This window comes from Rhinoderma darwinii, chromosome 10 (assembly GCF_050947455.1).
Source record: "Rhinoderma darwinii isolate aRhiDar2 chromosome 10, aRhiDar2.hap1, whole genome shotgun sequence".
Classification (NCBI taxonomy): domain Eukaryota; kingdom Metazoa; phylum Chordata; class Amphibia; order Anura; family Rhinodermatidae; genus Rhinoderma; species Rhinoderma darwinii.
The window spans coordinates 83,319,325-83,390,433 of record NC_134696.1 but is presented as its reverse complement, the minus strand read 5'-3'; the positions used below and the strand labels follow the sequence as shown (position 1 = coordinate 83,390,433).

General features: G+C 43.9%; 1 protein-coding gene and 1 long non-coding RNA gene across 2 annotated transcripts; one reads left to right on the top strand and one right to left on the bottom strand.

The window, feature by feature from the left end:
* Positions 1-28,183: 28,183 nt before the first annotated feature.
* Positions 28,184-33,422, top strand: LOC142662626 (uncharacterized). Its single transcript, XM_075840838.1, has 4 exons — positions 28,184-28,271; positions 28,960-29,772; positions 30,587-30,790; positions 32,367-33,422. The coding sequence occupies exons 1-3, from the start codon at positions 28,184-28,186 to the stop codon at positions 30,781-30,783; spliced, it is 1,098 nt and encodes a 365-aa protein (XP_075696953.1). The 3' UTR covers positions 30,784-30,790; positions 32,367-33,422.
* A 29,566-nt stretch (positions 33,423-62,988) lies between these two features.
* LOC142661516 (uncharacterized) lies at positions 62,989-63,806 on the bottom strand. Its single transcript, XR_012850757.1, has 3 exons — positions 63,743-63,806; positions 63,548-63,658; positions 62,989-63,363 (listed from the first exon to the last, which is right to left on the bottom strand). It is a non-coding gene; the product is annotated as an uncharacterized LOC142661516 (long non-coding RNA).
* Between the last annotated feature and the right edge of the window lie 7,303 nt (positions 63,807-71,109).

Genomic DNA, 71,109 nt, shown 5'->3' with positions numbered 1-71,109 from the left:
CCCTTAATATTAACGATTTAGGGCTCAGATTCACATGTGAAATCAGTGATCAGGAATTATCTTTTTTAGACCTCAAGATAATAAAAACTAAGGAAGGCACAATACGTACTAAAGTACACCGCAAGGAGACAGCAACTAATAGTTTCCTTCAATGGAACAGTTGTCACCCTTATCCCCTTAAACGAGGAATTCCCAGAGGCCAATTCATGAGAGTACGCCGGAATTGTAGTTCAATGGACGATTTTGAATCACAGGCACATGACCTCACTAACAGATTGAAGGAGAGAGGCTTCCCTAAGGGGGTAATTAGAAAGGCCTATGAGGGAGCGAGGGATGCAGATAGGCAAAGTCTTTTAGTCCCTAGACAACGAAAAGAAGAAAGGGTCACCAGGCTCATAGGTACTTTTGACTCCAAACAATCTGAGATCATGGAAATACTCAAGAGGTACTGGCGTATTCTAGGTGCCGATGCGGACCTGGCGGATCAGATCACACAATGGCCTTCAGTCACGTTCCGTAGAGGAAAAAATATTAGGGACAGGGTGATGCAGAGTTGTTTTGATCCTTTAATCCATAAGGGTACTTGGTTGGACAGGCAGATACCAGGCACACACAGATGTGGTAGTTGTAGAGCCTGTGATTTTATCAAAACAGGAAAAAAATTCAAAAGTGTTACCACCAATCTTGAGTATGATATCCGAGATTTTGTGAACTGCAAAACGGCTGGCGTAGTCTATTTAATTACATGTCCGTGCCCACTGAACTATGTGGGCAAAACGATACGGCAGTTTCGGCGCCGGATTAGGGAACACGTTGGAGACGTTACAAATTTGAGAGACACTTCCATATCAAAACATGTACATGCAAAACATCAAGGCAGTGCAGAGGTTTTGAAATTTCAGGCAATTGAGTTGGTACGTCCTCCTAAATGGGGAGGAGATTGGGATAACCTCATTTTGCGCAAAGAGGCCCAATGGATTTACAGATTGGCTTGCGTACATCCTGAAGGTTTAAACGAGCAAACAAATTACACCTGTTTTATTTAAACTTTTATTCAACTCATATCAAGTCATAAGGTTTTGTCGGTCCCATGAGTGGGGCTATGGCAATCCAATCCTAGTCCAAACACAGTTACTTGTCATTTAAAAGTAACAAGCTTGACAATTTAGTCCAGGAGTGGTTCAAATGTTCTAAGTGTGGCTGACATTAACATCGTCTTTCCATTTGTACAGTATATATTTCCAGGGTAGGTGTTTCTATCATGGTAGTCCAATTGCGGTCCTAAGCTGATCCGCAATATGTATCCAATACAACATCGTTATACTCCATTCTCTAATAGTAGTAGGCTCTGTGCGGCAAGCAGATACTTGTACAGCCTCTCATTCAGTCTGCACGATCTGTGGTGTTTACTCTGTGGCTTCCGGGTATGTCAGCTGACGGCCGGGAGTCACATGGGTGGGCGTCGCGGTTGTGCTGGGCTGGTATGATTGGCTGGCTCAAAGTATGCCGCCGAGGCCGGGGGGAGGAGTATTGAGTTTATAGTTACTCTCAGTCCCGTAGTGAAGCATGCCGCTGATATCTATGCGTGCATGCTTCCGTGTTGTGCAGTAGAATACCTGCTGCTGAAGAAAAATATCGCTGGCATCCTGGCCAGACTGACAGACCCCTGATGATAAGTATAGAAACGCGTAGGGTCGGGCGAAGTGAAGGAATTTTGCGTAGGGGGCAGTGGCATTGTTGTGCATCTGTGCATTCAGGCGCGGTAAACGCAGGCTCCTGTGTGTATGAGGGTCTAAACCACTGCTACACCAATGCTCAAACGCTGATTCCACAATTTGTTAACATACCCAGTCAATAAGGGTTCGCAAATGAACTAGGATTTGGAGTATTTTGTTTAATACGTTTTTAAATACACGGTTGGGCTTTTCACAGTGGTGATTGTACCCCTGTTTTTAGATAGCTATGAATTAAAAGTTATATTTTACTCATTATCACTTCAGTGAATTTCCAATTGTTCATAATTGTGGGAGCACAATAGATATCGTTAAAAAAAAAAGTGAATTACTACCCACTTTCCTTGCCTGAAACCCAGGCCGTGTCGGAGAATGTCAAGCAGGACCTGTTGAGAGGTTTTGTCAGAAAGTCTTCTTCACCAGCCGAAGCCGGAGTCTTCTTCGTGGAGAAAAATTATGGTTCTCTCTGACCCTGCATTGATTACCGTTGGTTAAACCAAGTCACGGTAAAAAACAAGTATCCCTTGCCACTTATCTCCAAGCTGTTCGGCAGGATTAGTGGAGCCAAGGTTTTCACTAAGCTGGATCTATGCGGGGCCTATACCGTGATTCGTATATGCAAGGGTGGCAAATAGAAACCCGCATTTAACACCCGAGACGGTCACTACAAGTATCTTGTCATGCCCTTTAGACTGTAACGCTCCAGCAGTGTTCCAAGAATTTGTGAACAACATCTTCCGTGACCTTCTGTATGTCTGTGTAGTGGTGTATCTGGACAACATCTTGATCTACTCACCTGATCTGACGACGCATCAGAGGCATGTACGCCAAGTCTTGCTGCGGCAAAGGGGGAATAAATTATACGCGAAACTGGAGAAGTGCATAATTGAAAAGAGGTCCTTGCCCTTCCTGGGCTATATTGTCTCAGATCTTGGTCTTCAAATGGATCTGGAAAAGGTGAAGTCCGTCTTGGAGGGCCACGTCCTCAGGGTCTCCGAGCTATACAGAGATCTCTTGGATTCGCAAATTTTTATCGTCCGTTCATCTCAAATTTCTCGTCCCATAGGCTCCCATCTCAGCTCTTACCAGAAAGGTAGTGAACGCTAAGGACTGGACCCCTGAGGCAGAGTCAACATTCTACAACCTCAAGAATGCCTTCACGTCTGTCTCTGTTTTTCGTCATCCTGATGTTACTCAACGGTTTTCCTTGTAGGTTGATGCCTCTTCCATTGGTGCTGGAGCACTCCTGTTTCACAAGAATTCTAAGGTTGAGACAGTATCTTGCGGATTCTTCTGCAAACTCTTCTCTCCTGCTGAGCGCAACTACTCTATTGAGGATCGAGAATTGCTCGCTGTCAAGTTGGCCTTGGAAGAATGGGGACGCCTGCCAGAGGGGTCTGCTCATCCCATCATTATCTACACCGATCACAAAAATTTTACATATCTGCAGTCTGCACAGCGACTGAACCCTCATCAAGCTAGATGGCCACTGTTCTTCGCCGGATTTAGAGTTCTTCTTCACTTCTGACCTGTGGACAAAAACATTAAGGACGATGCCCTGTCTCGGTCATTTGAAACAGACGACTCAGAAGAAAAACCTCGACATATTATTGATCCTTCTCGGGATATTGCTGTAAATCCTCTGCAGAGCAAGGACATTCCTCTGGCAAAAATCTTCGTTCGTCCTGATGACCGGAAAATAATTCTCCACTGGGCACCTAGTTCCAAACTGGCTGGGCACTCTGATGTCCGTTGTAACATCTATGGCCGCGGACCGTTGCTCTGACTTACCCTCTGACGACCATGGACGAGTGAGTTCTCAGCGGCATCTCCCTCCTGAGAAACGCCGGCACTCACTTCCTGGTTCAGAGACTGTCTCCTGCAGGGTGCGCGCGCCCGCGCGTGCACGGCCTTAAAAGGCCAGTGCGCGCACAGTTGCAGAATATCTGCAATCAGCCTAGAATGCTGCTGGACCATAAAAGGGGCTCTGCTCTCTTGATCATTGCCTGAGCGTTGTTGTGTTACTTAAAGTTTGTCTTGCAAATGGTCTCCTAGTGTTTTCCAGTTCCCAGTGTTACCCGTTCCTGCTGCCTGTACCCTGTATCCCGTGCTACCATGCCTCTGTGCCATCAAGAGTTGGAGTCATGTATCCTCCACTGCATCTAGTGTGTCGCACCCCGCCGGGTGTCTATCTACTATTGTCAGGGATCATTACCATGTATATTGTTTGCAAAAATATTATCCTTATATATATATATATATATCAGTATATTACACAAAGAAATTGAATGTATGGGACAATGGAGTCTGTATGAGAAACACGCCTATGGAAGACACCGCCCCTGGAATGCAAGAGGAGTGTACAGATGAACTTACAGTTCAATAGAGCCAATGGGGCTTAAGCACGTCCCACATCTCTACAGAGAAGATTTTTTGTAACTCTTTGTTCAATAAAAAGTTAGTCTTCACTTCCTACTTCACTGAGGGAGGATCTCTACTAACTTGTCTGCCTGGTATATTTCTTGCACGCATGCACTCGGAGGTGGTTATTCGGTGTGAAATAACAGGGAAAAGGAAGTTTACCCTGACAATTGGCGCTCAACGTGGGGCTGCCCTCGAGGGGATCTCGGAATCCAGACAACCGACAATCACAGGTTGAAACAGACGACCCGGGTCTGCCCATTGAAGGAGCCTGATCACCTCCACAATAACACGGTAAGTCAGTTGATTTTATAAATCTTCGTCTTATCTGTGTTAGTGGACGGTCTTTTGGTAGTCTGTAGAACCCTGGTCGATTGCCTGGATTAGCTCAGGCGACAGGAGCGACATCCCCGCTGTGTGGTCACGAACCCGTAAGAAATTAGTCGCGCCCAACTAACCATCCTCTGGGTAATTAGGGACTAGATAGAAAATATAACCTGTCTTATACAGGGGCACGCGGTCACAATCAATGTGCGATAAGTCGTGGGTAGTATTATAACCTGTGTTATACAGGAGCACGCGGGGTGTGTATAAAACACTGATAAGTCGTGGGTAATTTATTGGCCAGACCAGAGAGTTACAGGCCAAAAGTTGTTATATAAATTACGTGAAAAATATAGACGGTTAGAATGGATGGTTTACGGTCGATATTCAAATCATCAGGATCACCCGTACCCGGACGATCCTATTCGTATGATTTGGTGAAGTGAAGGAAAGGGAAACAGTATGTGAGTAAAATGAAGAAATTGATGGAAGTGTGCGGAATGCATAGGGGAGGGCGGCTACAAGCCAGAGACTGGGAAAAAGGTATTCGGGAGAACAAAGGGAAGTTGGAAGATAGTAAGTTGATGGAAAGTTCTTTAGCATGGCAGCGAACAGCCATAGCTGTCAGCAAAGAGGGATTTGCAGAAGAGGAAGTTAGGAATAAGAAAGGCATTATATTATGTTATATGTATTATAAACCACAGGACCAGCCACCGCCCTATAATGGCGGCAATCGCTCATGTTGGGTGTGTCCTTATTGTGGCCAGCAAAACCCCCTTACAATTGAGCAATGTGTTTCCTGTGGGAGAGGCCGCCCCCCACTCCCTGATGAGGTCACGTCCGGCTCAACCAAATCAGCTTTCCCAAGCCCAACCCCTTCCGCACCCACGGACACGCCCAGTACACCTGGAACTGACATCAGTACGTCACAGGAAGTCCCCACCCCCGGCGGCCATCTTACTACTTCACAGGAAACTACCATAGAGCCACCATTATCACTATACCCAGTTCTTACACCGGAAGGTGCCTATTATGTCCCGAAAGATTTTGTGCCCATTTCCCCTATCGTCCCAGCCATGACATGACTGGGCACTTCCCGTCCATAGATGACTTTCTTAATAGCCCGGCCTTTCAACGCGAGATGGAAAAGAGAAGGAGTCAGCTTGAACCGGATGAAGACACTGAATCCCAGCATGAGTTACATGCTGTGAAAGAGGAACGTACGCTCAGTCAGATCCCGGGCCGTGTCACATTTAACATACCGGAGTCCCCACCAGTGGAGGAGAGGGATACTTTCTCTGATGCGGGACACCCGCAGTACTGGGAACCGTTAGCGAAAAGAATGGTGTGGCCTACTGACACTTTGTTGATAGCAGGAATGGGCGATATTGTCACCCAGCGAGTGGATGCAATTGTCAACCCAGCTAATAGTAAGCTCCGCCATATGCGAGGGGTGGCCAGAGCAATAGTACACGCCGGAGGTGTCGGAATCCAACGTGACAGCGATCTCATAGTTCAGGAACAGGGCCCACTTAGAGTGACAGATCTGGCAACCACAGGCCCAGGAAATCTCCCCTGCACCCTGATACATGCAGTAGGCCCTGTGTATGAGGCCGAGAATCACGAGCTCTGTGTTCAGCAGCTTCAGACAACTGTCCACAGGATTCTGGATTTCGCGATTCATAAACGCCTCACAACTATAGCACTCCCAGCTATTAGTGCAGGCATTTTCGGTTTCCCACCTCAAGCATGCGCACAGGCAATTGTTCAGGCCATACGGCATCACCCAGTAGTGCCGTCTCTGGAGGAAATCAGATTAATTCGCAATGATGATGTTACTGTCCAAGCACTGAAGCAGGCCATGCAGAACATGTCCAATCAAGTTATCCCCTCACCTTTACTTAAGGAGACGTTCCCTGAAGACCCGGATGAACTGCTATCTGGCCTACCCCGCCCACCAGTCTACCCACCCCCTCCTACAGCCTTACCTCTAGTCCCCATATCCACATCCACCGTGGTACTCCCCGATGCGGCACTGCCTCGGGAGATCGGGATTACCACAGCCGCTTCCTCCGCCATCCCCGGCTCTCCTCCAGTCCCTGTCCCACTTAAGACCACGACCACGTCCCAATGTGACGCACCCAACAAATATGTGGCCTTCAATCCAACGCAAGTGAACCAGATTGTGAGCCAACTCCCGGACCCGGACAAGAATCCTATGCCTTTCTACAGGAGACTCAGACAAATTCAACAGACATACTCAGCGGCATGGAAGGATTTGCAACTCATCACTAGCATCAAGGCGGGGGACAGTTTCTGGCCCATAATCCAGTCTGCCTTAGATGATACCCAAGTACCAAATCAGGTAACTTATGAATCAGGAGATGTGTTTTGCCGCCAAATGCAAGGGTGGGCCAGGGATAGGTTAACGGAATCTTCCACGAGTATTTTAGACTGCACCCAAGACACCACGGAATCAGTGCAGGAGTTCTATGCCCGGATACAATCCCTTTTCCAAGACCAGGGGTTTGATGTTAAAGTCAAAATGCAACAGTTGTTAATAGTGACCTCCTTTGTTAATGGTCTCAAGGAGCATATCAAGAAGAAGTTGGTGGAGGGAAGGCCGGAATATGTTGACATGGATCCCAGGAAGGTCCTCCTCATAGCTAAAGCTATTGAAAAACAACCAGCCCCCACCCCGCAGGAGTCTACAAAGGTAGCCGTGTGCCAGGATATCAATACAATTATGTATGCCGGACCAGCAGAGTAACGCCCCCCTCACTACCCGCAACAGACTTCCCGTCCTCCTCAACGACCTTATGAGCCCAGACCCATAAAAGCAAGACTTACAAGGAAATATCCTGACGCTCAGGGTCCCGGAAGGGCCAGTGGAGACCTCGTCTGTTATAGATGTGGGGAATGAGGGCACTTTAGGCAGCACTGCAGAACTCGTCTGGACAATCGACCCGATCCACGACCTCAAGGCGATTACCGTATTCGCTCTCCGGAACGCCCCTACCGACCATAGGGAACTGGCAAGCCCGTGCCCACCAGGGCCTCTGTTACTGCACAGTCTGGACCTATTTCTTCTGTTAGGCTCCTGGTGGGAGGCCACTCTTTGCCTTTTCTAGTGGACACGGGTGCAGCCAGGTCAGTCATAAGAACTAAGGATCTACCTGCTGACGGTTTCATTTCTGAAGCTTATATCTCCTGCGTTGGTGTAGACGGCAAGCCATCTTCTTCTAGACTCACCTACCCCGTACCTCTTGGGGCCCAACAAAAGATTCTCTCCAGATTTGTGGTTTCCAATATCTGTCCTCTCAACCTGTTGGGAGCGGACTTGTTACAAAAACTTCACGCGATTATCCGCTACGAAGACTCTGGAATGTACCTTGATTTGGATACTCCTCTGTCCCAGGAAGAGACCTGTCAGATCAGGGCTATCCCCATGCTTCTACACCAACCCCCTCCCACCCCCATTCCAGAATATTTCTACAATCAGATCCCCGATTCTTTGTGGTCCACAGGCCCGGAAGATATAGGGAAATTACCCGTTCCACCTGTTCAAGTGTTCCTCAAAGAAGGTGTGCACATACCACGGCTCCCACAATATCCTTTGAAGGCTACACAAGAAGTTTCCTTGGGAGCCCAGATTCAGGGACTACTACGGAATGGCGCCCTTATCCACTGCATATCTCCAGCCAATACCCCCCTCTTCCCTGTGTAGAAGAAAACTCTGAAAGGAGAGCCCGATAAATTTCGCATGGTCCAGGATCTGAGAGCAGTTAATGCTGCCACGGTACTAGAAACTCCAGTGGTCCCCAACCAGCATACTCTGCTGAGTAACATTCCGCCCGAATCTACATACTTCACGGTTATTGATTTGGCCAATCCTTTCTTCAGTGTCCCTCTACATCCTGATTGTCAGTATCTTTTTGCGTTCACTTACAGGGGAGCTCAGTACACTTGGACAGTTATGCCACAAGGAGCACAGAACTCACCCAATCACTTTTCTCAGGCCCTCTCCATGTGCCTGGATCCTTGGATACGAACTCACCCTGAAGCCACACTCCTCCAATACGTGGATGACCTACTCCTTTGTTGTCCGGACAGACAAGTCATCATTTCTCTCTACGCCTGCTCCAGTTTCTTGCGAAAATTAATTGTAAGGTCTCTCTGAAGAAGCTCCAGTGGTGTGCCACCAAAGTTGCTTTCCTAGGACACTGCATTTCTCAGGGGGTGAAACACCATACTGAAGACCGGAAGTTTGCTATTCGAGATATTCTCCTCCCAAGGGGAGTGAAACAACTCCAAGCATTCCTGGGTATGGTCACCTACTGTAGACAGTGGATTCCCAATACTTCCTCACTTATGCAACCACTGTATGATGCCTTGAAGGATGTAGTCTGGAATCCACATCTACCTGTGGAGGCCGTGGATGCGGTACAAAGACTCAAAGCACTGATTGTCTCCACGCCAGCCCTCGGCATCCCCGACTATCAACGACCGTTTTTCCTCTTCGTGTCAGAATACCACGGCCATGCATCCGGAGTGTTAACCCAAGACCATGGAGGGAAACACCGTCCCATTGGATATTACTCTTGTAAACTGGATTCTGTCTCACAAGCGGCCCCTGTATGTCTTAACGCTGTGCTGGCCGCCAAGGAATTGCTGGATAAAACGTCTGACATTCTTCTAGGACATTCAGTTACGATATTGGCTCCACATGATCTCAAAACCATCCTTGATCAAAGCCAACAAAAACATCTCTATTCACAGCGGCATATGAGACTCCAATATTCTCTTCTTCTCGCAGAAAATGTGACCCTACAGCGATGCACAATCCTGAATCCAGCCACACTGCCTCTTCTCTCTCGAGGGGGGATTATACAGATGGGTTTTCTTCTTACACTCCTAACCCCCCGCTCATGACGGATTATGATGATCCAGATGCCCACGAACACGACTGCCTCCAGGCGATGCACCATGAAACATGGGAAAACCCATACGGCAGAAGCCCAAGGAAATCAGTTTGCGGATCAAGAGGCTAAGCAAGCAGCCATAGGACCTCGAAAGGAAGCAGGTGTGTACGTAATGACGAGGAGGGGTAAAAGGAAAGAAGAGCAGGAGAGGGAGAAAATGGATAATCCAGGAGTCAAGACCCTCCAGGAATTCAAAAAACAAGCCCCGACCCACGAGAGAGAAGAATGGCTCAGAACAGGGGCGATACAATCGTTGCAGGATGAACTCTGGAGAAAAGGGAACAGAATATGTCTACCCAGAGCACTTTACCCATCTACAGTACAATGGGAATAGTACACAGAGGGAAGAATCAGATGCTTGCTGCCATAAACAAACTATACGTAGCACCCGGAATTTCCATACCAGTTAAGCAATACACCCAAAGCTGTGAAATCTGCAATACCTGCAATCCAGGAAGAACTGAACCCACTCCAAAGAAACACTTGGCAAGAACATTGTACCCGTTTCAAAGGATACAGATAGACCATATACAATTACCAAAGAGTGGAAGGTATGAATATGTCCTGGTGGTGGTGGACATGTTCTCAGGATGGCCTGAAGCTTACCCAGTGTCCAACATGACCGCAAGAACCACGGTGAAACGACTGCTGACAGAGTTAGTCTGCAGATTCGGTATCCCTGAAGTCATAGAAAGTGATCAGGGACCAGCATTTATTGCAGATGTGACCAGAGACATTTGGAAGATGGTGGGTGCAGATCTCGGACTACACACCCCGTACCACCCTCAAAGCAGTGGCAAAGTGGAAAGGATGAACGGTGCTCTGAAAAGTAAAATTCTTAAAGCCACTAAAGAACTGTCCCTGCCATGGCCCGAAGTATTGCCCATTGCTTTGTACTCGGTTAGAAATACCCCCAAACAGCCAACAGGACTCACCCCATATGAAGTCCTCTTTGGGGGTCCTCCCAGAATGGGATGTTACTACCCACAACAGCGTTATCAAGGAAAGCATGTGGTCTGTCAGGATTAGGCTTAATCCTTACCATAGTAAAACAGACCAAGACACATACATATTAGGGACCTATGGGGGAGTAAACAGAGAAATGGGAAAATTCAAACTAAAAGATATGGTAGACTCCCGAGAATGGAGAAAGTTGAACCCCGAGAGACTGATAAACATGTTGCAATCCCAAATACAGATGCATAAAAATATGATGGCCATGGCTGACCCGGGATTGGAAGACACTATGGCCGTAGAAACCGGATTTGGGGACCATAATGTCTGGTTAGAGTGGGCAGGGCCGCCATCAGGAATTTCAGGGCCCCCTACAGCGAAATTTTCTGGGCCCCCCTACCGTGGCACCGCCTGTTAACGGTACTCCGTCCAGCACTATATCATGCTACCCAGGGCCGCCATCAGGGGGGGTATTAGGGGTACTGATGTGAGAGGCCCGGCCAAACCTAATTGAAAGGGGGGCCCGGCAAACTGCCGCGACTTGCCTTTGGTAGAAAAAAAACAGGCCCCTGCAATGGGGCCCGTTTTTTTCACCAAAAGAATGTCATGAGCTGCGGGCCCCCCTTTCAATTAGGTTTGGCCGGGCCTCTCACATCAGTACCCCTAATACCCCCCCTGATGGCGGCCCTGGGTAGCATGGGGGCCGTCAAACACCGCCGCCCGTGCGACCGATCGCGCGCACCCGCAAACTCCCGCGCATGCGCACCGGCGACCGCCTGGAACTGCGCACCGAATTTTGAGGCAGATTTTGACCTGCCCACACTATCTTGCCGCGTTTTTTGCCCGCGGCGATTGAGGACAGCAGACAAAAAAACGCAGCGAAAAATGCATTTTCTGCCTCCTATTGATTTCGATGGGAGGTCAGAGGCAGAACCGCGGCAAGAAAGGACGTGCTGCTTTTTCTTTTTTCCGCGACTGGCTCCCATTGATTTCAGATTAAATCAATGGGAGGCGGTTTTGGAAGTTGTTTGGTGCTGATTCTGACGCAGTGTCCGAGTCAATATCAAGGCCCAAAAACTCTGTGAACTGGGCCTTATTGTTAGGGCTTATTCAGACGAACGTGTAATACATCCGTGCAACGTGCGTGATTTTCACGCGCCTCGCACGGACCTATGTTACTCTATGGGGCCGTGCAGACTGTCAGTGATTTTCACGCAGCGTGTGTCCGCTGCGTAAAACTCACGACATGTCCGATATTTGTGCATTGTTCGCGCATCACGCACCCATTGAAGTCAATGGGTGCGTGAAAATTCCGCCCAGCACTTACGCAGCCGTATAAACTATGAATGAAAACAGAAAAGCACCACGTGCTACAAACATACAAACAGAGTGTCATTATGATGGCGGCTGCGCGAAAACCACGCAGCCGCACATCATACGCTGCTGACACACGGAGCTGTTATGGACCTTTTGCATGCGCAAAACGCCACGTTTTTGCACGCGCAAAAAGCAGACGCTCGTGTAAATCCGGCCTTAGGGTAGGAACACACTAGGCATGAACACACTAGGCGGAAGCGATGTCTTCGGTCCAGACGTCGTCCTTCACCTCCAGGCTCCAGAAAATGGCGGGGATCGTAGAACTGCCGCCGCGCAAGAACTAGACTCCTCCCCCTCTCCTTACGCAGCTACGCTCTGGAGAAGGAGGAGGAGGCGGAGTCGGACGAGGAGAAGGATAAGGAGGCGGAGTCGGAGGCGGAGTTGGACAAGGAGGCGGAGGAGGACGAGGAGGACGAGGAGGACGAGGAGGGCCAGCAGGTAATTAACTGTGCGCCGCTGTCCCTGTGTGGCTGTCCTTCCCCGTCGATGTACTTGTGTTGCTCCCTCTCGGCGGCGCGCCTGGTCGTTCGCGCGTGGGCGCACCCTTGCGATCGTGCGCGCTCGTACGCGCGCAAGCGGTGGTGTTTCGCGGCGCGGCGGCGGTGATGAGAGGGGGGCCCGCAGCAGCTCACGACATTGTTTTGGTGAAAAGAACAGGCCCCATTGCAGGGGCTTGTTTTTTTCTTCCAAAAGCAAGTCGCGGCAGTTGCCGGGCCCCCCTTTCAATTAACTTTGGCCGGGCCCCCTACAGTACTACCCCTAATACCCCCCTGATGGCGGCCCTGAGAGTGGGTACAACACAGAAAGTGAATAAGTCCAACTGCTATGTGTGTGTGCAGGAGCCCGCCCACATCTAGGGATAGTACCACTTAATATTCCTGACGATGCTGAAGAATGTTTCGTAAGCCATACACCAATATAACATTAGACCACACAGTATGCGAGTCCTGGAAAAAGGTATACACCATAGTCACCACGACATCCAAACAAGCCCAGGGACTTACCATTTACAAAGGCAACTACACATGTTACACCAATACAGAAGGGAATGGCCGGTTCCCAGGGAACTTCTCGGAAGGGTACTGTTCAAAGTACAGCTCATTAAACGCATCTATCACTCAGAATCAGGTGCAGTTTTTGGGCAATATATACTGGATATGTAGGGATATGAAAATCAGAACCAGACTTGAGGGGCAATGGAAAGGAGAGTGTGCATTGGCTAAAGCAATTATGCCTTTCTACATTCTTGGCGAAGGTTCAGATGAAGAACCAATAAAAGGATCTTACCACCGCAGAAAGAGGGAAGCATCCCCAAGGGGAAGCTTCGATCCACATGTGTATATAGACACAATTGGTGTCCCGAGGGGGGTGCCAGACGAGTTCAAGGCTAGAGATCAGGTGAAGGCAGGATTTGAGTCTCTTATCCCAATTATTACTGTTAATAATAATGTAGACTGGATTAATTATATATATATATATATATATATATATATATATATTACAACCAGCAGCAGTTTGTAAATTATACCCGAGATGCTTTAAAAGGGTTGTCAGGGATCATTACCATGTATATTGTTTGCAAAAATATTATCCTTACATATATATGTATATATATCAGTATATTACACAAAGAACTGGAATGTAACAAAATGGACCATGTATCAGGAACACGCCTATGGAAGACACCGCCCCTGGAATGCAAGAGGAGTGTACAGAAGAACTCACAGCTGAGGAGCCAATGGGGCTTAAGCATGTCCCACATCTCTAGGGAGGGAACTTGTGTTTCTTTCTTTTGTTCAATAAAAAGTTTAGTTCTTACTTTCTATTTGACCGAGGGAGGATTTATACCAACTTGTCTGCCTGGTACATTTTCTCCACGCATGCCCTCAGATTCCAATTTACGGAGGTGGCTATTCGGTGTGAAATAACAGGGAAAAGGAACTCAACTATGACATTCCAGAATAGAATGGCTCTTGATATGATATTGGCTGAAAAAGGTGGGGTATGCAGAATGATGGGGACAACCTGCTGTACGTATATCCCTGACAACACCGGGCCCAAAGGGAAAGTCACAATGGCCATACATAAGTTGGAGAGCTTATCTCAGGAGTTGAAAAGGAACTCAGGTATTACCGACCCATGGGACCAGTATTTTTCATGGATGACTGGATGGCAGACAATATTAGCACAAATAGGAGTAGTGATAGTGGTCTTTTTTTTTTTTAAACAAATTTTTATTGAATTTTCATAACATTATTACAAAGTGATATGCGTAACATATCAAAAGCGGTACATGAGGAAAGAGAATGTACACTAGCAACGACATACATCATAGGAAATGACAGGATATACATTACCCTACCGCATTCATAATATCGCGTATGTGCATCAAGATACCTTTTATTACAAACAACATTAGAACAAAGTAACTAATTAAGCATCGATAACCCCCCCCCCCCACCATAGCTCAAGGACCCATCAGTTTTCAATCAGTCTACATGAAAAAAAAAAACAAATAGAAGAAAATAGAACATCAGGTCTAATAGTCATATAGAACGACCACCATAAGCGTCATATACCTCCTCTCCTTGCACCAGACCTTCACTAAGGTCCCAGGTTCCCTAGCGTCCCCGCGACCACTCTGGTCAAATACCAGGATGTATATTGAAATGGAGCCATCAACTCCGCAATCTCACTTTGTTGATAGTATTTCCAAAAAAAGACCTTCCATTTCTGAAAAAATTTGAAAGCTTTGGGCTCCGGTGTATGTTCTATATCTAATTTATCCATAAGTATAGCTTTTTTCATCTGATTTGGGCTCCTTTCTCCCTCTTCAGGCGTGACCCAATGAGAACTCCTCTTAGCACACATTTCAACGCCTCCCATTGCAGTGGTAGGGCTGTTGTGTCAGCTGTATGATTAAGAATGAAGGACTGAATAGAGTTCTTCATTGCGGTCATACAGACTGTGTCGTTTAGGAGATTGTCATTCAGCTTCCAGTTCTTAAAATGTTTCGGCTTATCTGGGATATCTAAAATCAGATACACCGGAGCATGATCCGACCAGAGTACATTCCCAATCATTGTGGTGGGTTTCCATGTGAAGAGATGGTGGCTGAGAAGGAACATGTCAATTCTACTATATGAATTGTGTAACGCTGAAAAGTAGGTGTAGTCTTTGGTTTGTGGGTGGAGCGTGCGCCAAACGTCAACTAACTGCATTGTATGTAATGTAGTTGATAAAGCTGACAAATGTGACCTAGGTACCGAGCTTTTGCCAGACGAAGAGTCAAGATATCTGTCTAACACTAGGTTAAAGTCGCCTCCAATTACCAGCAGCCCTTCTGAGAAATCCTCCAGCCTACGCAACAATGACCTGCATACCCTAGCCTGATCCTGATTAGGCAAATAAAAGTTAGCCAACGTAATCACCTTGCCATGTAGAGAAATTTTGACAAATAAGTAGCGACCCTCCGTGTCTGACGCCGTCGCTAGTACCTCGTGCAATAGGGACTTATGAATTGCAATACTAACCCCTTTGCTTTTGGACTCTATATTCGTGCTATGATACCACTTGGAGTAATATTGAGTGCTAAGACGAGGGATGTGTGATGTTTTAAAATGGAAAGCAAAAGGAAGACCCCTAGTGGCTGGCAGGGATGAATAAACAATGAGAAAGAATGTGCCGAGGCACAGAGGTCCCAATTTCCCAGCCACCATAGAAATGGTGTCAATGGTAGCAGTTAAAATATAACTTTTATTAGTGGATCAAACAGACAGACAGCAACACAAAGTTAAAATTGTATCAAAAGACGGCTCATGTGTATCGTAAAGATCAATGTGCACGCACCCAGCACATCGCTGGATGCAATGAGAGAGACCGATTCGGCAGCTGCAGACTGCCGTTCGTAGGATCAGTCCCACACAATTAGAGCAAGTGACTAAGCCGCTTTAGCCCCGTGTTATCCCCTGAGGACGTTGCTTCTGTAACGAAACATGTCGGGGGGGCTATCGCCATCTTAATAATCACTGACGGCTTAGTCACTTGCTCTAATTGTGTGGGACTGATCCTACGAACGGCAGTCTGCAGCTGCCGAATCGGTCTCTCTCATTGCATCCAGCGATGTGCTGGGTGCGTGCACATTGATCTTTACGATACACATGAGCCGTCTTTTGATACAATTTTAACTTTGTGTTGCTGTCTGTCTGTTTGATCCACTAATAAAAGTTATGTTTTAAAATGGGTCTCCTGTAAAAACAAGAGTTGGACCCTCTCTTTATGCATGTCATAAAGGATCTGTGCGCGTTTTTCAGGAGTGTTAAATCCCCTGACATTCAGAGTGCACATCTTTAGGGAGGCCATCCCCTCACACTAAAAAGGCGGGAAGGGGGGAGGAGGGGGGATAAGTTTAGGTATAGAAGAAATTAAAACAAAAATACAAAGAAAACGAACTTTGAAAATAAAGTATAGAATATGGGTGAAAACCCACTCTCTGATGACTAAATCAGAGAGGTATTACCAACCAATTAACACTGGCGAACCAGTGAATCCCTACTTGGAAGAGTGACTAGTCAGGAACCCAGCGAACGCTTAGACTATCACCCCAGCAATATTACTGAAAAAATATAGCAGGAAAGATAACATAAAATAATACAATATGAATAAGTATCAAGAGAAAAGTATAATATAGCACCAAAAGGAGATATGGAGAACACCCGTTAAGCGGTATTATCTAAGGCAGTATGGTATGACACATGAGATGGTGCGGAACCTTAAATATACATTCAGAGGCAAATATCGGAACAGTGTACCGTTAAAGTGACACATTTATGAAAAGTGCTAATGAACCTCGTCTAACTCTAACCGGAGCACAGTTGTATAAAAGCATATCACGTCAAGGTATTCGTTCTAGATTCTCTCAAAAAACATCATGAACCCTCAACCTGTGCCCCTATAAAATGAATAGAATACAAATAGGTAATCATGAGAGTTCCGCATCAAAGCCGACAAGGGCTTATAATTATGCTACCTGTGGGTGAGTATATATACTCACGACCACCATTTATTTTTCTGGAACCGGTTCCATCTGTCGTCACTCCTGACGCCGTCCACTCAGGGCTGGAGATCTGCCGCGCCGACCTTTGTGTATTCTTTGGGGAAGAAACGGAATTGAAGGCCAGTCCAATATGGAGACTCTTGGGATGTCTAACGCCTCACAAAACTCTGGAATGTCGGCTAGCTCCCGGACGAAGAAGAGAACGCCATCCCTCCTGACTTGAAGCTGGAACGGATATCCCCAAGAATATGGAATCCCATTTTCACGCAGGACATCCAGTAAAGGGCGCAAGTTCCTGCGTTTATCCAAAGTCATTTTGGAGAGATCAGATAAGAGTTGTAGTTTCGTCCCCTCCCATACAATATCGCCTTTGTCTCTGGCTTTTCGTAGTATTTCTTCCTTCAGCGTGAAGTAGTGAATGCGGCACAGGATATCTCTTGGCCTATCAGGGTCTGCGTTTCTAGGACCCAGAGTGCGGTGTGCTCTATCAATTTCCAGAGCAGATTCAGGCTCACGTCCCAGGAGAGAATTGAATAGGCTCTTCAGGGTAGGAACTATAGAGGCAGTGCTATATGTCTCTGGCAGGCCACGAACACGCAAATTATTCCGCCGGTTGCGGTTTTCATGATCTTCAGCGATATTGAACAGCATATGGATTTGCTGACTATGTTGCTCCAGTGTCGACTGATGTGCTGCTTGTGTCTGAGAAGTCGCTGTAATATCTCCATCCATGCACTGTACCTGGTCTGTAAGCTGAGAAAGATTGCATGTCAGCGCCTGAATCTCAGATTTGTACGTTGTCTCCAACCTGCTCACATAAGCTTCCATGTCTCCCTTTGTTGGAACTGCAGCAAGTTGTTGTTTTAGCTCCATGAGCATATTCCCTGAAACAGAGATCATATCTGTCGCTACCATTTGCGTGGTTAGGCCTGTGTCATTCTTCTGAGGCGACGAGGAGCTAGGAGGGGAGTTTTGGGCTGGAGATGGGGAAGCTATAGGAGAAGCGTCCTGTACTGTGCTTCCATTTCCCCTGGTCCGGCGTTCAGGGCCCGGCGGCGCCATCTTGGATTTCTCTCCCCTCACTGTGTCGGCAAAGTACCTGTGAATACCTCCGGTTAGTGCCCTCGATTGTGTTCTGGACGGTGTGCCTGTAAGTCTGGGTGTTCTCCTGCTCATCGGGGTGCCGTTTGCCTCTGCCTTCTCATGCTAAAGAGCTTGCTGGGATGAAGTCTGTAGCGGAGCTCTCAGTCCACACGTCCGCTCGGCGCTGTAGCATTGTCTTTATCTGTGCTGTTCTAGAACATACTGCCAGCTACGTGTGGCCCTTTAATGCTATTCTAGGAAATTGCTGCCCACTTTTGAGCATTTACATTGGGGAGACTACGAGAAGTGTTGTGATAAGCGGTGCCGGTAGCCCACCACACCATTTTTTTACATCATACATTCACCCAACCTAATGTCTTTGAATCAAAAGTAGTGCATATGACCTTTTTATCATGCTGCGAAATTAATTCAGACCCCAGACTTAGACCCCAAAAGGAATACAGACCCCTGACTCAGACCCCAGAACAAATATAGACCCCCAGACCAGACTGTAACATTATCTGTGCTGCTCTAGAACGTGCCCTTCAGTGCTATTCTAATATTTACCTGCCTTCTTTTAAGTAGTGACATCAAGGAGTTTGCTAGAAGTTGTGTGATAAGCGGTACAGGCATCACGCTATGCAAAAGTTTTAACATATGCCCCGCCCATGTTATAAATGCCACGCCCCGATCTAAAGCCTAAGTAGTGCATATTACTTTTTCATCACACCCCAAAATTAATTCAGACCCCAGATTTAAAGTGTATTCAGACTCTAGACCAGACCCGCAGTTACTTACCACTCCTTTCTCGCATGACAATCGCTCCACTCCCAAACATAACGTACTGACACTAAGGCTGGGTTCACACACACTATTTACGGACGTAATTCGGGCGTTTTAGCCCCGAATTACGTCCGAAAATGCGGCTCAATAGCGTCGGCAATCATCTGCCCATTCATTTGAATGGGTCTTACGATGTTCTGTGCCGACGGTCATTTTTTTACGCTCCGCTGTCAAAAGGCGGGGCGTAAAAAAGACGGCCGCGTCAAAGAAGTACCTGTCACTTCTTCAGACGTAAATGGAGCTGTTTTCCATTGACTCCATGAAAAAAAACAGCTCCATTTACGTCCGTAATGGACGCAGTGAAAAGCGCCTCAACATGCCATTACGGCTGAAATTACGGAGCTGTTTTCTCCTGAAAACAGCCCCGTAATTTCAGCCGTAACGGACGCTGCCATGTGAACATACCCTAAGGCCAATGGAAGAAGTAGCATTTTGTAACATTTTTCCAGGCAACCTCTCAGAGGAAAATGCACTATTAATCGTGAAAAATCTTATTTCAAATTAATAAAAGCGTACCTATTGTCTATGTAAATACGTGAAACATTAAAATATATGTTATTATGGGGAAGTGGCATCTTCCCAAGCTTCCAGCAGCCTACACTTCCACTTTTCCTGCCTGAAGGAACTCTGTATATGTTCAGAAACCTCATTAGTCACAAAAAAAAATCAATCTAGTTTAGGACAGTAAATGGAAGAATACGAGAAAGGAGAGGAGGGGGATTCTGCTGCAGTCTCTCCCTCAGTCTTCAGTCAGACTTCACCTACACCAGAAGTGTAACTTGAAACTCCAGGGCTCCAGTGCAAAATCCATAACCGGCCACTCCTACTACCATGTGTCATTTATAACACTGGTATTTTCTTATATGGCAGAGGGGCCTTTGAGCCCCCTCAGGCACCAGTGCCTGGGTACGACTGCTACCTCTTTACCCACTAGAGACAGATGCCTCACTCTGTGGTTGTCACATTCTTTTTAGCACAAGGTCTCAGGATTAAAACCCAGAAACACCTGTGTCCCAATCAGCATCTCTGCTTTTTGAGCTACTGGTGTTGCTGGACAGCTCTAAAGCTGAATCTATTGTCTAGGTTCTCTTGATTCCTGGCTCATTTGGTCTCGCCCTTTTAGCTTTGTATATAAGCTTGGCCCTTGCATTTACTCTTTGTCAGACTATAGAGCCTCCTGCCTGTAGTCTAGTTCACTGCTGCTTTACTCTACAAACTGCTGTCGTTTATCTGTGTACCGAACTTGGATTGTTTCCTGACCACGTCCCTTTCTTACAATGCAAACAGTGGTCACTTATATGTGAACCGAATTTGGATTGTTTCCTGACCACGTCTCTGCCTTACGCTAGAAATTCCTGCCGCTTATCTGTGTACGGAACCTGGACTGCTATTTTACTACTCTTACTATCACCCTCCGTTCAGATTCTTTCATCCACTAGACTCCAAATCTTCAGAACTTGACACAAGAGTTCATGATGTGTTTTGAAGCCCCCCAACAACATGTCACTCTCATACCTCCCAACCATCCCTGGTTCAGCAGGACAGGCCCGGATTCCAGGCTGTCTTCCGCTGTCCCGGGCAGCCGGTGGTATGACCCGGTGTCATCTGTATGTGCGTCCTCAGGATGGGGAAGCTAAGGGGGCAATATACTGTATGGTGGCAGCTATGGGGTATTATGCTGTATGGGGCAGCTATGGGGCATTTTACTGTATGGGGGTATTTGTGTGGGCATTATACTGTATGGGGCAACTATTGGGACATTATACTGTGTTGGGGCAGCTAATTGTCATTATACTGTGTGGGAGGCACTATAGGGTATTATACTGTGTGGGAGGCAGCTAAAGGGGCATTATACTGTGTGGGGGGTTCTCTGGGGAATTATACTGTGGGGAGGCACTATGGGAGCATGATACTGTGTGGTCTGAATCGGGTGTGTTTGGGGGGTTAGAGGTGAGCCTTAAAAGGAAAAAGTTACGTGGGCCGCATCGGTCGTCCCTCTTTGCGATACTGCAATGTTGGGCGGTATGGTCACTCTCACTGAGAAGATGACAGATGTCCCCTACACCAGAGTATGGATTTCTGTCTCTTTCATTTTTTTATAGCACCAGGGAAGGGGAAGGAGGAGGCGGCAGCAGAAGTTTTGTTTTCCGGCCAGACTTCTGTTTTAATAAATAATGCATTGACTATAAGACATTTGCCTATTCATGAAATATCTGACCCCGGGTTACCTTTGGGATTATGGGTGATAGGACTGATGGGCTATTATTTCTTTAATGTATAATCCATATAATATTCTACTAAGTAAGGCGATAGGAATGTACCACATGCTGAAATGTGTCATTAATGGCAAATGTATCACAATCACAGAGGGCTGGGATTTCACTTGCATCCACCATGTTGGCAGCGATTCATAGGCCGAGCGGCACAGTTGTTTCCGATGCTGGAAAAGAAAACAAAGGATAGAATTATCCCGATGCAAATTTGTCCCGGTGCATAAATCACTACGGAGCAGTAAAGATGACATCACACTCCGACACACCCAAAGTATTAGTCTATTCTGCTGTTCCATAGTTTACCTGTTCCTGGGAAAGCTGGGTGATGACCAGCCTTACAGCTCCCACAAGGCTTGTCACACAGCTTTCCCAGAGTACTGAATGGCAAGTCTGCCTAGTCAGGAAATTGGAGATTCTTCACTGCTATGCAGAGTTGATATTCAGAGCTCTTGGAAACTGAAATATGAGAGCTGTTATGGCCACCATATTCGTTGTCAACCAGCTTTCCCAGAGACAGGTATAAAGGTAAGGCCACAAGGAGCGGCCCTGACACGGTCACAATGCGACCAACAACCGCGCCGACACCATGTTGGTCGTAGCTGTCAAATACCCTGTTAATGGAAACGCGTTAATGCGGGTAAAACGTCCCTTTATCTGAAAAATCCTGCGGCCATTAATTAATACACTCTTTATGGCCGCACAAGTTTGCAGGTAAAGGGCTATTTTATATTCAATAACGAGTGGCCATTAACAGGGTATTTGACAGCCGCGCCGAACATTGTGCCGGCGTGGTTGTTGGCCTCGTCACGACTGTGCCGGGGCCGCTCCGTGTGGCCTTACCCTGACTAAGGAAAAGATGGAGTTTAACAACTGGATAAGAAAGACTTTCCTTCTTCCCACTACCCTAGACCACCCGGAAAGCAAACACTAAGGCCTCATCCACACGAACGTGTTTTTGTGTCCGCAATTCATCCGCAAAAATAAAAAAGTTCTCTAGGCTTGTATATATATAAAACCGCTTATATAGCAACGTCCTTATATGCTTTCTGTTAATATAAAAGGGCTGCAGTTGGCAAGTCAAATTCCCGGTGTCTTCTCAGTAGCCTGTCAGCAGACACATTATCTTTTATAAATACTTGTCTATCCTTCCAGACTGTCTATGAGTGTCCTGAAATAGAAGAGATCCCCTGGATAGCCAAGCAGGCAAATCTCCCATAACATTTGTATTATATTCTAAGACTGCTTGGAGGGAGGCACTCTGCTGGCAATGTCTGTAAAGGGGCACTCTGCTAGTGGTGTTGTTTATTAGGGACATTCTACTGGCACTGTTTATGTGGGACACTGTTGGCAGTATTGTTTATTGGGGTCCCTCGTCTGAGACACTGTGTTGTCACTGTTTATAGAGGGCACTCTGTTGGCAGTCAAACGACGACGCGTAAATGACAGGTTGTCGGCACAGTACGTCGGCAAACCCATTCAAATGAATGGGCAGATGTTTGCCGACGTATTGTAGCCCTATTTTCAGACGTAAAACGAGGCATAATATGCCTCGTTTACGTCTGAAAATAGGTCGTGTGAACCCAGCCTTAGAAAAACTATAATTTTTGACGGAGTTATGACCTATTTTAGATTTATGCTAAAGACTTTCTTAATGGACAACTGGGCATGTTTTACTTTTTGACCAAGTGGGCGTTGTGGAGAGAAGTTTATGACGCTAACCAATCAGTGACCAATCAGCGTCATACACTTCTCTCCATTCATTTACACAGCACATAGTAATCTTACTAGATCACTATGTGCAGCCACTTACACACACACTAACGTTACTGAAGTGTCCTGACAATGAATAGGCATCACCTCCAGCCAGGACGTGATGTATATTCAGAATCCTGACACTTCGGAAACGTTTGTGTGAGATTTACAGCAAGGCAAGCGTAATCTCTCGAGTGCTTCAGCTGCTTCGTTCTAGCGATTGGTGGGGGTCTCCGTGCTTGGACCCCCACCAATCTAAACTTCTGACATGTCTATATGACATGTCAGAAGTATGTCGAACGTTTAGCTACACTTTAACTACGCCCTGCCCCTGATGATGCTCATATTCCAGCCTGAAATCGGTGTAATGTTTTATTATGATCCGTGTTTCAGAGACTAGTAATATTACACAGACAAAGATGGATGAAGCTTCTTCTTGTTAGTTGTTGTCTTGATCCCCAATTATGACATCAGTGCTGTATACTGCTCCCCGTGATGTGTGTACAATTCTGACATCACTGCTGTATACTGCTCCCCGTGATGTGTGTACAAATGTGACATCACCGCATTGTGACATCACTGCTGTATGCTGCTCCCCGTGATGTGTGTACAATTGTGATGTCACGGAATCTGTAGGAAAATTACACGGTGTTACAGTGGGCGGCTTAGTCTGGATATACACACGAAGAGATATACTCCAGGGCAAAATGCTGTTTCGACTTCTTCTAATTGTGAATGTGCTATTAGCGTCTGTGGAAGGCGCTCCTATCGATATCCGCAGATATGACTCAGGTGCGAGGAATAGGATAAGCACAGGTAAGAGCATCACCAGATATACACTGAATATAGGGTTAAGGCTAGATTTACACGAGCGTGTCTGTTTTGCACGCATAAAAAATGTAGTGTTTTTCTTTCGTTGCAGTTCCGTTTGACATCCGTTTTTTTTCTCATAATTTGTCTTGCACCTGTTGTGTGAATTACGGACAGCGCACGTATGTCGCCCGCGTGCTGTCCGTTTTTTTTCACGCACACATTGTCTTCAATGGGCTGCGTGGTGCGCAAATACGCACCAAAATAGGACATGCAGTGAGTTTCATTCAACGGAAGCACACGCTGTGCGAAAAACAACAGCATGTGTGAATAGCCACATTCATTTTCATATACGCTTGTCTGAATAAGGCCTAATACTAGTAGGAACAGGTAAATAATCTGAGAGGACTGATCCAGTGTTCAGTCCAATAACCTATAGATTACACATGGAAGTCTAAGGCTGGATTCATACATATTTTCTGTTTCAATATGTCTCCCTTTCTAGTGGGAGCTCATATGTTGCCTGTTGTATAAATTTTATTTTTTCTTTATGATGACCTGTATATGTTCTTCACAACATTTATTTTATTTACCTTTCTTTTATTATCCATATTATTTTGAATCCCATTTTCTCAAAATGTTAAAACTTATAGGAATTAACGATTGGATTCATACATATTTTCAAAGCACAGCGTGCTCTAGTTTTGTTTGTTTTTTTCTGGTGTTTTATCCCATAGACTTCTTTCTAGGACTTCAAAAACACCAGAAAAAACGTACAAATGTCACAAAATAAAAAATTACCACTAAAAATGCATTTAAAATCGCCACTAAAAAGGCTTGAAACAACGGGTTATTTTTACACGAGTTTTAAAAAGCTGAATAAGAAGTGTGTGTGAATCCCGCCTAATACTGTCCTGTCCATGCCGGATACACTCACTAATAGATATAGCAGGAGAGCATTGGCGCGGTGTACAGAAGAGATATAGGGAATAGATGGAGTTTCTCATTTTCTCAGTAGAGTTGTTCTTTAATGTCTCTTTTTACTTTCTAGACATCAGAGGAGATCTGCTATATGGTCCCTGCTCAAAAACATGCGGTAAGTAACACAAAACTGAGATCTGACTTATCTTATCATCATTTCCTGGTCTGGGGGCTTAATATATACTCAGCGGTTGCTTGGTGGTCTCCTTCTTGTATTTTGCTGGGTTTTCACGTGTTATTCTATGTACTACGACCGGATGTGCGGTGTAGTCATCATACTGGGCTTATTGTAGTGTGTGAACGAGGTCTAATAGGGTCCAAGTCCTTTCATGAGGGTCAGACCCGCTTCATTACAGATAACAGGTTATCACTGTTATGTCACATTTGTAAAGTGACCGCGGATTATTAATAAGTCACATGATAAATAGAACGGGCGATTTTTCATGTGAGTTGTCGGTAATTTCGGCGTGTGACCCCCCATTATGTTTTCCCTTTTCCAGGTTCTTATAACCCGGCCGAATGTGATTCCTGCCCCGCAAGAAATAATAGCGATGACTTGTGGCGGTGATGATCATACATGGGATTATATTCATTCCTGGGGGGGTCATTTATGATCATTGTAGAATTTTCCGCACGTGATTGGATTTTCTATCTTTCTATTGTCACAGTCACATGATCAGAGGAAATGATCCTATGGGAATAAATCAATGAGGCGCCGTATACAATGTATATGTTAGTAGAGCGACATTTCTGAGATCTCTTATGGATACGTCTCTTCCACTAGAAGACTACAGGGAATTACACTGATAGATTGGGAGACGTTTCCGTGTTTTCACACAACTAATTGATGTTTCCTTTTGCCAGGCATTGGTATTCGGGTGGTCTATGTCACCAAAGGCTGCCCCCACCAAAAAGACAAATGTTTCTTCCGCATGGAGCAGTGCCAAGGACCTCAGGATTGTGGAGGTAAGTGACATAGTTACATAGCGAGTAAGATTGAAAAAACATAAATCCATCCATCTAGTTCAGCCAAATATCCTGCAAGGTTCTTATTAAAAACAACCCCTATGAGGCTGGAGACAATTTTCCTTCCCCCTCCAAATATGATGATCAGGATATAAATTCAAGGATTAATGCCCCATCCCCAGCGATCCAGTACAGATCCCTTATAATATTAGATTTTTCAGGAAAAGCATCGAGGCCACTTCTAGAATCTTTCAATGAATTAACATCCTGTGGCGGGGAATTCCATAGTCTCACTGCTTTTACAGTAAAGAATCCGCGTATATGATGATAGTGAGACCTTCCTTCCTCTAGACGTAGTGGATGCCCCTTATTTACAGGCCTGGATATAAAAAGACAATGAGAGATCTCTGTACTGTCCATTAATATATATTATACATAGTTATTAGGTCACCCCTAAACTGTTTATCTTTCCAAACAGCTCTGCTATGTCTTTCTTATATACTAGTGCCCAAAACTCAATAGAAAGGGCAATTTATTATTTGACCTTTACCAGTTTTCTAGCGTGGACATATCGCAAATGGTTTAAAAATCGCAACTTGCACACAAAAAATATGACTTTTAAGACATTAGCGCCACTCATGCCACTTTAATAAAAAGTGGGTGGGGCCCCACAGAAAGGGCAGAGCCTACCACAAATTTACTGCAATTTACCACAGAAATAGGCGCAAATCATAGCGCAAATCTACTCCAGCTCAAGTTTAAGTAGATTTGACTTTCTGGCACACGGACAATTAGAGATGCGCCTAATTTATTAAGACACATCTTACTCCAGAGCTCTTTACATTAAGACTGCGATCTGATACTCCAGTCCTAATAAATTCCCCCCCACTATATCTATGTAGGGTCCGGTTATATGGTAAATATCCAGCCACTGCTAATTCATATCCAATGCTGCATCACTGACACTACCCTGTGGTTACATCCCATACAAACAAGAACAAGGACATTTCCTGACAATCTTGGGGACATTAATTTTGGATTAAAAATTTGTATCAAAGGGATATTATTATTATTATTATTATTATTATAATAATAATAATAATAATAATAATAATAATAATAATAATAATAGTAATAATAATAATAGTTATAATAATGATAATAGTAATAATAATAAAAATAATAGTAATAATAATAATAATAATAATAATAATGCTAGTAATAATAATAGTAATAATAATAGTAATAATAGTAATAATAATAGTAATAATAATAATTAATTATAGTAGACAAGTTATCTGATCACGTATTGCCTCTCCTTCTTCTCCAGTACATACCACTACTCCTGCGCCTCCAATACCGTTTTGGAATAAATTCATTGTGACTTCTGCAGCTTCTACCGTCATCTCTCTACTTAAAAATAAAAATACGTTGCGGCTGCTGCCGGTTCTGTTGTCGCCATCTTCATCCTTGGAATGTTTTTTTCTCTCATCCATTACATCAGATATAAGTAAGTATTGTAAATAATGATTTTGTGTCTTGCTTTTACCATACTGACTTCCATGCCCAGCCGTCTACTCACAAACCAGAGATTTCACAAGAATATTCTGCAGTTCCTTTCACTCTCTTCTCTATATAGAAGAACAAAAGGATAACGACAAAATATCTGTCTGTGATTTGCCCGGATTTCATGTTGTATTAGAACAGTGGAGTCCAAATTCTCTGAAGTGCAAAGCCCTGACATGTGACGGAGCCATCTTACCCCGAAAGTCTTAAGCCGCCCATACACTTTATATGGCGGTCAGGCGAACACTTGATACATCCCCACGGGAACAAAGGATCGGGCATGTAGATATTAAACATGCCGATCCTTTATGGGGTCACCTGTGGTAGGTTCTTATGTGGGCGACTGTTACTGGTGTAATTATTTTTATATCTGAATATTGGAGGGTTGTAGGTAAAAGAGTCATCACTGGGGTTCAGTCCTGCTCTGCCCGTGATCCTTGGGGTGCCAATTCTATACCATCCATAAATGCAAATACATCTCAACATCGCAGGATCTTCTTGGTGCAAATAAAATTCTGCTTATTCCATTACATCCATATAACAGGGCAATGTTTCCCATGACATGGCAATGTTATATGGATATAATGGAATAAACAGCATATTCTATTTCTCTATGACGCTGGGATGTATTTGCACTTCTGGATATTGGAGGGTATGTAATTGTGTTCTCCTTCCAGGTTCCTCCAGCACATAACTCCTCAGTGCCATATATATGTTCTACACCGGAGTCTATATAGGAAATACTGTACCACCTCTTCTAGTTATAACATGACCCAGTAATGGGAATATTACAATGTAGACTTCTTGTGGCTCATGAACATGTCACTCTGGAGTTGTGCGCCCCTGGTGGTCTAATGGGGGCACATTACACCTCTATGTACATAATATAAAGCATTGCTGATTGTCACAGATGTAAAATGACTTGGGGGTAATGATTCTACAGATAGAAATAGATAAAATGAAGAAACATATGAAGCTTTATCACATTCTACAGAAAACAGAGATGATTCATGTCACTAATCCACAATATTACTTCCCTTATTACAACTATATAGAAAATTGATGAAGAAAAAATCCAAGAGAGATGTTGAGACCCAATGTACCATCGATGAAAGTAGAGAGAGTAGCGACCAAATCAACGATAAATACGGTATAACAATGTGACATATTAATATCTATCTACATAGAACCATTTATAGGCAGGTTTTCTATCACTTGGATACTGGGAATTTTCTTGTTCGTCTCTTTCATTTAATGAAATGTTTTTGCTAAAAAAAACAACCTAATCTATGAACATTTTTAGTAACGTCACTGGAGTCATCACAACTGCGCACTATATCTCAATGTATTTCCCAATGAACGCCTCTTATTGGTGAGGACGGAGGATTCCCGCTCCTCACACCATCCGGAGCCGTTCTCTGTAACGATCTGCCGTCTTGTGACATAACACTACACACCATCACATACAGTTATTCCCACATGCACCAAAGGTAAAAGTGCAGCTTCACTTTACAGAAAAATCCTCCATTTTATAGATTATTCAATACAACACTCAATATAACCACTGGTCCACGATTTTGTATTTGATCGGTTTCAATATCTCGCTGCCATGATCATTAATCCGGGAACATGGTTATACAGGGAAACTGGGGGGATCCGTCATATCGACAAAGAAAAGTGAAGGAATCCTAAATGTAGAGGCAGCTTCAGAGATTGTGTTTTTTTTTATTCTCGTGGATTATTGTGCCATTCAAATACCTGTAAACGGTTAATAAATTACACTGAACATATATAAGCCTTTATTTTATCATTTCTGATTTCAATGTTCTGTGTTTCAGAAAAACGTCAGGACAAAATTAATATTATAACTGATGATGCTTCTCAAGGACTGGCTGAGAACATAGACATCAATGGAGACACTAAGATCTCCATGCCTGGACCCAATGATGAAACCATCAACATCAGCCCAGATGACGTGGACACCACCTCTGATATTACAACCGATGATGCTTCTCATGGACTGGCTGAAAACAGAGATCTCATTGAAGATACTAAGATCTCCATGCCTGGATCTAATGATGTTTCCATCAATATCAGTCCAGAGGACGTGGACACCACCTCTGATATAACCGATAATGCTCCTTATGAATGGGCTGAAAACAGAGATATCATTGAAGACACTAAGATCTTCATGCCTGAATCCAATGATGTTACCATCAATGTCAGTCCAGATGACGTGGACACGGCTTCTGATAATATAACTGATGATGCTCCTCATGGACTGGCTGAAAACGGAGATCTCATTGAAGACACTAAGATCTCCATGCCTGCATCCAATGACGTAACGATCAACATCAGCCCAGATGACGTGGACATCGCCTCTGACATTACAACCGATGAGGCTCATCATGGACTGGCTGAAACCAGAGATCTCATTGAAGACACTAAGATCTCCATGCCTGGATCCAAAAATGTAACCATCAATATCAGCCCATATCATGTGGACACCACCTCTGACATTATAACCGATGATGCTTCTCATGGACGGGCTGAAAAAATAGACATCATTGAAGACACTAAGAGCTCCATGCCTGGATCCAATGATGTAACCACCAATATCAGCCCATATCATGTGGACACCACCTCTGAAAGTAAGTTCTCAGGGCTTTTATCTTTTAATTTAGCCTTATAATATTACCCAATATTACTAATAAAATTACATAGTAACACACAAATTAACAAATCAAACAAGAGGATTGAGGGCCGTGCTCAGAAGATATTACAATCTATGAGGAAATACGGATGACACAAAAAGTTAAAAGTGCTGTTTTGGTACAGCCATATCTTATGCTAAATAGGGTAGTACACGTAAAGCTGCATGAACCGGTCACCAGCCAGTATCTGTGACTAAATTATGTTAATAATTTAGATATGTGTATCATCCTCTTTATAGTCCTAGCCTATCACATCACATTACTGATACCTCCCAACATTTTAACCCTTATTCATGGAAAATTACTCAACCACGCCCCCATTATGAGGAACACCCACAGAACTGCCCAATTTGGGATTATATTTGCATAAGCCCCACCCTTTTAAGGTCCATTTCATGGGACATTTCAGAGAAATCAGGACGCGTATAGTGGGAAAATCCAGCAAAGACAGGATGTTCGGCAGGTGCGATATTACTGATCACTGGTGATGATGAATTGTAAGGAGTGAGAATTTTCCATTCTTCATATGATAAAGAGACTGATTGTTATTATAAGAAGTAGCAGCAGTTGTTCTAGTTTACATTGTGTGGATAAAAACCTGTCGGCCGTGTCATTGGGGACAATATATTAGGGAGTTGTTGCTTACGCCATTTCCTAATATTTTATGAATCTCGCTCCCAGGCTGACGGTGGAGTAGGAACAATGTCCATTATATTAACAGCTGATCTTATAGACTGCGTGTGTTTTACAGAACAACAAGAGGACAAAGAACATCTCCAACATCTTCCAAGTGCTGAGAAACATCTTGGGCAGAATAAGGAAGGAGTTGGATTTAACGCCTCTAAGACCAACACGTTTACAGAGAGCGCCAGTTATTCTTCCCCAATGCAGGAATTACACAAACATCTTCTGGCGTATTTTGAAAAAGCTGCATCTTCTCCCAAATAAAAAGAAGGTAAGAATGTGAGAGTTTCTTAGAGCTCCATAAACCTCTTCATACACTTTATGGTTGTCCTGAGATGTGGTCATCTAGTTACAGACTGCCACTTACTGTGGCCTGTTTTCTGCAATGGGAGATAGACCATTGTTATAATATCTACAGTGTCCTCATGGGGGGCAGTGAAGGAGCAGCGAACTGTAGAATCCCCCGGCTGCCCCGCTCATTATAATCTATGGCCATGTACATAGATCACTCCTCGCTGTGCTGCTAATTCCAGTTGTACTCGGCTCACAACATACAATGCAGGTGAAGTAACGTTATCACTCCATCTTCTGAGACCTTGTTGCGTCCATTGTCATTTTATCCAATGTGAAGTATGTAAGTCTTCAGACTGCACATGTAATGGTGAGAACGATGATGAGGATGGTGACTGTGATCTGGATTATCGCAGCAGGTGTAGCAGCAATGCAACGAACAAAACCTTATTTGATGCTCAAAACTTTTGCAAATCAAAATTGCTGTTTATCCTCTTCCCCTTCAACCTGCAGTAACTCAGACTAGATGACAGCTGGAGCTTTTAGTAGCACGGACGTATCAGATCTGTCCTTGGCTACTAAAGTGCCTTCCTGCAAAAGAGACACCTTTGCAGACTTTTAGTTTTTTTGCAGCATATGTATTCTATTAAATAAAACATATTTTCTAATTAAAAAATGTGGCACTGTTTGTCTTCAGAAGCTTGTATGACTTACAATACAATACAAACTGCTGGGTGCCGTTCAGTGCTCATCCTGTCAGATGAACTTACTGTCTGGTCAGTCTCCAGCCGAAAATCGATGGCCTATCCACAGAATAGGCCATCATTATATGATCAGTGGGTGTCCGAATCTCAGAACCCCCGCCAATTTCCCTTACTGCTCCATACTGTGAAACATTAACACACTTGTAGCTGCGGTTCCAAGTTTTTTTACAGCCTTCTCCCATTTACTTTATTGGGAAAAGGCTGTAATACTGTAAACCGCCACTACAAGTGTGTTAATGTTTCACAGTAAAAAGCAGTGACAAGAATGACGGGGGAAGCAGGACTTGCAAGAGCTCCGTGGCCACCTCAAAACAGCTCATTTGTGGGGGCGCCGAGAGTCGGACTCCCACTGATCAAATATTAATGATCAATTTCTTCTCACTGCAAAACTCCTTTAATCTCCGCTGTCAGCTTAGATTAGTGTTCAGGAGAGCAGAGGGGCTGGAAAATGAGCCGCCAGTAAGATCGTCCAAAATGTTTTCATTAAAACCAATTGCAAATATGTTTTATTTAATAAAATACATACAGTGCAATGAGAAAATCCCGCAAAGGAGTCCATAGCCTTTAAGATGAAAATCTGAGCACTGATTGGTTTCTATGGGCAATAAGGTCCGATTTTATGTTAGAGTTTTGATATTTGAGGCCCATGGGTGACTTTAATAGTTCACAATCTGTAACTATTCCTGTTATTGACCGTCCAATGTTATAAAGTAGAACGCTATAAAATGTGAATGATCTGATAATGTATTAATACCTCATTAAGCTTCTCATTTTGTTTTATCTCAACAACAGCATGACACCATGGACATTATAATAGACATAATCACTTCTCAACATCATAAGACGTCATCTTGGATTGTCCATGGCTGCACTGGTTATAGAGAACAAAGGATCCTGGCCTTAATTTCCACACAAGGCAAATATGAACTAAACAAATGTGTCAATACTTTGATGCTATTTAGACTTTCACCGCAATGAGCAGCAGGGCTCTGCTTTGCTCAAGACATAACTATAATGTTTCCAAACAACCACAAACTTTTGCATGCAGTGGTGGTCATAATTACAAATCTGCCATGACCTGTGCTGTTACTGATTTCAGTGGTTCAAACATTATAGCTCTACACGGATAATTGGGGAAACTGGACCTGGAGTTTCTGCAATTCCAAAGCTTGCATTGAGAAAGAAAACAAGACCAACCTCACAGACTAAGTCAAATGAATTTCCTGTGACCTCTTCCTCAGAAAAGCATCCCAAGGAATTAGTATGCGTCTCTTTTGGCGAAAAGAGTACCAGCAAACCTAGGTCCACCTCAAAGGATTTTTTTCTGCGCCTGTGGCTCGGCTGAGTAACAGTGCCACCCTGGACTTGACCAATCTTTGGACTATAGATCCATATACCCGGAGTCTTTGTGAAATAAACTCACAAGAAAAGACAAATCTCGCTGCCTGTGGCTCGGCTGAGTCACAGTGCGAAACCTCATTAAAAAATGACAATTGTCTCTGCCTGTGGCTCGACTGAGTCACAGGGCAAAATCTTATAAAAAATGAAAATTGTCTCTGCCTATGGCTCGGCTGAGTCATAGTGCTTAACATCATTAAAAAGGACAATTGTCGCTGCCTGTGACTCGGCTGAGTCACAGTGCCATCTTGGACATAAGTGCCACCTGCCACCGATTTGTGGCAGCTATCAAGATTACTCAGTGAAAAATTTTAATACCCTTCATCACCATTACCAACAGAAGAGACTGTATTTACAAACCGTCTCCAGTTGAAAGGATGATTTTTAAGACTGCCATTTTCATGACTGCTACTGGTTACCCCTTACATAATTTAGAATATTGATACATGTATGCCAACTTTATGGAAAAAAATGTTGTAGTCATGCTATTTCAATAAAAATATGAACATCTAAACATAGTGTTTTATTATATAAGTAGAACATTACTATAGAAAACTGTCTGTACCCTGAAACATGCTGGTTTACCACACATTCTGGATTACTAGAAAGGTATAGTGAAATGTTGCTGAAAGTTATGAAACAGAATCCTATAACGGATTCAGTATAATAATCTAGGGAGTGGCTGAAAAAAAGCAGTGTGGCATGGGGAATTTTGCTTTGTTCGGTCACGCTCCTCATTACGCCTTTAAATATTTAAGACACATTTTCGACACATTGTCGAAATCTTTGGCCCCTCACTTCTACAGCCCATCCCCACCCTCTATACCAACACAGATTGAGACTCCAGACCGGACCCATAAATAAATCCAGACACTAAACCCATATATAAATTCAGAAACACCCCCGAACTAATTTAGACCCAAGACCAGACCCTAAAATTAATTAAGACTTTAAACCACTGTATTACGTAAGACCCCAGACCCCTAAATTAATTCCGACTTCAGACCAGAGGCCTAAATTAATGCAGACCTTAGACCAGACCCTTAAATTACCTCAGACTTAAGATCAGACTTCATTAATTCCAACTCCAGACCAGCCCCCTACATCCATTCAGACCCCAGCCCAGACCTCGACATTACTTTAGACCACAGATCAGAACCCTAAATTAATTCAAACACCAGACCAGACCCCTTAAATAATCAGACCTCAAGAAAGACCCCTCTATATGCTCACCTCTCCTCGCACCTTTATGCTGGACAGCCACAGGACCTAGAAAGATGGTGGAGCCTGGAGCTAAAGAGAAGCAAGGAGAGTATTACCAGCTGTTATCTATTGGATGAATCAAATGGATAACGGCATAAAAAGTAAATGGGTTCTGTTCTTTAGGGGAGGAAAATTTTCCCCATGACCCCTAAAATCCATCCCTGATCCAATCAATATGACTGTGCAACCCCTCCTGTCTCAGAATCTGCAGGGGTGGATCGAGAATTGTTTGGGTCCCAATGGCAATAGGGGTCATGGGCTTCATAGAGCAAAATGTAAGTGGTTTTTATTTTTCCACTTGATGCAGCCACATAACAGACCACATTGTCACTCTGGTCTAGTCAGGTTGTTTTTATTTTTGTGTGAAATTAAATTATACATTCTTATATTAGGTTAGAGCTTTTTTTCTGAAACAAATCCCCTATTCCCCTTTTAAATCACTTTAATTAAACTCATGAAGTAATAGCATAGCCATTCAGAAACGTTTCTCTCTAATGCTCTACCCCTTTAAGAAATTAGTCAACTTTATCCCCTTCCCGCGATTGGGCGTAACTGTACGTCCAAATTCCAAGTGATTTCCCGCACTCGGGCGTACAGTTACGCCCGGCAGATAAAGCGAGCACAGGAGCTGTGCGCGCTTTATCTTCAGCGACTGTCAGCTGTTATACACAGCTGACATGCCGCTGCAATGGCTGCGATGGCTGTTACCGCCGATCGCAGCCATTTAACCCCTTCAATGCGGCTGTCAATGACGTCCGCCGCATTGAAGTGGTTTACAGAGGGAGGGAGCTCCCTCTGTACCCCCGGGTCTCCCCGCGATGGATCGCAGGTGGCGATTGTTGCTATGGCAACCAGGAAGCCGTTACTAGGCTTCCTGGTTGCCAAGGTACGGAAGCCTATTAGGTCCTGCCCGAGGCAGGACCTAATCGGCTAACTGTCAAATGAAAAATGACAGTTGCGATGCACTGCACTACATAAGTACATACATAAGTAGTGCAGTGCATCGTAGCGGGGATCAGAAGACCAGATCTTCAAGTCCCCAGGTCAGTGTAAAAGAAAAAGTGAAAAATGTAAAAAAAAATGTGAAAGAAAAATAAATTAATTAATTAATAAATAATAAATAAATAATAAAAACAACACTTGCCCTGTTTCCCTGATCAACTCCTTTATTATTAGAAAAAACATGAAAAAAAAACTATACATAATAGGTATCGCCGCGTTCAGAACGGCCTGATCTATAAAAATAGCACATTATTTTTACCGCACGGTGAACACCGTAAAAAATATTAATAAAAAACAATGACAGTATTTTAGTTTTTGGTCATCTTGTCTCAAAACTTTTTTAATAAAAAGTGATCAAAAAGTTGCAAGTAACGCAAAATGGTACCAATGTAAACTACAGTTCGTCACGCATAAAACAAGCCATCCCACAGCGATATCAACTAAAAAATAAAAAAGTTATGGCTGTCAGAAAATGGCGACACTAAAACATGATTTTTTTAGAATAGAGTATTTTTATTCTGGGAACGTAGTGAAACGTAAAAAAACGATATAAATTTGGTGTCGCTGTAATTGTATCGCCCCGCAGAATAAAGTTAACATGATGTTTATACTGCACGGTGAACACTGTAAAAAAAAACAAAAAAGAAATGTGCTGGAATGGCTGTTTTTTGGTTTCCTCATCTCCCAAAAAATGGAATAAATAGTGATAAAAAAATCTCATGTCCCCCAAAATGGAACCAATAAAAATTACATCTCGTTCCACAAAAAACGCGCCCTCACACACGCCCTAACGGAAAAATAACACATTATAACTCTCAAAACGCAATGATGCAAAATGATTCTAAATGACGGCCCAGGTTCATTTTTAGGTCCAGTAGAATTTCACTAAATACCCCACATCATCATTTGCTGGACCCCCCAGGTGGACCCCATGGACACAGCAGTGATGAGGACACTTTAGGGCCTTGTGCGGCTTATAGGGCTGGTGAAGAAGTCAAAGATTAGGCAATACTGGAGCGCCGATATTTTGTATAATACCCAATAAACCCGGCCTGTGCATAAAGGATTGGTTCAAAGCGTACCACACCAATCCATGGATTCTTCATTCACCCCATTTATTACATCATCCTATTATGACCTGATGCACTCCGCCCAGCTTATATATACCCTGATGTACTCCGCCCAGTTTACATATGCCCTGATGTACTCCGCACAGATTACATATACCCTGATGTACTCCGCCCAGATTACATAAACCCTGATGTACTCCGCCCAGTTTACATATACCCTGATGTACTCCGCCCAGATTACATATACCCTGATGTACTCCGCCCAGATTACATATACCCTGATGTACCCGCACATATTACATATACCCATATGTACTCCACAGTTTACATATATCCTGATGTACTCCTCACAGTTTACATATACCCTGATGTTCTCCGCACAGATTACACATATCCTGATGTACTCCGCCCAGCTTACATATACCCTGATGTACTCCGCCCAGCTTACATATACCCTGATATACTCCGCCCAGCTTACATATACCCTGATATACTCCGCCCAGCTTACATATACCCTGATGTACTCCGCGCAGCTTACATTTGCCCCCACATTATAAGATAAAATACAGCTAAAACACCAGGCAAAATCTGCGCTTCAAAAGCCAAATGGTGGTCCAACTGAGCCTGGCCGTGTACACAAACGGCAATTTATGACCACATATGGGGTATTACTGTATTCTGGAGAACCCGCTTAACAATTTATGGGATGTGTGTCTACGGTGGTACAAGCTGGGCACAACACATTGGGCACTGAAATGGCATATCTGTGGAAAACAGCAATTTTCAATCTGCAACATCTATTGTTTACTCATTTTTGCAAAACACTTGTGCGGTCAAAATGCTCACTACACCCCTAGATAAATTCTTTGAGGGATCTAGTTTACAAAACGGGGTAATTTATTGGGGGTACCACTGTACTGATACTATAGCTCAATGCAACATGGGGTCAAAAAACTAATCTTGTAAAATCTTCACTCCAAATACTAAATGGCGCTCCTTCCCTTTAGAGCCTTGCTGTGTGTCCAAATAGCAGTTTATGACCACGTGTGGGGTATTTCCGTACTCTGAAGAAGTTGCTATACAAATGTTATGGTGCTTTTTCTCCTTTATTTGATGAGAAAATGAAAGATTTTGAACCAATGCTGCGTCTTATTGTAAAATAATGTAATTTTTCATTTTCACTGCCCATTTCTAATAAAATATATGAGACACCTGTGGGGTCAAAATGCTCACTACACCCCTAGATGAATTCCTCAATGGGTGTAGTTTGCCAAATGGTGTCACTTTTTTTGCACTGTACTGGTACCTTAGGAGCTTTACAAATGCGACATGGTGCCGAGAAATCAAACCAGCAAAATCTGTACTCCAAAAGCTAAATGGCGTGCCTTCCCTTCTGAGTCCTGCTGCTTGCCCAAACAGCAGTTTATGACCACATGTTGGGTATTTCTGTACTCTGGAGAAGTTGCTTTACAAATGTTGGGGTGCTTTTCATCATTTATTTGTTGAAAAAAATAAAAATTTTGAGGTAAAGCTACATCTTATTGGAAAATAATGTGATTGTAATGGCAGGGGGTAGGGAGACGGACAAGTGAGCCCTAATCTACCCGCCACTCTGTCCCTGCCTACTTGCAACGACCCGCCCTAGGCGACGGGGTACAACTGGGCGGCGGTCCCTGCGCTCAGTAAGTGCACGACAAACACGACAAACATACAAAGGAACACAAGCAAGGAAAAGGGGCCGTTGCCCACGGCAACACCGTGAGCAACCAGAGTGGTGAACGAGCCGAGTCAAGCCAGGAGTGTGCGAGGTACAAAACGAAAAGCAGAAGAGTAGTCGGTAAGCCAGGGTCTGTATGGAGCAGGATCAAAAATAGCAGGAGCTGTAGCTGGGCCAGGAAACCACAAGGAAAGAATCACAAGCACCGAGGGACAGGAAGTGCAGGCTTAAATAGACCGAGGGCGGGAGCTAGCTGAGTCTGGCCAGGTTACGATAGGCTCTCCCACTCCTAAGCCTGCCAGCCTGAATGGTGGAAGGAGGAGTCAGTCTCAGGGATGTATTCTCAGGTGCTGACTGATTAGTTCTGGGAGTTAACCCCGAAGCTGTGCCTGGCAGATCCTTTACAGTGATTTTTCATTTTCACTGCCCAATTCTAATGAAATCTATGAAACACCTGTGGGGTCAAAATGCTCACTACACCCCTAGATTAATTCCTCAATGGGTGTAGTTTGCCAAATGGAGTCACTTTTGGGTAGTTTCCACTGTACTGCTACCTAAGGGGCTTTGCAAAAGAGACATGGCGCAGAAAAAACAATCCAGCAAAATCTGCTCTCCAAAAGCCAAATGGCGCTCCTTCCCTTCTGAGCCGTGATGTGTATTCATACAGTACTTTATTACCACATATGGGGTATTTCCGTACTCTGGAGAAGTTGCTTTACAAATGTTAGAGTGATTTTTCTCCTTTATTTGATGAGAAAATGAAACATTTTTACCTAAAGCTACGTCTTAGTGGAAAAAAAATGAAATTTTTCATGTTTACTGCCCAATTCTAAGGAAATCTATGAAACACCTGGGGTGTCAAAATGCTCACTACACCCCTAGTTGAATTCCTTTAGGGGTGTAGTTTCCCAAATGGAGTCACTTTTGGGGGGTTAACACTGTACTGGTACCTTAGGAGCTTTACAAATGCGACATGGTGCAAAGAAATCAAACCAGCAAAATCTGTACTCCAAAAGCTAAATGGCGTGCCTTCCCTTCTGAGACCTGCCGCTTCCCCAAACAGCAGTTTATGACCACATGTTTGGTATTTCCGTATTCTGGAGAAGTTGCTTTACAAATGTTGGGGTGCTTTTCATCATTTATTTGTTGAAAAAAATAACAATTTTGAGGTAAAGCTACATCTTATTGGAAAATAATGTAATTTTTAATTTTCACTGCCCAATTCTAATGAAATCTATGAAACATCTGTGGGGTCAAAATGCTCACTGCACCCCTAGATTAATTCCTCAAGGGGTGTAGTTTCCTAAATGGAGTCACTTTTGGGGGGTTTCCACTGTACTGGTACCTTAGGAGCTTTACAAATGCGACATGGTGCAGAGAAACCAATCCAGCAAAATCAGCGCTCCAAAAGCTAAATGGTGTGCCTTCCCTTCCGAGTCCTGCCGCTTGCCCAAACAGCAGTTTATGACCATATGTTTGATATATCTGTACTCTGGAGAAGTTGCTTTACAAATGTTGGGGTGCTTTTCCTCATTTATTTGTTGAAAAATAATTTTTCATTTTCACTGCCCAATTCTAATGAAATCTATGAAACACCTGTGGGGTCAAAATGCTCACTACACCCCTAGATAAATTCCTCAAGCGGTGTAGTTTCCAAAATGTTTTTTTTTTTTAGGTGTTTCCGTTATTTTTGCACCACAAGACCTCTTCTAACCTGACATGGTGCCTGAAATATAATTTAAGAAAAGGAAGGCCCAAAAATCCTCTAGGTGCTTCTTTGTTCTGGGGCTTTTGTTTCAGGCCCGCAGCACACTAGGGCCACATGTTGGATATTTCTAAAATCTTCAGAATCAGGGCAATAAATATTCAGTTGTGTTTCTCTGGTAAAAACCTTCAGTATTACAGGAAAAATTGATTAAAATTTAATTTCTGCAAAAAAAAATGAAATGTGCAAATTTCCCTCCACTTTGTTTTAATTCCTGTGAAACGCATAAAGGGTTAAGAAACTTTCTAAATGCTGTTTTAAATACTTTAAGGAGTGCAGTTTTTAAATGGGGTGATTTGTGGGGTTCCTAATATATAAGGCCCTCAAAGCCACTTCAGAACCGAACTAATCCCTAAAAAAATAGGCTTTTGAAATTTTCTTGAAAATTTGAGAAATTGCTGCTAAACTTATAAGCCTTGTAACGTCCTAGAAAAATAAAAGTATGTTCAAAAAATGATGGCAATCTAAAGTAGACATATGGGAAATGTTAGCTAGTAACTATTTTGTGTGGTATAAACATCTGTCTTACAAGCAGATACATTTGAATTAAGAAAATGCTAATTTTTTGCAAATTTTCTCAAAATTTTGGTGTTTTTCACACAAAAATATTGAATATATCAACCAAATTTTTTCACTAACTTAAAGTACAATATGTCACGAGAAAACAATGTCAGAATCGCTTGGATAGGTAAAAGCATTCCCAAGTTATTACCACATATAGTAACACACGTCAGATTTAAAAAATGAGGCTGTGTCATTTGGTCCAAAAGTGGCTGGGTCCTGAAGGGGTTATATGAAGAGGACTCCTGACATGGAGCGGGGTGCAGTCCACTTCTCATGAGATTTTGACTGCTCTGTGAGACTTCTTGCTGAGTCGGGAGATTCCACTGTGAGGGGGAGACTGTGCGCATAAGATAGAATAAAAAAGGTTGCGGCCTGTGAAGATTTCTGCTGCCATCTTACTTTATGCTGGGTGCTTTATGCTGGGTGTAGGGTCGCCACCTTTTCTATCCAAATATACCGGCCAGGTTCAGGATGTATTTACAAGTGCATTTTTGTCTGACTCTTCTTTTGCAAATTGCGCAAAAAAAATAAACAAAGAAAACACAAAACATCCACAACAACATGGGTAAAAAGTGGGCGTGGTTTTGGGTGCGGGGCTTCAAGTTGAGTTAATAAAAGGTTTAAAGGTTAACGCTTTACTGACAGAATATATCCTCCATTAACCCTTTACTGACAGAATATATCCTCTATTTACCATTTACTGACAGAATATATCCTCCATTAACCCTTTACTGACAGAATATATCCTCTATTTACCATTTACTGACAGAATATATCCTCCATTAACCCTTTACTGACAGAATATATCCTCTATTTACTATTTACTGACAGACTATCATCCAATAACCTTTTCCTGATAGACTATATCCTACATTAACGAAGGATATATTACTTGTATGTCAGTAAAGGGTTACTGGAGTATATAATCTGTCAGTAAACATATAATAGACATCTGCTTTATTGATAACCTGTTACTACGTCAAGCACATCTTTCCTAAGGGGAATACCCCGGGTTTTCACACAGACGCCATTCTTCCCTCCACTCCCTCATATTGGGCCAGGCCAACCATCTGCCAAACTTAGTCAGGCCACAAAGTCATCCAATAGTTGTGCTCGTTGGGGTAAAATGAACACTCTGATTGGTCTACATTAACAGCATGAGCCGCACATTGTTAACACTTGGTTTGCTGACCTTGAGATGATCCTGATCTGCTAATCTCTGCTTGCAAAATACAGATGTACCGCTTCCCGATGTAAATATCTGCGGGTGCCTTGTTGTTCCGCCTGGGTGGTGATCCTAGCTGGATGTTATATATATATATATATACATATATATATCTTGTTATACAAGATAAATTCCTGTGTATTATGGAGTCATCTAGAGGAGTAGGCTCCTGGATAATGGACAAAGTCTCTCAGCAGAGATACATACATGGAAGGTAAATCCTGTCACTCACGCGTTACCTCTCTGCTTTCACTTCAGTGTGTGGAGTATGGAGACATACGGCCCCTGTGTTCTGCTGTACAGACTTCTTCAGGTGCCATAGATACAGAGAAATGCTTCTACTGGAGAATGCCTCTGTACATGGGGCATCCGATGGAGCATGACACGATATGACAGATAAACTCTCTGTATGCTGGAATATGACATTGGAGGCCTACAAAGTAAAGCCCCATGAAGTAGAATGAGAGTCCTATTAAAGGTAGCAGACAAGGAATGTGATAAAATAACAAAATGAGTAATACTCTCCTCTTAACCCCCGCTCCTCCAGTGCCGCCGCTCTGGTTCTCTCCACCGGTCTTTGCTAACGTTTACAGGAAGTGATAATGTGCCATCCTAACCATGTGACCACTGCAGCTAATCACTGGCCTCGGCGATGATGCTGGCAAGAATGGCACGTCACCGCTGAGGCCAGTGATTGGTTGCAGCCATTATGTGCATGGACCAGCATGTCATCACTGTAAACAGACCCATGGAGAGAGGCCCCGGGGGATTTACTAGATTAGTATTACTTATTTTTTTACTTCATCACATACCCTGCTTGAAGCCGGTCTTTGAAATGTCATGGAGAACGCCTTGATGGCTCTATACAAAATGGACATTATACATGTTTTCTATGGACACTTTTGTAAATCAGGACAGATTGAGATGCGGCTTATCAGAGTTTGTGGCTTGTTAAGGTTTGGTTTGTCTGGACGTATCATGTCAGAATACAACATTGTTTTCCAAAAATGTTTGCCTTACGCAGATGTGCCACGCAGCACACACACAGGTCACCAATGGATGCACATGCACAAACACACACAAAGGTAATTATACAGACACCCATGAATAAACCCACATACTCATGCAGTGCTAGTAGTGCGAGTGTGTGACTGAACGTGTAACTGTAACACACGCACACTCCACACATACACACACACACACACACACACACACACACACACACACACACACACACACACACACACACACACACACACACACTCACACACCACTACACACCACACTACATACTGTTCAATCTCCACACATTACACTATGTACACAAATCTTACAAACTGTACAGACACTCCATACACTCTACACATACACACTACATACAGACTACACACACACACACACACACACACACACACACACACACACACACACACACACACACACACACACTATACATACACCACTACACACACCACACTACATACTGTACAAACTCCACACACATTACACAAAACATACAACCCACATATACACTACATACAAACTGTACACACACTCCATCTACACTACACACACACACACACGAAGCACATGGCACATACACATACCACATTACACTCACTGAGTAAGCACCACACACACGTTGCATACACAGTACGCATCACACTATACACATAATACAATCTACGAACACCACATGCACACTATACACATACTACACAACCTGCAATGTTTACAATTCTTCTCACTGCTGAGAGGCACAGACTTAGTTACGGATTAGGCTGGGAAGATGACTGACTTGTTCTGAAATGACAGGAAGACACTGAGTCAAGGGCATCCCTCCTTGATACAAGGACCTTCTGATTTAGACCTAGTAGACCTCAAGATGGTCGCTGCTACTACATACGTCATGCCTAGTGCCCCTTGAGATAGTGACTGCTGAATGCACTGTAAATAGGCTCTGTAACATGAACCGACTCTGATCCTTTTAGTTTTGCCCTACTGTTGACCACTGCCGATACAGCACTCTGTCTTGGGTCATGTCTCATATCATGTACATTTCACCGTTCAGCCCAGCTATCCTTACAGTGGGGCTACACACACCACCCCTGCTCACTCTTCAAGACCAGTCGCCACCCCAGACCTAACGATGGATACTGACTAGTACAGTCCTGATTAGTCTAACTCAGATTCCTCAGTTCCAGCTCTAAATGGAACCATTCCCAGGCGTGATGACGCATATACGCTCACGCATCCACCATCATTCTGTTCCAAAAGGGCATATGTAGCCTTAAAATGACTTCCCGGCCGTAAATCACAGTGCTTTAAATTTAGAGTGTGAAGAAGCCAAGTACTTTGCCTTACCATTTATAAGAAGTCAATAACGCAACAAGATTAACTCCATCTGTAGGGAAACCCACCACATGGATGCAGAACCTGTGTGCTCATGGTCATGTGACCAAGATGTCATTGCAGGTCCTTCACCGCTTCTAGCCAATGAGACTGCACTGGTAAGGCAGGGCTGGCAGCATCTTTACGGACTTGCTCACCTCGCTTCATGTGCGCCCCTGGAGGAACTCATCTGGCCCCAGGAATTCAGTGCCCTAAGCTAGTCCAGTGTTTGATACCCTTAATAAGGTGGAACCAGAATACAAGGGAGTGGTTTGAAGATACAGCTGCTAGGGGCAATGACAACTGCAAGTCAACGTAAAAACATACTGGTGAGAGGGGATCAATGAATGGGGCACTGGTGTGTGCTAACGCAGGTAGACTAGCCGAGGTCGGTAATGGAGTTCAGGCAGAACGGTGATAAAAAGCGATATAACATCTATAACTGGCATTGAGAAGCTCCCTTACATAATGCACATTTGCTCTTCACTAGTTGGACAGCCGTCCACACCGAGCCCGGTGGAGAAGGACACCTGGCGTGAGTCCGGACAGCTACGTTTATTACAAATATGCTAATTTACTGTACTGAAACATTGAGACTCCAAATAGGAACGAGAGACACCAGATTTCTTGCTGTGTATGTATCGTTTACTGATCAACAATGCATTGAAGGATCACAAACAAGGTATGAGGCGAGTGATAAAGGGCTGGTACATAAGATACATTCTTATACGTGAAACGTCAGCTCTATGCGAATAGTTTGGATGCAATAGTTGGATGCTGGAAATTTTCTATCAATAAATTATAGTCAACTGACATGACCAAAGTCATATGCATATCCTGCTCCCTCTGTACCCCGATCAGCCCCTTGTGGCAAAATTGCCACCCGCGATTGGTAGCTATGGCAGCCGGAGACCTATTGAAGACCTCCAGGCCTGCCATCGGTGCACTATTAAGCCTTGCCAGAGACAAGGCTTAATAGTAAAGTACAGATAAAAGCAATACAAGTATTGCAGTATATTACATGAGCTATCCATTGATTGCAAGTTCAGTTCCCTAGAAGGACTAAAAAATAAAGTAAGAAATTGTTTAATACAATTCTTAAAAATATGACAAAAATAACTAAGTGTAAAAAAAATCTGTTTCTTTTTTAGAAAAAATTATGAAAGCAATAAATCAGTGAAGATAATTGGTATTGCCACGATCGTAAAAGTCTAAAACATTTATATACCACGTTATTTAACTCTTTAGGTGAACGCCCTAGGAATTTTTCTTTTACAACGCAAGCATTGCTGTTTTTGGTCACCTCTCCTCCCCATACAAATGGAATAAAAAGTGATCAAAAAGTTGTATGTACCCCAAAATGGTATTAATAAAAATTTCAGATCATCCCACAAAAACAGGACCTCAGACCTCTCCATTGACAGAAAAATAAAAATGTTATGGCTTTCAGAATATGACAACACAAAACTATTTTTTTTCTTCAATTATTTTTTCTTTGTAAAAGTAGTACCTCATAAAAGAAACTGATAAATTTGGTATCGCCATAATCGTATTGACCCACAGAATGAAGTTAATGTCGTTTTTACCACACAGTGAATACCATAAAAACAAACCACAAAACTATGGAGTAATCGCTGTTTTTTTCCTATTCCTCCCTACAATTTATTTTCCAGTATACCAGTACATTATGTGGTGCATTGAATGGTGCCGTTGTATTTTTTCTCATAAAAAAATACAACTCAACCCGCAAAAAACAAGCCCCTCAAAAAAAATAAAAAAACGTACAGTGAAGGAAGTATTTGATCCCTTGCTGATTTTGTAAGTTTTCCCACTGTCAAAGGCATGAACAGTCTAGAATTTTTAGGCTAGGTTAATTTTACCAGTGAGAGATAGATTATATAAAAAAAAAAATAGAAAATCACATAGTCAAAATTATATAAATTTATTTGCATTGTGAACAGAGAAATAAGTATTTGATCCCCTACCAACCATTAAGAGTTCAGCCTCCTCCAGACCAGTTACACGCTCCAAACCAAATTGGTGCCTGCATTAAAGACAGCTGTCTTACATGGTCACCTGTATAAAAGACTCCTGTCCACAGACTCAATTAATCAGTCTGACTCTAACCTCTCCAACATGGGCAAGACCAAAGAGCTTTCTAAGGATGTCAGGGACAAGATCATAGACATGCACAAGGCTGGAATGGGCTACAAACCATAAGTAAGACGCTGGGTGAGAAGGAGACAACTGTTGGTGCAATAGTAAGAAAATAGAAGACATACAAAATGACTATCAATCGACATCGATCTGGGGCTCCATGCAAAATCTCACCTCGTGGGGTATCCTTTATCCTGAGGAAGGTGAGAGCTCAACCGTAAACGACACGGGGGGAACTTGTTAATGATCTCAAGGCAGCTGGGACCACAGTCACCAAGAAAACCATTGGTAACACATTACGCCGTAATGGATTAAAATCCTGCAGTGCCCGCAAGGTCCCCCTGCTCAAGAAGGCACATGTACAGGCCCGTCTGAAGTTTGCAAATGAACATCTGGATGATTCTGAGAGTGATTGGGAGAAGGTGCTGTGGTCAGATGAGACTAAAATTTAGCTCTTTGGCATTAACTCAACTCGCCGTGTTTGGAGGAAGAGAAATGCTGCCTATGACCCAAAGAACACCGTCCCCACTGTCAAGCATGGAGGTGGAAACATTATGTTTTGGGGGTGTTTCTCTGCTAAGGGCACAGGACTACTTCACCGCATCAATGGGAGAATGGATGGAGCCATGTACCGTCAAATCCTGAGTGACAACCTCCTTCCCTCCACCAGGACATTAAAAATGGCTTGTGGCTGGGTCTTCCAGCACGACAATGACCCGAAACATACAGCCAAGGCAACAAAGGAGTGGCTCAAAAAGAAGCACATTAAGGTCATGGAGTGGCCTAGCCAGTCTCCAGACCTTAATCCCATCGAAAACTTATGGAGGGAGCTGAAGATCCGAGTTGCCAAGCGACAGCCTCGAAATCTTAATGATTTACAGATGATCTGTATAGAGGAGTGGGCCAAAATTCCATCTAACATGTGTGCAAACCTCATCATCAACTACAAAAAACGTCTGACTACTGTGCTTGCCAACAAGGGTTTTGCCACCAAGTATTAAGTCTTGTTTGCCAAAGGGATCAAATACTTATTTCTCTGTGCACAATGCAAATAAATATATATAATTTTGACTATGTGATTTTCTGTTTTTTTTAAATATAATCTATCTCTCACTGGTAAAATTAACCTAGCCTAAAAATTCTAAAAATAGAAAATCACATAGTCAAAATTATATAATGACAGTGGGCAAACTTACAAAATCAGCAAGGGATCAAATACTTATTTCCTTCACTGTATGGCTCTTGGAACGCAACAATAAAAAAACAAAAATTAAAAAATAAAAATTTGCTCCAAGGAGTTACTTGCGGGTTTTCATACAGAAGGTTATATAACATATAGCATTAATGTAACATATTTACGTTTCTTTAATAATGAGCTTGTCCGATTTCCTTAGCAAAAAACGCACCTAACGTGCAGATTTTTCTGCAGAAACACTGTGGAAAATCCACAGCATTTTCGTCTCATGTGATTCCAGCCTTAGGCATTGTTCACACAGTGCATATTTGATGCAGATTTAACCCAAAACCAGAATTCGATACAGGATATGAAACACATTAAGACCCTTATTTATATATTTGTTCTGTTTAGTTCCGCTCCTCGTTATGACTAAAAAAAAGAAATTTGCAAAATCTGCAGCAAATTTGTATTTCAACAAATCTTATCCACACGCTGCAGAAAAAATACGTAGAAAAAAAAAGTTTATAAATTGATTGCAGTGCAGATTCTCAATCTGCAGCATGTCCATTTATCTTTCAAAAACATTGCGGAATTTCTGCAATGTGTGAACTTACCCTTAACCCCTTCCCGCTCCTTGACGTACTATTACGTCATGGCAGCTGTATCGTTCGCGCTCCATGCCGTAATAATACGTCACGGGAGTAACGGCCGTTTCGGCCGTCCTCCCGACACATACAGGAGCTGTGACAGCTGCTGTCTTGTTCAGCAGCTGTCACAGCTCCTACAGCGGGGACCGATCGCTATGTCCCTGCTGATTAACCCCTTAAAAGCCGCGTTCTATAGAGATCGCGGCTTTTTAGGGGTTAAGCTGCCATCGCCGGCCTGCTACACGATAGCGGCCGGCGATGGTGACTATGGCAACCGGACACCAAACAATGGCGTCCGGCTATGCCATAGACGGAAGCCTAGTGGGTCCTGACAACGTCAGGACCCACTATGCTTGCTGTCAGTGAGTAGCTGACAGATCTAATACACTGCACTACGCATGTAGTGCAGTGTATTAGAATAGCGATCAGGGCCTCCTGCCCTCATGTCCCCTAGTGGGACAAAGTAATAAAGTAAAAAAAAAGTAAAAAAAAGATGTGTAAAAATAAGAAAATAAAAGATTTAAAAGTAATAAAAGTAAAAATCCCCCCTTTTCCCTTATCAGTCCTTTATTATTAATAAAAATATATAAACAAACAAATAAACTATACATAATTGGTATCGCCGCGTCCGTAACGGCCTGAACTACAAAATGATTTCATTATTTATCCCGCACGATGAACGCCGTAAAATAAAATAATAATAAACCGTACCACAATCACAATTGTTTGGTCACTTCACCTCCCAAAAAATGGAATAAAAAGAGATCAAAAAGTCGCATGTACCTAAAAATGGTACTGATCGAAACTACAGTTCGTTACGCAAAAAATAAGTCCTCGCACGGCTTTATTGATTGAAAAATAAAAACGTTATGGCACTTAGAATAAGGTAACACAAAAAGTGAATGATTGTTTACAAAACGTATTTTATTGTGCAAACGCCATAAGACATAAAAAAAAACTATAAACATCTGGTATCGCCGTAATCGTATCGCCCCGCAGAATAAAGTGAATATGTCATTTATAGCGCACGGTGAACGCTGTAAAAAAAAAAGAATAAAAAAACAATAGTAGAATTGCTGTTTTTTAGTCACCACGCCACCTAAAAATAGAATAAAAACTGATCAAAAAGCCGCATGCACCCCAAGAAAACTACAATGGATTCCTCAAGGGGTCTAGTTTCCAAATTGGGGTCACTTTTGGGGGGTTCCCAATGTTTTAGCACCACAAGACCTCTTCAAACCGGACATGGTGCCTAATAAAAAAGAGGCCTCAAAATCCACTAGGTGCTCCTTTGCTTCGGAGGCCGGCGCTTCAGTCCATTACCGCACTAGGGCCACATGTGGGATATTTCTAAAAACTGCAGAATCTGGGCAATACGTATTAATTTGCGTTTCACTGATAAATCCTTTTGTGTTATAAAAAAAATGGTATAAAGAGGATTTTCTGACAAAAAAAAATATGTAAATTTCACCTCTACTTTGCTCTACATTTTTGTGAAACACCTAAAGGGTTCATAAACTTTCTAAATGCTGTTGTGAATACTTTGAGGGGTCTAGTTTCTAAAATTGGGTATTTCATAGGGGTTTCTAATATATGGGCCCCTCAAAGCAACTTCAGAACTGAACTGGAACCTAAAAAAATAAATAAATGAGGCAATACTTCGCTTCTTACATTATACTGATAATGAGCCTGCCCACCCCGAGATGACCCCAGTTTTGACCGTTTATATAAATGGAGACCCCTATTAGACCGTTTCAGTGCCCGGTTTTCCCAAGCATACACCCCCGAGAAGTGTATTTCTATTGATGAGTCCCTGGTACATTTTAAAGGGAGGGTTCAATTCCGCCAGTACCTGCCGGGTAAGAGGGCAAGGTATGGCGTGAAGATGTATAAGCTGCGAGAGTGCATCAGGGTATACCTACAGGTTTAGGATATATGAAGGAAAGGCCACCCCCAAACCAGACTGCATCCTGGACTACAATAGGTACATGGGAGTGATGGACTTGTAAGATCAAGTCCTGAAGCCCTACAGCGCCATGCGGTGTGGTATAAGAAGCTGGCCGGGCACATCATACAGATGGCTTTGTACAATGCGTACGTGCTACGTCGATGTGCAGGCCAGACGGGAACTTTCCTGGAATTTCAAGAGGTGATTATCAAGAACCTAATCTTTAGGGACCAAGAAGGGGGGGCACCCAGTACTTCTGGAAGCGAGGCCACACGCATCGTACCAAGGCGGCAACACTTTCCAGGGGAAGTTCCCCAAACTGGCAAGAAGGGAAAAAGTCAAAAGAGGTGCAAAGTCTGCTATAAGAGGGCGATAAGGGATGACACAATATATCAATGTGACACGTGTCCCGAATAACCAGAGCTCTGTATGAAAGAGTGTTTTAAAATTTATCATACATCCCTTGGTTTATAATTTACCCCAATTTTACTTACCCTGATGCCCTCCGCACAGCTTATCCCCCCTCGTCTTTCCCCTCTGAGCGCTGCTGTGTGCCCAGGCAGCTGATAACAGCCACATGTAGGGTATTGCCATACCCGGGCGAACCCACATTACAGTTTATGGGGTGTAGGTCTCCGGTCATAATGCTCACTACACCTCTAGATGAATGCCTTAAGGGTGTAGTTTTTAAAACGGGGTCACTTCTTGCGGGTTTCAACTGTACTCGTACCTCAGGTGCTTCTGCATACATGACTTCGCACTAGAAAATCCCCAGTAGGCCAAATGGTGGTCCTTTCCTTCTGAGCCCTCCCATGGGCCCAAACGGCAGCTTATCCCAACAAATGGGGCCCTCAGAACAAATTGCGCAACAGAATGGGGTATTTTGTTTCTTGTGAAAATAAGAATTTTTGAGCTAAAATGACATATTATTGGAAAAAATATATATTTATTTAATTCCCAGCCCAATTCAAATAAGTTCTGTGAAGAAACTATGGGGTCTAAATGGTCACATTACCCATAAATGAATTCCTTGAGGGGTGTAGTTTCCAAAATGCGGTCATTTGTGATTGGTTTCTATTGCTTTGATAGCTCTGGGGCTCTGCAAATGCGACATGGCACCCGAAAACCAATCCAGCAAAATCTGGACTCCAAAGAACACACAGCGCTCCTTTCCTTCTGAGCCCTCCCATGGGCCCAAACGGCAGTTTATCACCACAAATGGGGTATTGCCGCACTCAGGACAAATTGGGCAACAAAATGGAGTATTTTATTTCTTGTGAAAATAAGAATTTTTGAGCTAAAATGACATATTATTGGAAAAAATACAGTGGAGGAAATAAGTATTTGATCCCTTGCTGATTTTGTAAGTTTGCCCACTGTCAAAGACATGAACAGTCTAGAATTTTTAGGCTAGGTTAATTTTACCAGTGAGAGATAGGTTATATAAAAAAAAAAATAGAAAATCACATAGTCAAAATTATATAAATTTATTTGCATTGTGAACAGAGAAATAAGTATTTGATCCCCTACCAACCATTAAGAGTTCAGCCTCCTCCAGACCAGTTACACGCTCCAAACCAACTTGGTGCCTGCATTAAAGACAGCTGTCTTACATGGTCACCTGTATAAAAGACTCCTGTCCACAGACTCAATGAATCAGTCTGACTCTAACCTCTCCAACATGGGCAAGACCAAAGAGCTTTCTAAGGATGTCAGGGACAAGATCATAGACCTGCACAAGGCTGGAATGGGCTACAAAACCATAAGTAAGACGCTGGGTGAGAAGGAGACAACTGTTGGTGCAATAGTAAGAAAATGGAAGACATACAAAATGACTGTCAATCGACATCGATCTGGGGCTCCATGCAAAATCTCACCTTGTGGGGTATCCTTGATCCTGAGGAAGGTGAGAGCTCAGCCGAAAACTACACGGGAGGAACTTGGTAATGATCTCAAGGCAGCTGGGACCACAGTCACCAAGAAAACCATTGGTAACACATTACGCCGTAATGGATTAAAATCCTGCAGTGCCCGCAAGGTCCCCCTGCTCAAGAAGGCACATGTACAGGCCCGTCTGAAGTTTGCAAATGAACATCTGGATGATTCTGAGAGTGATTGGGAGAAGGTGCTGTGGTCAGATGAGACTAAAATTGAGCTCTTTGGCATTAACTCAACTCGCCGTTTTTGGAGGAAGAAAAATGCTGCCTATGACCCAAAGAACACCGTACCCACTGTCAAGCATGGAGGTGGAAACATTATGTTTTGGGGGTGTTTCTCTGCTAAGGGCACAGGACTACTTCACCGCATCAATGGGAGAATGGATGGAGCCATGTACTGTCAAATCCTGAGTGACAACCTCCTTCCCTCCACCAGGACATTAAAAATGGCTCGTGGCTGGGTCTTCCAGCACGACAATTACCCGAAACATACAGCCAAGGCAACAAAGGAGTGGCTCAAAAAGAAGCACATTAAGGTCATGGAGTGGCCTAGCCAGTCTCCAGACCTTAATCCCATCGAAAACTTATGGAGGGAGCTGAAGATCCGAGTTGCCAAGCGACAGCCTCGAAATCTTAATGATTTACAGATGATCTGCAAAGAGGAGTGGGCCAAAATTCCACCTAACATGTGTGCAAACCTCATCATCAACTACTAAAAATGTCTGACTGCTGTGCGTGCCAACAAGGGTTTTGCCACCAAGTATTAAGTCTTGTTTGCCAAAGTGATCAAATACTTATTTCTCTGTGCACAATGCAAATAAATATATATAATTTTGACAATGTGATTTATTTTTTTTTTTTTAATATAATCTATCTCTCACTGGTAAAATTAACCTAGCCTAAAAATTCTAGACTGTTCATGTCTTTGACAGTGGGCAAACTTACAAAATCAGCAAGGGATCAAATACTTATTTCCTTCACTGTATATATTTATTTAATTCCCAGCCCAATTCAAATAAGTTCTGTGAAGAAACTATGGGGTCTAAATGGTCACATTACCCATAAATGAATTCCTTGAGGGGTGTAGTTTCCAAAATGGGGTCACTTTTGGTGGGTTTCCATTGCTTTGATACCCCTGAGGCTCTGCAAATGCGACATGGCACCCGAAAACCAATCCAGCAAAATCTGGACTCCAACAAACATATAGCGCTCCTTTCCTTCTGAGCCCTCCCATGGGCCCAAACGGCAGTTTATCGCCACAAATGGGGTATTGCCACACTAAGGACAAATTGGGCAACCAAATGGGGTATTTTGTTCCCTGTGAAAATAAGAAATTTTGATCACAAATGACATTTTATTGGAAAAAATTACATTTTTTTCATTTCACATCCCAATTCAAATACGTGCTGTGAAAAAACTGTGCGGTCAAAATGGTAACAACAGCCATAAATGAATTCCTTGAGGGGTGTAGTTTCCAAAATGGGGTCACTATTGGGGGATTCCTACTGTTTTGGCACCTCAACACCTCTTCAAACCTGGCATGCTGCCTAAAATATATTCTAATAAAAAAGAGGACTCAAAATGCACTAGGTGCTTCTTTGCTTCTAGGGCTTGTGTTTTAGTCCACGAGCGCAGTAGGGCCACATGTGGGACATTTCTAAAAACTGCAGAATCTGGACAATACATATTTAGTAGTGTCTCTCTGGTAAAACCTTCTGTGTTACAGAAAAAAAAATGAATAAAATTGAAATTCCGCATGAAAAATGAAATTTGCAAAGTTCACCTCCACTTTGCTTTAATTCCTGTGAAATGCCTGAAGGGTTAAAAAACTTTCTAAATGCTGTTTTGAATACTTTGAGGGGTCTAGTTTTTAAAATGGGGTGTTTTATCAGGGTTTCTAATACATAGGCCCCTCAAAGCCACTTCAGAACTGAACAGGTACCTTAAATAAAAGGCATTTGACATTTTCTTAAAAATATGAGAAATTGCTGTTTATGTTCAAAGCCTTGTAACGTCCAAGAAAAATAAAATAATGTTCAAAAAACGATTCCAATCTAAAGTAGACATATGGGAAATGTGAACTAGTGACTATTGTGGGTGGTATAACCGTCTGTTTTACAAGCAGATGCATTTAAATTCTGAAAAATTAAATTTTTTCAAAATTTTCTCTACATTTTGCAATTTTTCACCAATAAACACTGAATATATCGACCAAATTTTACCACGAACATGAAACCCAATGTGTCACGAGAAAACAGTCTCAGAATCGCTTGGGTAGGTTTAAGCATTCCCACGTTATTACCACATAAAGTGAAATATGTCAGATTTGAAAAATGGGCTCTGAGCCTTAAAGGAACAGTGTCACGACCAACTTTTTTTAAAATATGTTATGTGTTTTAGTGTGATAGATCAATAAATTTTATTAATGTATGTTGTTGTGTTGTACTTTTTACGTTTTTACTTCATTTACTTCTCTATGGGGGCTGCCATTTTTGTTTCCATTACTGTGTGTGTCGATTAACGACACATACAGTGATGGAATACGGCACACACATCCCCATAGAGAATGCGAACGGGAGCCGTCCCATCCACTATAGCGTACGCGGTCTATGTGTGAGCGGCGCATGCGCCGCTCACACACAGACCAAAACTGAGGTCTTTGCTAGAGCGAAATCCGGCGCCATGTTCATGTCGACCGGAAGCCGCGGCCGGACTGTGAGATGACGAGTTCCGGCCGCGGCTTCCGGTCATGTGTTCAGTGCAGCGAGGCGAAGGCGCAAGAAGACCAGTCTGAAGATGTTTGACAGAGCGGAGGTCGCGTCAGGAGCAGGTAAGTTCTGTTCATGTGCGTTTGTGTGAGCAGCCTTTGGCATCATACCAGGGAAGCCTTTGGCATCATACCAGGGAGGCCTGTGGCATAATACCAGGGAGGCCTGTGGCATCATAACAGGGAGGCCTGCGGCATCATAACAGCGGAGGCCTGCGGCATCATACCAAGGGAGGCCTGTGGCAGCATACCAGCGGAGGCCTGTGGCATCATACCAAGGAGGCCTGTGGCATCATAACAGGGAGGCCTTGTTGCATCTTATTTGCGGAGGCCTGCGGCATCATACCAGCGGAGGCCTGTGGCAGCATACCAGCGGAGGCCTGTGGCATCATACCAGCGGAGGCCTGTGGCATCATACCAGCGGAGGCCTGTGGCATCATACCAGCGGAGGCCTGTGGCATCATACCAAGGGAGGCCTCTGCTAGTATTTACAGTGTGGCAGCATTTACAGTGTGGCAGCATTTACAGTGTGGCAGCATTTACAGTGTAGCAGCATTTACAGTGTGGCAGCATTTACAGTGTGGCAGCATTTACAGTGTGGCAGCATTTACGGTCTGGCAGCATTTACGGTGTGGCAGCATTTCCGGTGTGGCAGCGTATCCGTTGTGGCAGCGTATCCGTTGTGGCAGCGTATCCGTTGTGGCTGCTTATACGTTGTGGCATCATACCATTGGAGGCCTGTGTCATCATACCAAGGGAGGGCTGTGGCAGCATTTACAGTCTGGCAGCATTTATAGTGTGGCAGCATTTACAGTGTGGCAGCATTTATAGTGTGGCAGCATTTACAGTGTGGCAGCATTTACGGTGTGGCAGCATTTACGGTCTGGCAGCATTTACAGTGTGGCAGCATTTACGGTCTGGCAGCATTTACGGTGTGGCAGCATTTTCGGTGTGGCAGCATTTACGGTGTGGCAGCATGTACGGTGTGGCAGCATGTACGGTGTGGCTGCATGTACGGTGTGGCATCATACCAGCGGAGGCCTGTGTCATCATACCAGCGGAGGCCTGTGGCATCATACCAAGGGAGGCCTGTGACAGCATTTATAGTGTGGCAGCATTTACAGTGTGGCAGCATTTACAGTGTGGCCGCATTTACAGTGTGGCAGCATTTACGGTGTGGCAGCATTTACAGTGTGGCAGCATTTACAGTGTGGCAGCATTTACAGTGTGGCAGCATTTCTAGTGTGGCAGCATTTACAGTGCGGCAGCATTTACAGTGTGGCAGCATTTACGGTGTGGCAGCATTTACGGTCTGGCAGCATTTACGGTGTGGCAGCATTTACAGTGTGGCAGCATTTACAGTGTGGCAGCATTTCTAGTGTGGCAGCATTTACAGTCTGGCAGCATTTACGGTGTGGCAGCATTTACGGTGTGGCAGCATTTACGGTGTGGCAGCATTTACGGTGTGGCAGCATTTACGGTGTGGCAGCATTGACGGTGTGGCAGCATTTCCGATGTGGCAGCGTATACGTTGTGGCAGCGTATCCGTTGTGGCAGCGTATCCGTTGTGCCAGCGTATCCGTTGTGGCAGCTTATACGTTGTGGCATCATACCATTGGAGGCCTGTGTCATCATACCAAGGGAGGGCTGTGGCAGCATTTACAGTGTGGCAGCATTTACAGTGTGGCAGCATTTACAGTGTGGCAGCATTTACAGTGTGGCAGCATTTACAGTGTGGCAGCATTTACGGTCTGGCAGCATTTACGGTGTGGCAGCATTTACGGTGTGGCAGCATTTACGGTGTGGCAGCATTTACGGTGTGGCAGCATTTACAGTGTGGCAGCATTTACGGTGTGGCAGCATTTACGGTGTGGCAGCATTTACGGTGTGGCAGCATTTACGGGGTTGCAGCATTTACGGTGTGGCAGCATTTACGGTGTGGCAGCATTTACGGTGTGGCAGCATGTACGGTGTGGCAGCATGTACGGTGTGGCTGCATGTACGGTGTGGCATCATACCAGCGGAGGCCTGTGTCATCATACCAGCGGAGGCCTGTGTCATCATACCAGCGGATTCCTGTGGCATCATACCAAGGGAGGCCTGTGGCAGCATTTACAGTGTGGCCGCATTTACGGTGTGGCAGCATTTACGGTGTGGCAGCATTTACGGTGTGGCAGCATTTACGGTGTGGCAGGATTTCCGGTGTGGCAGCGTATCCGTTGTGGCAGCGTATCCGTTGTGGCAGCGTATCCGTTGTGGCAGCGTATCCGTTGTGGCAGCTTATACGTTGTGGCATCATACCATTGGAGGCCTGTGTCATCATACCAAGGGAGGCCTGTGGCAGCATTTACAGTCTGGCAGCATTTATAGTGTGGCAGCATTTACAGTGTGGCAGCATTTACAGTGTGGCAGCATTTACAGTGTGGCAGCATTTACGGTCTGGCAGCATTTACGGTGTGGCAGCATTTACGGTCTGGCAGCATTTACGGTGTGGCAGCATTTACGGTGTGGCAGCATGTACGGTGTGGCAGCATGTACGGTGTGGCTGCATGTACGGTGTGGCATCATACCAGCGGAGGCCTGTGTCATCATACCAGCGGAGGCCTGTGTCATCATACCAGCGGAGGCCTGTGGCATCATACCAAGGGAGGCCTGTGACAGCATTTATAGTGTGGCAGCATTTACGGTGTGGCAGCATTTACAGTGTGGCAGCATTTACAGTGTGGCAGCATTTACAGTGTGGCAGCATTTCTAGTGCGGCAGCATTTACAGTGCGGCAGCATTTACGGTGCGGCAGCATTTACGGTGCGGCAGCATTTACGGTCTGGCAGCATTTACGGTGTGGCAGCATTGACGGTGTGGCAGCATTTACGGTGTGGCAGCATTTACGGTGTGGCAGCATTTACGGTGTGGCAGCATTTACGGTGTGGCAGCATTTACGGTGTGGCAGCATGTACGGTGTGGCAGCATGTACGGTGTGGCTGCATGTACGGTGTGGCATCATACCAGCGGAGGCCTGTGTCATCATACCAGCGGAGGCCTGTGTCATCATACCAGCGGAGGCCTGTGTCATCATACCAGCGGAGGCCTGTGTCATCATACCAGCGGAGGCCTGTGTCATCATACCAAGGGAGGCCTGTGGCAGCATTTACAGTGTGGCCGCATTTACAGTGTGGCAGCATTTACGGTGTGGCAGCGTTTACGGTGTGGCAGCGTTTACGGTGTGGCAGCGTTTCCGGTGTGGCAGCGTATCCGTTGTGGCAGCGTATCCGTTGTGGCAGCGTATCCGTTGTGGCAGCGTATCCGTTGTGGCAGCGTATCCGTTGTGGCAGCGTATCCGTTGTGGCAGCTTATACGTTGTGGCATCATACCATTGGAGGCCTGTGTCATCATACCAAGGGAGGGCTGTGGCAGCATTTACAGTCTGGCAGCATTTACAGTGTGGCAGCATTTACAGTGTGGCAGCATTTACAGTGTGGCAGCATTTACAGTGTGGCAGCATTTACAGTGTGGCTGCATTTCTAGTGTGGCAACATTTACAGGGATATTGTGTGTCATCCGATCAAATGAGCTTGTGTGGCATCCTATACAGGGATATTGGGTGGCATCCTATACAGGGATAGTGTGTGGCATCTGATCAAATGAGCTTGTGTGGCATCATATACAGGGATATTGTGTGGCATCATACCAAGTAAGGCTGTGTGGCATTATATCAAAGGAAGTTGTGTGGCAGCATATGCAGGGAGGCATGTGGCAGCGTATACTGTTTTTTTATTTGACGTCTTGGGAGAGATATGTATCAACTGTTGTTTCAAATTGTCAGTTATGGCGCCCAAGAGAAGTCTGAAATCCATTGATGACAATCAACCAATAGCAAAACGAATACCACCAACATTTACCCCAGAGGAGAAAGAAAAAAGAGCCCAGGAGGTAAGACTTTGTGCAGTTGATGTCTGTGAAATGCTTCACTGTGCTGTGGGATAGCACGCTGACTCTTGCATTTGTGGGGGGCCAAGCACACCACCATATACTTGTTTGAATCTAAACAAAACCGGTACGAAAGTGAAATTTTTTAAGACAACTTTTGGTCCTCCATTCCATTCCTAATATTGGTTCATATATTTTTATTGTCTTTTCACTCACCTTCACCATTGACGTTAGTGGAGCGCACACTATGTAATATACCTATGTTTGGTGTCACATTTTTAGAATGAAAAATGTAATTACTAGATGTACATGTCCACTACAAAAAATCAATGATAAATAAGGCAATATCCATCTGTTCCTTTCTGTACTGTTGTCACAATCGGGATAATCTTCACTTACATTCCATTTTATAGTGCCAATTTATTTGTTTTTTTTTAGAGAGCGATATTAGAGCAGGAACTACGAGCAAGGTGTCCAAAATATCAGGATCCAAATCTAATTCTTGTACAACAGCCAATGAGAAAACGGGAAGAACAAAGTGCGAGACAAACTCCTTCAGCGTCCGTAAAACCGGTGGAATCGTGGTGTCAGTGTGGGAACTGCATGAATTTGCCGACTGAAGAGGAATGCGTCTGTTGCAAAGATATACGTAATGTGCTAAACCTAATGGAGGAAGATGAGCCGATGACGTGCATTACAGAGCATCATACTTTTATGGCCACATGTCTGGACAAGGAACAACTGACCCTATGTGAAAGCTATAGATGTTTTGGTCCAACACGTCAAGCACCGCTAAATAACAGGTAAGGAAATTTTTTTGTGTTACCTTGGACGAAAAAACAGGCGTACTATTCCAGCATGTGCAGTTCAGAAAGTCAGAGCAATGTTTCCAGAAGAAAATCAAGTATATGTTGGTTTCAAGCTAGCCACTGACAATAATGCTTCGTAAATGGCAGATTTTTGAAATGTGTTTGATTACTTTACTATGCTATATTTTTCAATAAAAAATTTTGAAAATCCAAACTTTAGATGTTTATTTATTATAATATATTAACACAGGATACGTATTGTACATAACAAAAAAAAATATACAGGATATAAAGTGCTAGTGTTGATTCAGAGGAAGGCGAAAACCCCAGGTTATTTACGTTTTGGTCTTCATTAGTTTTGTGTGGGGGAAATTCCTTCCCGACTCCAAATATGGCAATCAGAATAAATCCCTGAATCAACATCCAATATCCACAGATAGTTAGCTTACAAATTCTTCCAGTGACAGGCAATATAAATAGTGGTAAATAGTTGTACGCTTTTTTGTAGAAGGGCAAACACAACATAGTTCAGTACATTAAAAACGTGACTTGTGAGCTAGAACAGTTGATGCTTTATCCGGCCGTGGTTCTGTGGCTATGTTTGGTGGTAGGGTCAATGTCCGTGTTTGCCAACTATGTTCAATTTCTTGTTTTGTCAATTTGATCACATTTACAAACATAGGAAAGAGGTGTGAGAAAGACATTGGTACGTACTCTTTCTTTGCAGTCCATTTTTTGCTTAGTTTAGAGAAAACTACATTATACCTCATGCTACCAAGCAGATCCGACTTTGTGGTCTGTCGGTGGACTCTAGATTGTTCCCGTTTTGTATTATGATTATGGGCCAAAACAGCAAGTTTTGTCCGTGCTTCCATTCCGTCTAAAGCAAAATGTATTCTTTTTGGTCTGTATTTTAGAATAAAGCTGTGGAATACCTCGATTTTTCCGGTATGACAGAAAGATGACAAGTGGGGCAAGTCTTTCAATAATTGTTTATCTTTTACAATCTTTTCAAGCTCCTCATAGGCTGCTGATGTTGTTGACATCCAATTGTGTTTGCGATCGTCATCAATGTCTAAACATCTGTGATCACATTGTGTGACAATGTCCCCCGGGAATTCATGTACATTACGAATATGTTGAAGTACAGAGAGCCATTTTTCACGCAGCACATCCACATTACCGCAAGCAGTACTACAGCAGTACCAAAAATGATTGGTTATTGACGTGATCCAATCAACAATTTGGGAACAGCTTCGTTTTTTACTTGCAGCCTTCAGTTTCTTCCGAATGGACTTTGCATAATGCCATATATCAAATTGATGTCCTATCTCTGGGTATTGTTCACGTATTTTTTTACGTATGGAGACATGACGGTCTGTTGCAAGAACATACACATTGAGCCCATCTTGAATAACACGGTTAAGACAGGTTTGAAAAGCCAAACTTTCCATAGCCACAGAAGATGTGGTTTGTGTAACCTGAACGATTTCAAAGTCAACAATCTTGTCGCTCTTGTAATCCATCAATGTGTACACACAATATTTTGCATTATGCCCAGGGCTATCACATTGTCCGTCACCAAGGAGACACAATGGTGTTTGTTTGATTTCTTTATGAAGTTCCATTTTTTCTTGTTTCCAGTGAATGTCCACCACTGGAAATAACAATTTTCTTTGGTGACGAAAGTAAGTGGAATGTGAGATAAATTGCATCCCAATCGATTTACAAATGTCAGACATCTTGGCATAGTTGCCACCATTAAATAAAATGGAAGCTGCAATAAGAACATTCCCAACCGGGATACGATTACACTTGGGTTGACTTTCCCAAAAATAATCATGTCCATTGGAACATTTGCCTTGTAGTGAAAGATAGGTACCTTGAAGGAATTTGACTGTGTTTTCTATTTGGTGGCCACAGAAACACGCGCAATGAGCAACCAGTACATCTAAAGCGGATTCAAAAACAAAAAATTTCCGCTCTTTTACTAGGTCTTCATCTGCTCGTTCTGAAAACAAATTGGTTGTCACGTTGTCAAATGACAAACTAGAATCTGGTGGTTCGTAGTCCAGATCTCTTGGATCATTTATGCCAGTACAAGAAACAAAGCTTTCCTCTGGATCCTCCAATATGACTTTGCCTGATGTTTGTCTTTGTAAGCGGGGGGTTGAGAACTTTGATGGGTAAAAATGATCCAACTTCATTGTTATTTGGTTTTCAAAAGAAAGTTCTTCCTCTGGAAACTGGCATCCTGTATCCTGTGTGAAGATGTGTGATTGAGTGCTTGCATCTCTTTTGCTTTTGAAAGGTGTGTTGGTGGCTCTCGTTGCCAATGTCGTCTGTCGGGTGTTTGTTGCTGCATTTCTTTCAAAAATTTTTCTCTTGACACCAATTTTTACATGTTTCACTCCCATGACTTTGGACATTGACGTTGGTGGATCGTTTAGCATTGAGGTACCGGTAGAAACGTATGTAATTCTGTTGGTGGATGTAGTAGCCAAAGGCAATTGCATGCATTGTGTTGCACAAGAATAAGTGTGTTCCTCTTCTGTACGTTTCCGTTTAGATGGTGGACACTCTGTTTCCTGATAAGGGAATATAGTGGGAATTGCACTTTCCTTCAGCCATCGTATCTTCTTTTCCGACTTAAAAACATAACAGTCTTCTGCAAAGTGTTTTGAACATAGTCTAAATAAATCTTGTTTTTTCCCATCCAAAATTCTTTGTGAGAGTGCATCTAGATTGTCCAACGATTGTCTGGCCTGTTGGAGCCAAACTTTAATCTTGTCAATGTTGCCTGGAAAAACATGCAGGGTCACTCCTTGAGAGTAAGTAGCTCGATTAGACCGACTGTCACAACCAGAGACAATGCACGACGGCATTTCTATCAAAAAAGTAAATGTAAATATTATGGCATGAGAAAAGATCATTACGGTAATAACGAGGGATTACATAAAGAGAGTTGATACCCCGAATGAGGTATATTTGTGTACTACCATACTTACAATTCCAATTTAGATCGGTGAGTTTGTCTTTTCTAAGTGCAAGATTAAAACTCGTGAGTTTGTATAAAATTATATTATACACAGCGTGTTTTTGAAGACATAACATCAAATTTGTGGAAGTTCTTGGGTCACCGCGTGCGAAGTCACCGTTGGTTATCACACAAATGTGGCCTATGGTGGGTTGTAGATTGTCATGTGGAGAAGTGAGTATTCAACATGTTACATTGTTTATAGGTAACTGTTTGGCACTGGTAATTTACGGTTGACCAAGGCACAAAATAGTGTGTCGTTTTAGACGATCATTGTAAAACCGTCAATGATCTCAGTGCCAGACAGTTTCACCATGTCAATGTTTGAGGATAGCTTTTTTGTGTCACCAACCCAATTTTTCTTTTTTTTTTTTATGTAATAGAGACAGGGAATGAAAGAGAATAACATTTATCAACCTATTTTTTTTTATTGATGAAGCCATAACTGCCTTCCAAAGTAACACAGAAGAAGTGTTCCATCATAAACACAAATATAAAATTTACATGCAGAACAAAAAAAGTTTTTGTTCCATAGTCACAAATAAAGAGTTCAGGTAAAAAATCAACATTGACGGATAGGGACCAACACATAAAAGTAGAAAATGGAAGACGAAAAAGTAAAAGAGATTTACATTGAAAAGACACAGATGTCAACGACAATCACAAAGAAGTTATCAGCAGGTGAAAACACCTTGCTTCGTCACATCATGTTTCTGGACCTTCACCAGCAGATGAAAACACCTTTTTTTTCTCATCTCATCATCGAACCGGAGCCTTTAGCAGCAGGTGAAAACACCTTGCTTTGTCACATCATCCAACTGGACCTTCATCAGCAGATGAAAACAACTTTTTTTTTCTCATCTCATCATCCGACCGGACCTTTAGCAGCAGGTGAAAACAACTTGCTTTGTCACATAATACCACCGTACCTTCACATTGTATTACAGAACGTTTCAGCCAATCATGCGGCATGTCAAAGTTATATTTCCTAAAGAAGAATAAAATTAAAAATGTATCAATGTATTGATCAACTTCAAGCGTTGCACTATGCGCAACATGGTCGCTTTGGAAGAATGACATCCCTGTCTGATCACTCTGCATAGTTTGGCTCATCTTGTGAACTTGTGTGTCATGTATGTTTATATGAACTCCCTTTGTTAGGGCTTACTTACTTTCTATAATTCGTTACTTATGCTGCTCAGAATGGCCTGTTCGTCTCCACGGTGGTAATCCGCTCCGGTTGCTGCTGTCGTCGTCTGTATCTGATCGCGTTGCTTTGCCTCCTATTAAAAAAATTACAATAATATATATAAAAGACCATAATTAGCAATTATTGTAAGTTTAGGGTAGTCCCCTTGCTGCCGCACCTGTTCAAAGTATCTATGCTCCTCGAATACACTCCTCACGGTCGTGTTTTCACTGGCGCGCTCCCTCTCCTCCTGGTAAACTGCTGTTCAAAAAGTCACACACATTGTGGGATTAGATAAAGTGATGTACAAAAAGCTGCCACACTGTCAATGCTGCCACACCGTCAATGCTGCCACACCGTCAATGCTGCCACACCGTCAATGCTGCCACACCGTCAATGCTGCCACACCGTCAATGCTGCCACACCGTCAATGCTGCCAGACCGTCAATGCTGCCAGACCGTCAATGCTGCCACACCGTAAATGCTGCCACACCGTAAATGCTGCCACACCGTAAATGCTGCCACACCGTAAATGCTGCCACACCGTAAATGCTGCCAGACCGTAAATGCTGCCACACTGTAAATGCTGACACACTGTAAATGCTGCCACACTGGAAATGCTGCCAGACTGTAAATGCTGCCACAGCCCTCCCTTGGTATGATGACACAGGTCTCCAATGGTATGATGCCACAACGTATACGCTGCCACAACGTATACGCTGCCACAACGTATACGCTGCCACAACGTATAAGCTGCCACAACGTATACGCTGCCACAACGTATACGCTGCCACAACGTATACGTTGCCACAACGTATACGCTGCCACAACGTAAACGCTGCCACAACGTAAATGCTGCCACAACGTAACTGCTGCCACACCGTAAATGCTGCCACACCGTAAATGATGCCACACCGTAAATGATGCCACACCGTAAATGCTGCCACACCGTAAATGCTGCCAGACCGTAAATGCTGCCACACTGTAAATGCTGCCACACTGTAAATGCTGCCACACTGGAAATGCTGCCACACCGTAAATGCTGCCACACCGTAAATGCTGCCAGACCGTAAATGCTGCCAGACCGTAAATGCTGCCACACTGTAAATGCTGCCACACTGGAAATGCTGCCACACTGGAAATGCTGCCACACTGGAAATGCTGCCACAGCCCTCCCTTGGTATGATGACACAGGCCTCCAATGGTATGATGCCACAACGTATACGCTGCCACAACGTATACGCTGCCACAACGTATACGCTGCCACAACGTAAATGCTGCCACACCGTAAATGCTGCCACACCGTAAATGATGCCACACCGTAAATGATGCCACACCGTAAATGCTGCCACACCGTAAATGCTGCCAGACCGTAAATGCTGCCACACTGTAAATGCTGACACACTGTAAATGCTGCCACACTGGAAATGCTGCCACACCGTAAATGCTGCCACACCGTAAATGCTGCCACACCGTAAATGCTGCCAGACCGTAAATGCTGCCACACTGTAAATGCTGCCACACTGTAAATGCTGCCACACTGGAAATGCTGCCACACTGGAAATGCTGCCACACTGTAAATGCTGCCACAGCCCTCCCTTGGTATGATGACACATGCCTCCAATGGTATGATGCCACAACGTATACGCTGCCACAACGTATACGCTGCCACAACGTATACGCTGCCACAACGTATACGCTGCCACAACGTATAAGCTGCCACAACGTATACGCTGCCACAACGTATACGCTGCCACAACGTATACGCTGCCACAACGTAAATGCTGCCACAACGTATATGCTGCCACACCGTAACTGCTGCCACACCGTAAATGCTGCCACACCGTAAATGCTGCCACACCGTAAATGCTGCCACACCGTAAATGATGCCACACCGTAAATGCAGCCACACTGTAAATGCTGCCAGACCGTAAATGCTGCCACACCGTAAATGCTGCCACACCGTAAATGCTGCCACACTGTAAATGCTGCCAGACCGTAAATGCTGCTACACCGTAAATGCTGCCACACTGTAAATGCTGCCACACTGGAAATGCTGCCACACTGGAAATGCTGCCACACTGGAAATGCTGCCACAGCCCTCCCTTGGTATGATGACACAGGCCTCCAATGGTATGATGCCACAACGTATACGCTGCCACAACGTATACGCTGCCACAACGTATACGCTGCCATAACGTATACGCTGCCACAACGTATACGCTGCCACAACGTATACGCTGCCACAACGTATACGCTGCCACAACGTATAAGCTGCCACAACGTATACGCTGCCACAACGTATACGCTGCCACAACGTATACGCTGCCACAACGTAAATGCTGCCACAACGTATATGCTGCCACACCGTAACTGCTGCCACACCGTAAATGCTGCCACACCGTAAATGCTGCCACACCATAAATGCTGCCACACCGTAAATGCTGCCACACCGTAAATGCTGCCACACCGTAAATGATGCCACACCGTAAATGCTGCCACACTGTAAATGCTGCCAGACCGTAAATGCTGACACACTGTAAATGCTGACACACTGTAAATGCTGCCACACTGGAAATGCTGCCAGACTGTAAATGCTGCCACAGCCCTCCCTTGGTATGATGACACAGGCCTCCAATGGTATGATGCCACAACGTATACGCTGCCACAACGTATACGCTGCGACAACGTATACGCTGCCACAACGTATAAGCTGCCACAACGTATACGCTGCCACAACGTATACGCTGCCACAACGTATACGCTGCCACAACGTATAAGCTGCCACAACGTATATGCTGCCACAACGTAAATGCTGCCACAACGTATATGCTGCCACACCGTAACTGCTGCCACACCGTAACTGCTGCCACACCGTAAATGCTGCCACACCGTAAATGCTGCCACACCGTAAATGCTGCCACACCGTAAATGATGCCACACTGTAAATGCTGCCACACTGTAAATGCTGCCAGACCGTAAATGCTGCCACACTGTAAATGCTGCCACACTGTAAATGCTGCCACACTGGAAATGCTGCCAGACTGTAAATGCTGCCACAGCCCTCCCTTGGTATGATGCCACAACGTATACGCTGCCACAACGTATACGCTGCCACAACGTATACGCTGCCACAACGTATACGCTGCCACAACGTAAACGCTGCCACAACGTATATGCTGCCACACCGTAACTGCTGCCACACCGTAAATGCTGCCACACCGTAAATGCTGCCACACCGGAAATGCTGCCACACCGGAAATGCTGCCACACCGGAAATGCTGCCACACTGGAAATGATGCCACACTGGAAATGCTGCCACTAAGGAAATGCTGCCACTAAGGAAATGTTGCCACACTGTAAATGCTGCCACACTGTAAATGCTGCCACACTGTAAATGCTGCCACACTGGAAATGCTGCCACACTGGAAATGATGACACACTGCATTTGCTGCCACAGGCCTCCATGATATGCTGACACAGGCCTCCCGTATATGATGCCACAGGCCTCCCTGATATGATGCCACAGACCTCCCCTATATGATGCCACAGGCCTCCATGATATGCCTACATGATATGTCACAGGCCTCCCGTATATAATGCCACAGGCCTCCCTGATATGCCTCCATGATATGATGCCACAGGCCTCCCGTATGATGGCACAGGCCTCCCGTATATGCCGACACAGGGCTCCCGTATATGCCGACACAGGCCTCCCGTATATGATGCCACACATGATGCCTATTTCGGCGTTACTTACCGCCTCGCTGTTCCTCCACGGTGGTCCTCCTCCGTCGCCTCGCTCGTCCTCCTCCGTCGCCTCGCTCGTCCTCCTCCGTCGCCTCGCTCGTCCTTCCACTTCCGACTCACTGGTACACCTCGTCCTTCCTTGTCCTCCTCGCCCGACTCGCTGCTCCTCCTCCGTCGCCTCGCTCGTCCTTCCACGTCCGACACACTGGTACACCTCGTCCTTCCTTGTCCGCCTCGCTGGTCCTCCTCGTCCTCGAAGTGTCTCCTCGCTGGTCCTGGTCCGCCTCGCTGGTCCTGGTCCGCCTGGCTGGTCCTGGTCCGCCTGGCTGGTCCTGGTCCGCCTCGCTGGTCCTGGTCCGCTAAGCTGGTCCTGGTCCTCCTCAGAGCGTCTCCTCGCAGGTATGCTCGCAGTACAACCTCCTTCCACTGTGTAGTCGCTTTGAAAATGGCGGCACACAATGTAAGGAGGTTTGAAGACATTGAAACCCCTCCCTCTCCTGGCACTTGCCAGGATAAGGGAGGGGGGATTCTGTGAGCTCACTAGAGCGAGTCACTTTTCCCAAAATTTGCAGCAGAAAAGCTATGTGGTTGCTTTACCACATGCAATGCTGCAATTTTGGGAATGGCTCCATCTAGTGACCAGAAATGGTAAATACTATAAAATTGAATCCAATTGAATCCAATTTATAATATTTCCTGACTCGTGAAAAAAATAAAAAAAATTGGAACAATGTTTAATCACCTACACACTAAATGTTTAATTAAAATAAAAAAAACATGTTTTTCAGGCAACACATTCCCTTTAAAACTAGGCTGCGTCCTTAAGGGGTTAAAGAGGCACTGGCACCACATTATAAGTGGCCTATATTGTACATGATGTGATTGGCGCTGTAATGTACTTTACAGCAGTGTTTTTATTTAGACAAACGATCATTTTTGACGGAGTTATGACCTATTTTAGATTTATGCTAATGACTTTCTTAATTGACAACTGGGCGTGTTTTACTTTTTGACCAAGTTGGCGTTGTGGAGAGAAGTGTATGACTGTAGCGTCCATGGCCGCGGGCCGTCGGGTTTACTCACCTCCCGACGCCCGCAGCCATGGATCTGTGAGCGCTGGTCCCCATCTCCTTCCTAGGAGACGTCAGCGCTCACTTCAGCTCCGTTCGGCTGTGTCCCGTAGGGTGCGCGCGCACGCACGTTCCCGGCCTTAAAGGGCCAGCGCGCGCAAATAGGAGGAAGTTATCATCATCAACTGCCACGATTTCCTGGTCTATAAGAAGGCCCCTGGCCTTCTAATCCTTGCCTGAGCGTTGTTAGTTTTCCCAGTCTGTCTTGCAAATGGTCCCTTAGTGTTTCCCGTTCCTGTTGTTACCCGTGCCTTGTTCCCCATTCCTGTTTCCCGTGCTGTGCCTTAGTATCAAGTCGTGCCACGTCCGGTGTCTTCTGCCACGTCCGGAGGAATCCACCACGTCCTGTGTCATCTGCCACATCCTGTGTCATCTGCCACGTGCAGAGGAATCTGCCGCGTCCTTTGTCATCTGCCACGTGCCTACCACAAATTTACTGCAATTTACCACAGAAATAGGCGCAAATCATAGCGCAAATCTACTCCAGCTCAAGTTTAAGTCGATTTGACTTCTTGGCACACGGACAATCAGAGATGCGCCTAATTTATTAAGACACATCTTACTCCAGAGCTCTTTACATTAAGACTGCCATCTGATACTCCAGTCCTAATAAATTCCCCCCAATATATCTATGTAGGGTCCGGTTATATGGTAAATATCCAGCCACTGCTAATTCATATCCAATGCTGCATCACTGACACTACACTGTGGTTACATCCCATACAAACAAGAACAATGACATTTCCTGACAATCTTGGGGACATTCATTTTGGATTAAAAATGTGTATCAAAGGGATATTATTATTATTATTATTATTATTAATAATAATAGTTATAATAATAATAATAATAATAATAATAATAATAATAATAGTAATAATAATAATAGTTATAATAATAATGATAGTAATAATAATAATAGTAATAATATTAATAGTAATAATAATAATAATAATAGTAATAATAATAGTAATAATAATAATTAATTATAGTAGACAAGTTTTCTGATCACTTATTGCTTCTCCTTCTTCTCCAGTACATACCACTACTCCTGCGCCTCCAATACCGTTTTGGAATAAATTTATTGTGACTTCTGCAGCTTCTACCGTCATCTCTCTACTTAAAAATAAATACGTAGCGGCTGCTGCCGGTTCTGTTGTCGCCATCTTCATCCTTGGAATGTTTTTTTCTCTCATCCATTACATCAGATATAAGTAAGTATTGTAAATAATGATTTTGTGTCCTGCTTTTACCATACTGACTTCCATGCCCAGCCGTCTACTCACAAACCAGAGATTTCACAAGAATATTCTGTAGTTCCTTTCACGCTCTTCTCTATATAGAAGAACAAAAGGATAACGACAAAATATCTGTCTGTGATTTGCCCGGATTTCATGTTGTATTAGAACAGTGGAGTCCAAATTCTCTGAAGTGCAAAGCTCTGACATGTGACGGAGCCATCTTACCCCGAAAGTCTTAAGCCGCCCATACGCTTTATATGGCGGTCAGGCGAACACTTGATACATCCCCACGGGAACAAAGGATCGGGCATGTAGAAATTAAACATGCCGATCCTTTATGGGGTCACCTGTGGCAGGTTCTTATGTGGGCGACTGTTACTGGTGTAATTATTTTTATATCTGAATATTGGAGGTTTTTAGGTAAAAGAGTCATCACTGGGGGTTCAGTCCTTCTCTGCCCATGATCCTTGGGGTCCCAATTCTATACCATCCATAAATGCAAATACATCTCAACATCGCAGGATCTTCTTGGTGCAAATAAAATTCTGCTTATTCCATTACATCCATATAACAGGGCAATGTTTCCCATGATGTGGCACTTCTGGATATTGGAGGGTATGTAATTGTGTTCTCCTTCCAGGTTCCTCCAGCACATAACTGCTCAGTGCCATATATATGTTCTACACCGGAGTCTATATAGGAAATACTGTACCACCTCTTCTAGTTATAACATGACCCAGTAATGGGAATATTACAATGTAGACTTCTTGTGGCTCATGAACATGCCACTCTGGAGTTGTGCGCCCCTGGTGGTCTAATGGGGGCACATTGCACCTCTATGTACATAATATAAAGCATTGCTGATTGTCACAGATGTAAAATGACTTGGGGATAATGATTCTACAGATAGAAATAGATAAAATGAAGAAACATATAAAGCTTTATCACATTCTACAGAAAACAGAGATGATTCATGTCACTAATCCACAATATTACTTCCCTTATTACAATTATATAGAAAATCGATGAAGAAAAAATCCAAGATAGATGTTGAGACCCAATGTACCATCGATGAAAGTAGAGAGAGTAGCGACCAAATCAACGGTAAATACGGTATAACAATGTGACATATTAATATCTATCTACATAGAACCATTTATAGGCAGGTTTTCTATCACTTGGATACTGGGAATTTTCTGGTTTGACTCTTTCATTTAATGAAATGTTTTTGCTAAAAAAAACAACCTAATCTATGAACATTTTTAGTAACGTCACCGGAGTCATCACAACTGCGCACTATATCGCAATGTATTTCCCAATGAACGCCTCTTATTGGCGAGGACGGTGTATTCCCGCTCCTCACACCATCCGGAGCCGTTCTCTGTAACGATCTGCCGTCTTGTGACATAACACTACACACCATC

Bases quoted from the DNA above. Each gene is read 5' to 3' on its own strand.
- LOC142662626 (XM_075840838.1), top strand. From the start codon at position 28,184: ATGAAGAAAAAATCCAAGAGAGATGTTGAGACCCAATGTACCATCGAT. The intron at 28,272-28,959 runs GTATAACAATGT...TCTGTGTTTCAG, and splicing joins CCAAATCAACGATAAATACG to AAAAACGTCAGGACAAAATT. The intron at 29,773-30,586 runs GTAAGTTCTCAG...TGTGTTTTACAG, and splicing joins TGTGGACACCACCTCTGAAA to AACAACAAGAGGACAAAGAA.